The 60,948-nt window shown below is 42.7% G+C and overlaps 3 protein-coding genes across 3 annotated transcripts in view; all 3 read right to left on the bottom strand.

Annotated features, from left to right (window-relative positions):
* LOC309360946 (cytochrome P450 2G1-like) overlaps positions 1-9,680 on the bottom strand; it is a 15,338-nt gene extending 5,658 nt beyond the window's left edge. The window contains exons 1-5 of the mRNA XM_081895952.1: positions 9,416-9,680; positions 8,633-8,854; positions 6,148-6,310; positions 4,734-4,883; positions 3,000-3,160 (exon numbers count right to left, since the gene is read on the bottom strand). Coding sequence (XP_081752078.1) covers positions 3,000-3,160; positions 4,734-4,883; positions 6,148-6,310; positions 8,633-8,809 — 651 coding nt within the window. The 5' untranslated portion in view covers positions 8,810-8,854; positions 9,416-9,680. The remainder of the gene's footprint in view (positions 1-2,999; positions 3,161-4,733; positions 4,884-6,147; positions 6,311-8,632; positions 8,855-9,415) is intronic.
* Positions 9,681-23,434: 13,754 nt separating this feature from the next.
* On the bottom strand, positions 23,435-39,493 carry LOC309360665 (cytochrome P450 2B4-like). Its single transcript, XM_081895357.1, has 9 exons — positions 39,244-39,493; positions 34,672-34,834; positions 32,760-32,909; positions 31,576-31,736; positions 28,638-28,814; positions 27,060-27,201; positions 25,383-25,570; positions 24,740-24,881; positions 23,435-24,013 (listed from the first exon to the last, which is right to left on the bottom strand). The coding sequence occupies exons 1-9, from the start codon at positions 39,409-39,411 to the stop codon at positions 23,826-23,828; spliced, it is 1,479 nt and encodes a 492-aa protein (XP_081751483.1). The 5' UTR covers positions 39,412-39,493; the 3' UTR covers positions 23,435-23,825.
* Positions 39,494-42,804: 3,311 nt separating this feature from the next.
* LOC309359238 (cytochrome P450 2G1-like) lies at positions 42,805-58,795 on the bottom strand (the record flags this gene model as incomplete). Its single annotated transcript, XM_081892698.1, has 9 exons — positions 42,805-43,255; positions 47,230-47,371; positions 47,940-48,127; positions 48,565-48,706; positions 49,335-49,511; positions 52,947-53,107; positions 54,647-54,796; positions 56,040-56,202; positions 58,619-58,795. 9 exons carry the CDS (start codon positions 58,793-58,795, stop codon positions 43,068-43,070), a joined length of 1,488 nt encoding a protein of 495 aa, XP_081748824.1. The 3' UTR covers positions 42,805-43,067.
* Positions 58,796-60,948: the final 2,153 nt, after the last annotated feature.

A 60,948-nucleotide genomic window follows, 5' to 3' on the forward strand; every position in this document is an offset into this window, starting at 1 on the left:
GCGCAGCCTGACTCCCTCCCTTGGCAATCTGCACAGAATTTTTGCTTAATGGTTGCCATTAATTTGATTTTAATTAATTTTTATAATGAAATGTTTTTAGAATGTTGCATTATTTTATTGTTGTTAGCCGCCCTGAGCCCGGCTTCGGCTGGGGAGGGTGGGATATAAATAAAAATTATTATTATTAATTATTATTATTATTATTATTATTATTATTATTATTATAGTATAACTATGCCACAAAGATTCTGGCTGAAAAGTGATAAAGCAGTTGTTGTTTTTAATCACTTATTTTGGAAATCCAGCAGGAACTGTTGAGCTTCTGGTTCATTTTACCTCATTCCTAAGAGCTGGGGATGATGGGGCTTCCCTTGAAGATGATTCAGAAATGTCAACTGGTCCTAAATCCAGATTACTGGTTCAGGTTCTGTTTAAGTCTCACATAACCTTTGTTTTTTAAAAGCTGCACATGTTGGCAATTTGTTTCTTGGCCCAATTCAATGTGTTAATATTAGTTTTTAAAGCCCTAAATGACTCAGGCTCCAACTACCTGAAAGACAGCTTCCTTTACTGCAGACTTCCTCAGGTGCTAAGAGTGGCAAAGGGGACCCTATTGGTTGTTGCACTGCCCTCAGAGGCTCATGGTCCAGAAAAAGGTATTTTCTGTGGCAACCTTTCAGTTGTGGAACTTCCTCTACACAGAGGTGTGCCTGGCATCTTCATTATACAGGATTTGACGAATGCTGAAGACATGCCTTTTCACTCCTGCTTTTGACATCTGAGGTGTATATAAGTGGTTTTCAACCGTTTTTAACTTTGTGTTTCAATTGTTGTAACCTGCCCTGGGACCTTAGGGTGAAGGGCAGAACAACAAGAACAACGACATCCTGGGTAGCTTGTTTTAACTGATGATTTGGCGTGGCTCCCCACGCTTGGCAACTCCTCCCACCAGGATACCTCTATAGATGTACAAATGTGCCTCAGTCTGTTCCAACACTCATTCTCACTTTCAACTGGAATTTCCCATTCTCCTGCAATTGGTGCATTTTGCACAAGTCTTTCTTCTATTTTGTCAACCGCTAATGTGGAAATGTCTGCCATTTTAAATGCATATCATATTGCACAATAGACAGACCTATCCCAGTAATCAACAATTATTTAAAATTAACAAAAAACGAAAGAAGTAAAGCTCCTGTTGGGACAGAAATTTATGTGGTTCCCTTTACTGATTGCGAGGTTTTATGAGGGCAGTAAATTTCAGGGGAGCAGTTTGCGATTCATAGCAACAATTCTCCCCTCCCCCACACCCTCATGGCTCTTTCTTCAGTAGCTTGGGTACCATTTTCTTACATTAGGAAAAACCTGTATGCTGCATTGTTCTGGGGTGTTGTGGGGATGGAAACTGTAGGGTGTAGCCCCTGTTGGTGACTGCCATTTTTTGTGGTGGCAGCCATTTCTCTCTTGCAATGTTCCACAGTTATATTGTATCCAGAGGGAAATGGTAGTCAGGCAACTAAAGGGGGTGTGGAAGCAATGGCAAAGTAAAAGGGGGGGGGGCAGGAAAGGAAAGGGAGATCCGCTGCTATTAGTAAACAGCCCAGGCAAGTCTTCCAACTTTTCTGCTGCCTGCCTTGCTCAAGGGTCCAGTTTCTCCCCTGAAATCCCTGGAACTTTGGGGGACCACTAGGGGCGTATTAGAAGATGGCTGACAATAACATCTCTCTGACCCACACGAGGTAAATTGGAGGCTGTGATGGGAGTAAATAGCCTCCCTACCCCCCCCCCCAGGATTGTGGTGGGGGACTGCCCTTGCCTGCTGTGCTCTATACACCCCCGAATTTGTGGGGATGGGGGCACTAGGCACAATGCCCTCCTGTGGGATTTCGGCGCTCCTGGATGCCATCTCTGATCCGTGCCACTAGCTGCAAGAACTTCAAAAGAAACAATTTGGATGAAGCAAATGCACATATTTCAAGGAAGAAGGGGGAGTAAAGACTGGTAACAGAAGAGATCTCTGATAAAACAAGACGAGTCAGAGGAACAAGTATAAATCATGAGAAGATACGCCAAGACTCAGTATGGCAAAGGGACTGATGGGGGAGGGGGAAAAAACTTTCCTTTCTTTCCTTTATGTGATTAAACAAGAATCCCCCCCCCTCATAAGTCAGAAATGTCATTTTAAGGACTTAAGCTGTGGATTTAAGGCTGTGTGGAGATAAACTTTTGAACCAAAGCATGTTTTAAGAAGAGCGTGGAATGTATAAGGGCTTTGGAATGACGCAGTTAAAAATTCTGTCGCCATATTGGGAAGTTCTGTCGGAGGACTTAAGTCTGAGAGGAGAAATAGAGAAATAGAGCTGTTTTTATATTGTGGGTGAAACTTCTCAGTGGGACTTAAGAACGACAGTTCTGTAATTAAATATGGAAAGAGTGCTGTTATCTATGAAGGCGATGATATATGGAAACCATCTTGATTTGAGGATTGGAAGAATGGAAAAATTCACACAGGATTATTATTGGTGTTTATTGGCTTAAGGAGACTATCAGATCAGAAAGAAAAAAGAGAAATTATATGAACAAGATGTGATGTGGAAACAGCAAGATAATACTGGATAGAATTATCAGTTTGGACTGATTTGGACATTAATGCAGTGGCAAGAAGATGATCAGAATCCCCCTTCGGATCTTGAAATATGGGTTCCCTCAACAAAATTCAAAATTCGGCTTTGTAATTCAGAATTTATGTGATTTGATTTGATTTGATTTGATTGGCCGGTTAATTTTTTTTTTTTAAAGAAATCATTGGAACTTCGTGATTGTGTCAATTTCCATCTCAATCCTGTCGAAGACATTTTCAGAACATTATTTTCATCTGATAGTTAGGCAGGCACACATTTGTGAACCCTTTGTGCCATCGTTCATGCTACAACAAGCTAGGTTTTGTTTTTCCTTTTCATGGTAGAAAGGAAAATGTTTGCAACACAGAAGGAACAACCTACCAGTCCCAAGAAAGATTGAAAGAAGACCATTTGGTTCTCTATAATGCGTTGGTGCTTTAGGAAGGTCTTGTCTGCGTAGTCAAAGCGAGTCCCAAAGATGACTGATGAGATCACATTGGAAACAGCGGATGTGATTCTAGTTGTTGGATCAAAGCCTTGTCCTGTAGGAGGAACCGAAGACAGTCAGCAAGGCCTGATAAAAGTGGAGCCCACCATCTTCAGACCCCAATACAAAATCAACTCTAAAAACTGTTTAAACAGCTTGAACCTGGTAGATTGCATTTCCATCAATCCCAAGAACCAAATGTTAAAGAAATTAAAAGTAGTAGTAAAATGCTGTAATCAAGAGGGCTGTGCACAGCTGTACCCCTGGCACCGACCTGATGTGAGGCCTGAATCTGGGTCCACAAATTGGCTCCGACACAATATTCAGGCAACCTGGGCAACACTCAAATTGTATCCAGTCCTAAGTAAATTCAGGGGGCTGTGCTAATTTTTATTTTTATTTTTAAACTCTAATTAAACATATTTTTTGGGAGGTGAGAGGCAGAAAAAAGAGGCACTGGGTTTCTTCTCTCCCCCCAACCACCCCCGCCACCTACCCCATCCATAGTCCAAATAATGAATCCCGCCCCCTCATTTCTCTGTCATAACATTCCGCTTAATTAACTCATTTGATGCCAATTCTGCTAGTATTGCCTGCAGCAGAGTTTCAGTTGGCTCACAAGGCCATGTTGACACTAAATAAAAATAAACCCAAGGAATGGAAATGTGTTGATGATTACATGGTACAAAGATGCTCCAACCAGAATCTATTGATGAGCATAGACTGAGCTGACAAAGACAAGAATTATGATGTTGAAGATGGAATTTTGAATAAGTTAGTAAGTATAAACACATTAGTATTACAGTGGTACCTCAGGTTACATACGCTTCAGGTTACAGACGCTTCAGGTTACAGACTCCGCTAACCCAGAAATAGTGCTTCAGGTTAAGAACTTTGCTTCAGGATGATTAGAGAAATTGTGCTCTGGTGGTGCAGTGGCAGCAGGAGGCCCCATTAGCTAAAGTGGTGCTTCAGGTTAAGAACAGTTTCAGGTTAAGTACGGACCTCCATAACAAATTAAGTACTTAACCCGAGGTACCACTGTATTAGTAAATAGAATCAAAGAAGCCATGCATGGGGGGGAGGGGAGTCACAAGTGTTTATGGGAAAAGGTGTAACAATAGTTGATTAAATGTGGATATACAACTGCAATGTTAAAGGCGAAGAATACATGACGAGTTTTATTTATAGTATTTGAATATTCAAAGTTATGTGTCTTACCTATATCATTTGAATATGTAACGTATATAATTAATTAATTAATTAAATAAATAAATATAAACCCAACCATTTTCACTGAAACAATTTGCACACAGTATAATCTTCAGTGTGCACACCTAAGAAGTGTAGGTAGACTGTCATAGGCATTACTGGATTAGTGGAAAATATTAAGCTGGAAGTTCAACACATGAGTTGGGGTTCACATGAGCGTGCAGAGAGTTGAAAGGACAAATGGGAAAAGCTTGCCTCTCTGCAGCCACTGAGCCCGACAGCCACATATTGTAACTATGTCAAAAGCTTACATACTATAGGTGCCCATTCCAATATACTGGTACAATTGAATAAATGCCCTCTCCTTGCCCTGGGATAGTGCTTTCTCGGTTTTATTTTTTAATGAGCTAGGTGACCTTTTGTGGCTGCCAGTGCCTCCACCAGGTAAACAGCTTCCTCCTGCACCCTTTCAGACATTGATCTCTTCCCCATTCCAAAGTCTCTCAGTGTCATAACTGTGAATCTGCGCAGCTCTCTCCATTGCATGTCACTAGAGTTGTCTATCCCTGGGAAAAAAGAGAGGAAGTTCATTCCGTCAGTTCTTGACCCAACAGGAACCAGCAGGAAGTTTCTACATGAAAAGGTGGTTCTGGTGCTTTCCACCTTAAAATTATATCCCCATTTGTAGTTACAGTTCAGCAACCAGTTGTTCCCATTCTCTCAATTATCCTGATAAGGTAGGCCACAACAGCCCAGTCCCAGGTAAGATCCTCCCCCTATTGTGTGGGCAGGTGGTCCCTCTCCCTACCCGGCCTGATCACCTTGGCAACGCCTCCCCAGGTGGGATTGGGCAACTGGTTGAGTTAGGCAGAGACCTCCAGGTATCCCACCTGGGGAAGATGAAGCCAAGCCTGTGGTAATGGTGCCACATAGGGTAGAGGGGGCTGCGCACGACCACGCAAAGGGCGCCCCCCATTTAATGTGGGGAGCGGTCATTCTCTCAATTATCCTGATAAGGTAGGCCACAACAGCCAAGTCCCGTGTTGTGTAAGGGATTTTTGCTCTTTGGTAGAGTAAGTACGTCCAGTTCAGCATACTAATGGGTGGCAGGAGACAGGACACACTGCCTTGCCTGACTCCAGGCCACAGTGTTGGCTGCTGTTGGGGTGGGAATGTGAAATCATGTCACCCATGTTCAGAATGGCATGCTTTGGCCCAGGAGAGACGTAGCAACATATACAGTTCCTATTTTCAGTTTGCAGACTCAATAAATGGATGATGTTTTGAGTGGCAAGTTTATATTTATGAGTGTTTATGGGCGGGACAGTTTCCCTTGGGGGGCAGGAAAGCAGCTTCTTTGGAGGGAATTGATTTTCAAAAATGGTTCTTGCTTGATAGTGTTTGTCTTTCTTTCTTTCCTAGACATGATGCTTATTATCATGGTTATACAAATAGCAGCTATAGAGAGGTCTGAGCAAAACTGGGACCATGGAGGTTAGACTCTCTCTACATGCCACCATGGTAACAAAAATCACCTCTCTGAGGCTTCTGATTGCCTCTTAAAAGCTCTCATTGGTGCACATGGGGAACAAATTGCCCTGAAATGCATATACAGCATTAGAAAGACACTTTTTGATGGTAAGTAGAGAGAGTCAAGCTTCTCCTTCCCATTGTCTATGCCCCCAAGATTACTCAGACTTCTTTGTGCTGGCTATTTATGAACACAAAGTTAATGGTACTCACACAACTAGTTTGGCCCTGAATTGGGGACTGCATTACAAATCAAAGTAAAGCTGAGCTATACATAAAAAACAGGAAGAAATAGCCTACCGTGGCCTTTGGTCATTCGATCACTGATGGGGCTGCTAATACGCCCACCAAACTCTTCAGCATGATCCATCAGAGCATCTTTTACCACATCAAATCCACAAAGCACGACCATAGGTTTGGGGCCAATCCAGACAGTGAATATAGGGCCATATTTCTCAATCAGCTGAAGACACAAAGACAGTGTTATTTAATTAGGCAGTGAAAGTTCCACTGGAGTAATTATCTTAAGGAACGGTTGCAATATCTCTTTGGGCACCTGCAGCTTGTTTTGTGCGGGGTTTTGCAGGCATATGCTTCAACAAGTCATTGATGCAGTAACAGTGCATTAGTGGCAGAATTCAGCTTTATTAGTTGTTCTGCAATACATCTCAGTATTATTACATTATTGCCATCTGGAGGGATACATTTATTTTTTTCATAAAATTTACATCCATGCATTGTATATACTGGAGTGCCACAAAAGACACACACACCTGAACATCTGGGCTATAACTAGCTACAGGATTTAAACAGGAAGCTATGGGACATGCACTGACTGGAACAAAACAGTGTGTCCACCTCAGGACTTTTGCAAGTGCAAACAGTATTCGAAATGGGATTGCGTATAACTACTCCAATGTCATCATGGGTATAGTGGTACCTCAGGTTACATACGCTTCAGGTTACAGACACTTCAGGTTACAGACTCTGCTAACCCAGAAATGGTACCTCAGGTTAAGAACTTTGCTTCAGGATGAGAACAGAAATCACGCCGCAGAGGTGCGGTGGCAGCGAGAGGCCCCATTAGCTAAAGTGGTGCTTCAGGTTAAGAACAGTTTCAGGTTAAGAACGGACCTTCAGAACAAATTACCGTATTTTTCACTGTATAAGACGCACCCGACCATAGGACGCACCTAGTTTTTAGAGGAAGAAAACAAGAAAAAAAATCTCTCCTTCTCTGCGCAGCGCCTCTTCAGCGAAGCGGAGGAAGAACAGAGCCCCTTCCATTTATCCTCCCACTTCGCTGAAGAGGCACTGCGCAGCTCTCCCTCTCTATACACGCTCCATAAGACGCACAAACATTTCCCCGTTACTTTTTAGGGGGGGAAGTGTGTCTTATGGAGCAAAAAATACGGTAAGTACTTAACCTGAGATAGCGCTGTATCATGAATGCGCATTGAAAAGGACATCTGGATGGCTTCTTGGAAAATGGGCTGCTAGAACGCTGTTGTTCCTGAATGAGGAGGAACCACATTTAGAACTGCCTCCATAAAAGAAAGAAAACCTTCTGAAATAAATCTTATGTTCAGCCCTACCAACTTCATCAAGTGTTTGATTCACTTTGCAAGACAGGTATATAAAGAAAAGAAATTTAGCTGCCCCTTTAACAGGTATGACACTGCAATAGGTATCACATCATACATTTCAGTATGATCAACCACTGCTTCATATCTCTAAAGCATAACCATATAATTATGTCCAGGCCAATCAGTGAACACGGGGCCATGCTTCTTGACGTGCTGCCTGGTTCTGCACAAACAGGGTTTTAAATTGTGTAAGAGTCTCCATGAGTAGTGGAGGGTTTTTCACATGTTATAGGTATCATGCAGTGGAAGGGACAGGGCTTGGCAATGTGCCTACACTACCTTTGACTGGTTGTGTTTGCACATATACCCGAATACAGCTAGCTTGCAACTTAATGGTTTCAGAATTCCATCTTGGAAACCACCCTGTGATCGGCAGATGATGAGCAGTATAAAAGTTTAATAAATAAATAAAAAAGTAAAAATCAAATGTATATTGCTGCTGCTGTGGTTTTTCTAAATGGATATTGTTATTTATTGTGATTCCTTTAATGTGCTCTTCAGTTAGGGTGCCTCCAGACTGTCATTATTTTGCAAGAGGGATTCAAGCACATACCATAATTTTGGGTCTGTGCAGTTAACATAATCCTAGTGCAATAAATCCACTTTAAAAAAGAGGACCTTTTGCTGTTTTGAAAGCGATGGGGAAATACATTGAAAAGCCTGGGATGAATAAATGACTATAAGCAACCTGCAAGCTAACCAGGATGAATGAAGAATGAATGAATCCTCATTATCATAGAACCACCTTGCAAGCAAATCAGAACAATTGTTCAATAAAAATATTTTTTAAGCTTTGTGCAAGCAAATCAGAATGAATGCTGAATAAACCAATGGTCTGGAGGGATCTTAAGTTGATTCAGGGAAGCTCTAAAGAGCATGAAAAAAAGGGACATGCCAACAGTAAACAAAAACCTAGTAAAATCAAGTAATAAACAATGCAAATAAAAATAAGGAAAGAGAAAGCAAGCAGAAATCTGGGCCTTTATTGTAAGGAAGAATGGAAAAGTATATAAGCAAAAGAGGGAACAATTAACCTTCTGTCCTTCCTCTACACATTGCTTCATTCCAGACAATGGTTGTTTATGCCGTGCCACAGGGACAAGGGAACAGAGAGAAACCGCAACAAGAAACGGCTTTACCTTTGAATAGTTATTGTTCAGAGGCATGACATCTTTCTGCAGCAGGTTCCCCAGGAAGAACCAGGGAGTGGGGCCTGGAGGTAGCTGACTTTTCTTCTTGTACATTTTTAAGGAATAGAAGATGAAGATGAAGAGAACCCAGAGAAGGAGCAGAGCTCCTGTTACAGCCACTTCCATCTTCCTCTGAGGCTCTTCTTTTGGTCAAATATATCCAGGAAACTACTAAAGAAGGACAAGGTGAAAACACAGCTGCTTATTAGAACCCCAGCCAAACCCCAACTTCAACCTTCTCCAAATAATCTTAGCTCCTTTATTTCCAGTATGTGTTCCATTAGGAAAGGTGGGTTAATCATCCACATAAGCTCTAGACCTGGGCTGAAAATAGGTTAATTTCTATGCTCTTCAACATCAAGGTTGGGTACAGACTTACATGTAACTGATATGAATGCTCATTTCCTTTAACACAGTCGTACCTTGGAAGTCAGATGGAATCCGTTCCTGAGGTCCGTTCAACTTCCAAAATGTTTGAAAACCAAAATGTGGCTTCTAATTGCCTGCAGGAAGCTCCTACAGCCAATCAAAAGCTGTGGAAGCCCCGTCAGATGTTCAGCTTCCAAAAATAGTTCACAAATTAGAACGCTATGTTCCAGGTTTGTGATGTTCAGGAGCCAAAATGTTCAAGAACTAAGCTATTCAAAAACCAAGGTCCAACTGTAATATATATTTTTAAACCACAATATCCACATTCAAACACAACTACCCGCCCAGCACCGACAACCTCACCCTTTTATCCATCCATGGGCATCCTAATGCTGGTAAGGATGATAGGCCAGACCCCTCGGTGAGTAGATTCCTAGTCAGATCTGAGCTGGCATCTCCTGATTTCAACCAGCGTCTAGAAGTAATTGCTCTACTTCGCAGCAAATAAATTCTGGAAATGCCACCAAGTTTTGACTGAAATCAAGTGAGCTACGCACCCACCCTGAAAGGAAATATATAACTCTCCACTGCCTTATCTACCTTTGTCAAATGTAGTGCAGCAAATCATACGAAGACAGAATAAATTTGGAGAGCTTTCATGGCCAATGAGCAAACCGACCTGAAAGTCACATTGAGCTTGCCAGTCTGGATGAACAGGAAGTGTGTTACAACACAGATAGTGAAGCAATCACCCTTGTGAAAAGAAGCATTAAATTAGACCCCATGGTACAAATAACCGATGTGCAATCGATAACTGCTATTGAAAACATTGTCAATATTTGGTGCGTTCATCCTTCATTTTCAGTCACAGTCAGTCACAAGTTTCTTACCCGATGCATTTTCCAGCTTGGACATAGGATATGGATGAAGGAAACAGAATATTTTTTAAAGTAAGTTAACATATTTGAGAAATACTTATTGTCATGCCTGCCTCTAGAACATTTTCGTATCAATTAAAAATTAGGACTAAGCTTTATTTGTGGAAAAACTCCTGGGTAATCTTATTGTGCCTTAAAATATTTGTGTTATCTCAACAAAACATATAACTAAACTTAGCAAAACGCTATGGTCCAACACACAGCCCAAGGGTCACATGCAGCCCTCAAGGTCCTTTTTGGTGGCCCTTGGCAACATTTGATGCCCCCCCCCTCAGCGCTCAAATTCCTTCCCAAAGCCAGGTAAGCAAGGCACTGGGATCTAGGAAGGAGGCATGAAGGCCGGCTCTGACAGGGTCCCAGAGTCCTCCTGTCTCCATCACAAAGCCTAGCTAGTGCTTTTCCAGCTTTGAGAAGGAAGTGAGGGGGCTCTAGAATGCTGCCAGACCCTCACGCCTTCTCCTTCCCAAAGCCTAGCACCACGTTTAGGCAGCATGAAGTTTGGTGGGAGGTTGTCAAACTTTGGGCTCACTGGCCCCTGCTGTGCTGCATGGCAATGAGTGACCCATAATTACTCTTGCAGTCCACTTGCAATCAAAGGTTGGACCTACCCATCCATGAACAACAGATGGGTAGGGGAAGAACTTTTCTCTCGCTGTGAAATTTAAATGAAACTGAAATTTAATCCAAGCCAGAGGAAGCAGGAGAAAGTTCAACTTTCCTCTCCTTCAAGGGTTCTTCCCCTCAAAGTATTCAAATTCAGCTGCAGAAAACTTTTTATTGGCATCTATAGCATTAAGTAACAGGTAGAAATGTGCTCTGTCAGTTCTTCCATGCACATCTTTTCCTGCATTCTTTCGACGAATGGAGGTGGGGGAGACAAGAAGCATATTTTGAGCAAGAAGCCCCAAAGGCAACTTCCTTCTCTCCACATTCTTCTGCTGCTACCCCACCCCCGACCCCAAGCAAGTAAACATGCTGACCTGGGCATCTTCTATATAATTATCTCTCACATTCTTGGTAGCTAAGCACAAGTCCCTGTGGCAACCCAGTTGTGTAAGAATAATCAGTCAAGAGAATAGACATATTTCTTTTGAGGGTGGGTGATAGCATTAAAAGTAAATTTTAAAGGCAGGAAGTAAAGACAGAAAGCAAGGCATTTTACTTGAAAAAAAATGAATTGCAAGAGTTGTGTGGCATGACAACATGACCCAGAGACAAAAGCAGTAAGGAATTTCTAAAACTGGTTCTCTTGCATAAAAACAGGTCATTGCAGAGCATTCTGAAAAATCACCATGAATGGGGTTGAAGTGGAGAATCACCATATATTGTATCCACACTGTCTGGAACTTTGGGAGATCAAGGCCATTCAGGTGATGATAAATCTTCCCGTTTCCCTCTCTATAGTAATCTGATCGATTCATGTGTGAAACACACCTGAGGGATAATGTAACCCTGGAATTCTGCACGACACATTGTGTCCTGTGGTAAGCTCTCAAGGGTCTCTTCTTCCTATCGTTGAACATCATGGACAACAGCCTTGGTATAGGGCATCTTCACCCTATCTTCCATGCCAGGGACATGGTTGGCACCTCCCACCTCATCAATCTATTGTTGAACTGTTGTTGTAACAAAAAACAACATTAGGAGCTCTATTTCCAGATTTCTGAAACCACTACACATCTGACACAGTGAAAACCAAGCGGAAGGAAAAGTAAAACTCACGCAAATTCTCCTACTGACAGGAGCCCATCCTTTAACACTTCGACTTTGCTTTTTACTTTAGGAAAATATTTAACTGGAGGGCATCCTTATGGGTGTTTTAAAAACTTTGTGTGGCATGTAGAACAGAGTGGAAACTTTATGCACTCCCCTCACACAATACATTTTTATTGATTGATTGAATTTATATTCCCACTCTTCTTTGCCATCTATATGGTAGGATGCTCATATCTCTGTTATTTCCAAACCTGGTAAAGACCAAGCCAGCTGGGCAAATTATAAGCTAATCCTGTAATTAATGTAGATGCCAAGGTACTAACAATAATTCTTGCCTGTAATAGTAATTTAGCCTGCAATATTAATACTAGAACATCAAAATCAGTTGGACTTTCCCCCCCCCCCAAGGCTGCTTTAAATAATAAAAAAACCAACACAGCTAAAAAAACCATCTGAAATATATATATATTTCTGATACACACACAGGCAATTTATTTTTGATACACTGAAAAATGGATTTCGTCACGAATTTACAGATTGGATTAGAATTTAATTTCATTCTTTAAAACCTCTTAATACCACCAAAGAACTGATATTATTGCATGTTTTTGATGCATGTAGAAATGTAATAATAATAATAATAATAATAATAATAATAATAATAATAATAATAACTACTGCTTTATTTTTTACTTTTTCAGGCATAACTAGATTTATTATTTTCCTAAAGATACCTTTTGTAAAACAAAAACAAAATATATTGACATAGTATTTCATTTAGCTATGATCCTTATTATACTTCAAAATTACTGTCACAGCCTTAATTCATAATTCAGGTAATTTACTGTTTTGCAGATACTGTTTTGCAGTATCTGCTTCACACACACTTGTATAGGTATTATCACTTGACATTCCATTCATTTTTGGACCTTGTTTTACTTCTGTTCTGTTTACTGTGAATAATTGGCATTGCATAATGGCCAATGTGTGGCACTGAAAAGTGAGGATAGGAACAATGTGTGGCACTGAAAAGTGAGGATTTGTTGTTGTTGTTTAGTCGTTTAGTCGTGTCCGACTCTTCGTGACCCCATGGACCAGAGAACGCCAGGCACCTCTGTCCTCTACTGCCTCCCGCAGTTTGGTCAAACTCATGCTGGTAGCCTCGAAAACACTATCCAACCATCTCGTCCTCTGTCGCCCCCTTCTCCTTGTGCCCTCCATCTTTCCCAACATCAGGGTCTTCTCCAGGGAGTCTTCTCTTCTCATGAGGTGGCCAAAGTACTGGAGCCTCAGCTTCACAATCTGTCCTTCCAGTGAGCACTCAGGGTTGATTTCCTTCAGTATGGAGAGGTTTGATCTTCTTGCAGTCCATGGGACTCTCAAGAGTCTCCTCCAGCACCATAATTCAAAGGCATCAATTCTTCGGCGATCAGCCTTCTTTATAGTCCAGCTCTCACTTCCATACATCACTACTGGGAAAACCATAGCTTTAACTATACGAACCTTTGTTGGCAAGGTGATGTCTCTACTTCTTAAGATGCTGTCTAGGCCTGTCATTGCCCTTCTCCCAAGAAGCAGGCGTCTTTTAATTTCGTGGCTGCTGTCACCATCTGCAGTGATCATTGAGCCCAAGAAAGTAAAATCTCTCACTACCTCCATTTCTTCCCCTTCTATTTGCCAGGAGGTGATGGGACCAGTGGCCATGATCTTCGTTTTTTTGATGTTGAGCTTCAGACCATATTTTGCGCTCTCCTCTTTCACCCTCATTAAAAGGTTCTTTAATTCCTCCTCACTTTCTGCCATCAAGGTTGTGTCATCTGCATATCTGAGGTTGTTGATATTTCTTCCGGCAATCTTAATTCCGGCTAGGGATTCATCCAGCCCAGCCTTTCGCATGATGAATTCTGCATATAAGTTAAATAAGCAGGGAGACAAAATACAGCCTTGTCGTACTCCTTTCCCAATTTTGAACCAATCAGTTGTTCCATATCCAGTTCTAACTGTAGCTTCTTGTCCCACATAGAGATTTCTCAGGAGACAGATGAGGTGATCTGGCACTCCCATTTCTTTAAGAACTTGCCATAGTTTGCCGTGGTCGACACAGTCAAAGGCTTTTGCATAGTCAATGAAGCAGAAGTAGATGTCTTTCTGGAACTCTCTAGCTTTCTCCATAATCCAGCGCATGTTTGCAATTTGGTCTCTGGTTCCTCTGCCTCTTCTAAATCCAGCTTGCACTTCTGGGAGATTTTGGTCCACATATTGCTTGAGCCTTCCTTGTAGAATTTTAAGCATAACCTTGCTAGCGTGTGAAATGAGTGCAATTGTGCGGTAGTTGGAGCATTCTTTGGCACTGCCCTTCTTTGGGATTGGGATGTAGACTGATCTTCTCCAATCTTCTGGCCACTGCTGAGTTTTCCAAACTTGCTGGCATATTGAGTGTAGCACCTTAACAGCATCATCTTTTAAAATTTTAAATAGTTCAGCTGGAATACCATCACTTCCACTGGCCTTGTTATTTGCAGTGCTTTCTAAGGCCCATTTGACTTCACTCTCCAGGATGTCTGGCTCAAGGTCAGCAACCACACTATCTGGGGTATATGGGACATCCATTTCTTTCTGGTATAATTCCTCTGTGTATTCTTGCCACCTCTTCTTGATGTCTTCTGCTTCTGTTAGGTCCTTTCCACTTTTGTCCTTTATTATGGAAATCTTTGTACGAAATGTTCCTTTCATATCTCCAATTTTCTTGAACAGATCTCTGGTTCTTCCCATTCTATTGCTTTCCTCTATTTCTTTGCATTGCTCGTTTAAGAAGGTCTTCTTGTCTTTCCTTGCTATTCTTTGGAAATCTGCATTCAATTTCCTGTATCTTTCACCATCTCCCTCGCATTTTGCTTGCCTTCTCTCCCCCGCTTTTTGTAAGGCCTCATTGGACAGCCACTTTGCTTTCTTGCATTTCCTTTTCATTGGGATGGTTTTCGTTGCTGCCTCCTGTATAATGTTACGAGCCTCCATCCATAGTTCTTCAGGCACTCTGTCCACCAAATCTAAATCCTTAAACCTGTTCCTCACTTCCACTGTGTATTCATAAGGGATTTGACTTAGATTGTATCTTACCGGCCCAGTGGTTTTTCCTACTTTCTTCAGTTTAAGCTTGAATTTTGCTATAAGAAGCTGATGATCTGAGCCACAGTCAGCTCCAGGTCTTGTTTTTGCTGACTGTATAGAGCTTCTCCATCTTTGGCTGCAGAGAATATAATCAATCTGATTTCGATGCTGCCCATCTGGTGATGTCCATGTGTATAGTCGTCTCTTGTGTTGTTGGAAAAGCGTGTTTGTGATGACCAGCTTGTTCTCTTGACAGAACTCTATTAGCCTTTGCCCTGCTTCATTTTGATCTCCAAGGCCAAACTTGCCAGTTGTTCCTTTTATCTCTTGACTCCCTACTTTAGCATTCCAATCCCCTATGATGAGAAGAACATCCTTCTTTGGTGTCACTTCTATAAGGTGTTGTAAGTCTTCATAGAATTGGTCAATTTCAGTTTCTTCGGCACCAGTAGTTGGTGCATAAACTTGGATTACTGTGATGTTAAAAGGTCTGCCTTGGATTCGTATCGAGATCATTCTATCATTTTTGAGATTGCATCCCAGTACAGCCTTCGCCACTCTTTTGTTGACTATGAGGGCCACTCCATTTCTTTTACGGGTTTCTTGCCCACAGTAGTAGATATGATGGTCATCCGAACTGAATTCACCCATTCCCGTCCATTTTAGTTCACTGATGCCCAGGATGTCAATACTTATTCTTGCCATCTCATTTTTGACCACCTCCAACTTACCCAGGTTCATGGTTCTTACATTCCAGGTTCCTATGCAATATTTTTCTTTACAGCATTGGACTTTCCTTTCGCTTCCAGGCATATCCGCAACTGAGCGTCCTTTCGGCTTTGGCCCAGCCGCTTCATCAGCTCTGGATCTACTTGTACTTGCCCTCCGCTCTTCCCCAGTAGCATGTTGGACGCCTTCCGACCTGAGGGGCTCATCTTCCAGCGTCATAACTTTTATATGCCTGTTGTCTTTGTCCATGGAGTTTTCTTGGCAGGGATACTGGAGTGGCTTGCCGGTTCCTCCTCCAGGTGGATCACGTTTGGTCAAAACTCTCCACTATGACCTGTTCATCTTGGGTGCCCTGCTCGGCATAGTTCATAGCTTCTCTGAGTTCTTCAAGCCCCTTCGCCACGGCAAGGCAGTGATCCATGAAGGGGGAAAAGTGAGGATAGGACCTGTGAAAAGTGAATGAGTAGACAGCAAGAATGTTTTTCTTTATGGAAGCGATGAAATATGACTCTTCAGCTGTCTGAAATATGACTCTTGGACGAACGGAAAAATCCACACAGGAATACAAATTTGTTTCAACCCGCTTATGGAGACAATCAGAGGCCACAAAGACAAAGAGAAAGGAAAAATATATGAAAACAACTAGAAGAGATGTGGAAAACAGGAAGAAAGGATTGGACAGAATTCTGAACATTACAGTATTTGGACAGATTTGTGGACTTTTAAAGCAGCAGCAAGAAGAGGATTGGATCCCTTTCGGAACTTGAAATATGGGTACCCCCAACAAAAAATTAAAATTAGGCTCTGTAATTCAGAACTTATGTGATTTGATTTGATATGATTGGTCTGTTAATAAAAATTATTTTAAAAAAATAAATCCGGCCTTTGGAAGGTCTGGGAATCAGCATGTTTTTACATGAGTAGAATGTGTCCTTTTATTTAAAATGCATCTCTGGGTTATTTGTGGGGCCTGCCTGGTGTTTTTACATGAGTAGAATGGGTGCTTTTATTTAAAATGCATCTCTGGGTTATTTGTGGGGCCTGCCTGGTGTTTTTACATAAGTAGAATGTATGCTTTTATTTAAAATGCAACATTTATTTAAAATGTTATTTGTGCAGTATAGGAATTTGTTCATTTTTTTAAAAAAAAAATAGCCCCCCCCCCACACACACAAGGTCTGAGGGACAGTGGACCTGCTGAAAAAGTTTGCTGACCCCTGAATTACAACCCAATGTAATGGGGTGTCAGATATTTTCACAGTTTAACAGCCATTTTAGAAGCGTGGGTCTTACTACTCATCCCCAAACATAGCAGCCTTAAAAATGTGTTATGTGGAAAACAGGGTTCATAAACATCTATATCCATTCAAAATGGAGGGTTTTAAAATAAATCATTCCAACTTAATAGAAAACAAAATTATGAAAGCTGGGTAAATTAAATTAAATGGGAAGTTTTTGCTAAGCTTAAAGACCACACTTCCCTAGCCAAACTGTCATTTTTTGTGATTTGAATATTCTGGATCTGCTACATACAATCTTCTTTATTTGTTTGAAGTCTAGGGCTACTGTACTTTTCTAATATCACACAGATGGATGAGCAAGGGGTCAAAAGGAGCAACATTTTATGAAGTCTTTTTTTTTACATTAAACTTATAACTATTTTTTTTGACAAAGTAATAATCATAAATAAATAAGTATAAAAATGTGCACCCCACCACTGAAATCATTCCGTTGTAACTATCCAACCCCACAAAATTTCAACAACTCTTGCGATGGTTTGACGCCTTTCTGTTTTAACAGTACAAATTCTACAAACACCTTCCATATCTCCTCAAAATCATTTCTCCTGCATATTCCCTGACTTACCTGCAATTATGCATAACTTCTTTTATCTTTATCATTAATATTTTGATTTTTCCAGTGTCCTAATTTCTTCCTCTATCTTTTTTATGTCTTCTTGTTTTTTCAATTTACTAGATTCCCAAATACTAATTCCCTTCATCATCGCTTTCATTGTATCCCATATTATTGCTTGAGTACTTTGTCCCTTCTCATTAATCTCCCATATGTCTAATAATTATTTCCCTATCTTATTTACTGTTTGACTGTTATTGAAGATCCTCGTGTCTAGCCTCCGTTTTATGGCTTCCTTATAATTTTTCTTTATTTTTAATACCATATTAACTAATGCGTGCTTGGTTATCTTTATTATTCCAATTTCAGTATTCATTATTTTAGATATTAAGTTTTTTGAAGCAAAGATGTAATTGATCGTTGAGTAGGACTTATGCATTGGTGAAAAGAATGAATAGTAATAATAATAATAATAATAATAATAATAATAATAATAATAATAATAATAGTGGCTTCCCCAGCCACTCTGGGCGGCTTCCAAAAAAATATTAAAATACTGTAATACATTAAAAGCTTGCCTAAACAGGGCTGCCTTCAGATGTCTTCTAAAAGTTTGGTAGTTGTTCTCTTTGACGTCTGGTGGGAGGGCATTCCACAGGGAGGGTGCCACTACCAAGAAGGCCCTCTGCCTGGTTCCCTGTAACTTGGCTTCTCGCAGTGAGGGAACCGCCAGAAGGCCCTCGGTGCTGTCAGGTAGAATGATGGGGGTGGAGACGCTCCTTTAGATATACTGGACTGAGGCCATTTAGGGCTTTAAAGGTCAGCACCAACACTACGAATTGTGCTCGGAAACGTACTGGGAGCCAATGTAGGTCTTTCAAGACCAGTATTATGTGGTCTCGGCGGCCGCTCCCAGTCACCAGTCTAGCTGCCGCGTTCTGGATTAGTTGTAGTTTCCGGGTCACCTTCAAAGGTAGCCCCACATAGAGCACATTGCAGTAGTCCAAGCGGGAGATAACCAGAGCATGCACCACTCTGGTGAGGCAGTCTGCAGGCAGATAGGGTCTCAGCCTGCATACTAGATGGAGCTGGTAAACAGCTGCCCTGGACACAGATTTGATCTGTGCCTCCATGGACAGCTGTGAGTCCCAAATGACTCACAGGCTGCGAACCTGGTCCTTCAGAGGCACAGTTACCCCCATTCAGGACCAGGGAATCCTCCACACCTGCCCGCCTCCTGTCCCCCCAAAACAGTACTTCTGTCTTGTCAGGATACAACCTCAATCTGTTAGCCTCCATCCACCCTCCAACCGCCTCCAGACACTCACACAGGCCCTGCACCGCCTTCACTGGTTCTGATTTGAAAGAGAGGTAGAGCTCCTGGATGCTGCCTGTGATCCGTGCCTCTAGCTGCAAGAACTTCAAAAGAAACATTTAGGATGAAGCGAATGCACATATTTCAAGGAAGGAGGGGGAGTAAAGACTGCTAACAGAAGAGATCTCTGATAAACAAGATGAGTCGGCAGAACAAGAATTAACCAGATGAGGACACACCAAGACTCGGAATGGCAAAGGGACTGGATGGGGGAGGGGAAAAAAACTTTACTTTCTTTCCTCTATGTGATTAAACAAGAATCCCCCCCTCCCTCACAAGTCAGAAATGTCGTTTGAAGGACTTAAGCTGTGGATTTATGTCTGTGTGGAGATAAACTTTCTAACCAAAGCATGCTTTAAGAAGAGCGTGGAATGTATAAGGGCTTTGGAATGATGCAGTTAAAAATACCGTCGCCATATTGGGAAGTTCTGTCGGAGGACTTAAGTCTGGGAGGAGAAAGAGAGAAATAGAGCTGCTTTTATATTGTGGGTGAAACTTCTCAGAGGGACTTAAGAACGACAGTTCTGTGATTAATGATGGAAAGAGCGATGTTATCTATGAATGCGATGATATATGGAAACCATCTCAATTTGAGGATTGGATGAACAGAAAAATTCACACAGGATTATTATTGGTGTTTATCGGCTTAAGGAGATTATCAGAAGAGATCATAAAGCAAAAAGAGAAAATGTACGAACAAGATGAGATGCGGAAACAGCAAGATAAGACTGGATAGAATTATGAACTTTGTTTGGACTGATTTGGACATTAACGCAGTAGCAAGAAGATGATCAGAATCCCCCTTCGGATCTTGAAATATGGGTCCCCTCAACAAAATTTAAAATTCGGCTTTGTAATTCGGAATTTATGTGATGTGATTTGATTTGATTTGATTGGTCGGTTAATAAAAAATATTTTTTTAAAAAAATTGTGGGACAGATGGTATTTTGTGGTTCGGTTTAGCAGGCTATACCCTGGATTTTGTGTTCTGCTCTTGATAGTGGGAGCAAATATTTATTATGGATAAAGGTGTCACAAATAAACAGCTAGACGTGTTTCCACAGGCAAGCAACCTGACTCAGTTTCTGTAAGCAGGATTGGGGAGGGGTAGCAGAGCACACCTTAAGCAGGCCACCTGCCCCTATTCTGCACACAAACACCCAAACACACACTCTCCATCCCTGTGGAGCTAGAATTGCCCTCATGTGCTAGAATGGAGGTACAAAGTGGTTCAAGTCACAGGGCGGTTTCCCCCTCACATGCTTCCTGGAAAATCAGTGGAGATGTTTGCAGTTGGCTTGATGCTAAAGTGCCTGAGATCATGGGGACTGAAACATCATTCTGATTAACTCTAGCCATTGGCATTTTCAAATGGAGATGATGGGAGTTGCCATACATCCAGAATTTCCTGGACATAGCCGGAATATGGCAGTCGCAGTGTCTGGGAAGATGCTTGAATATCCAGGAAAATCTGGACATATGACAACCCACTTGAAAAATCTATATTTTGGTGAATTTCCTTTAAAATAGTTCAACTTCATTTTTTTAAAAAACAACAACTTGGGGGGGGGTTCAACAAATTTACCAAGAAAAGCTGAACAAGTTTCACTTTTTGAAATATGGCAACCCTATGGGAGTTGTACTAGCAGCAATGTCTTCATGGCATATAGCGTCACTCCAGGGACTGATTTGTGTGCTTGTGGAATTAATGGATACCATTGGCAACCACTGAAATTACTCTGCTACAATTTGGGATAGTCAAGGGCTCTGAAATGTTCCTTTTAAAAAACAGTTTCAAGGTGCAATGACAGGGGCAGGATCCCCTTCCTCTATTTGTTAACTGGGGGGGGGGGGTAGTTTAGCTGCTGCCTATGATAGCTATTCGTCTGCTTTAAAAATGAAGGAGGCAGATGACATTGCTACTACTTGCTGCCATGGGTAACTGTAGACTCCAAACTATTGGAAGTAGATTTTAGGGCCCTGTTTCGCCAAACTGTCTAAATCCACCAAAATTTTGATTATTTGAATTTTCAGTCTGTTCCTTGGTAGAATGAAGTAAACCTTTAGTAGTTGCTATCACTTCCACCAGGCAATGGACCTCCTCCTGTATCCATTCAGCCATTGATTTCTTCCCCATCCCAAAGTTCTGCAGCGTGGAGAGAGTGAAGTGATGCAGTTCCTTCCATTTCTTTTTATTCCTGGTGCTGATCCCTGGAAGGATGTGAATATCTGGTCATACTGCTTGGTGAGCTGAGGAAAGTATTATGGAGGTGTATGATTCATTAGGCAGCTGCCTTAAAAGACTGCTACTAAAAAAATGTTTGTGATCTTAGCATGCTTTAATGGGAGGTATAGGCAGCACACTTGCATGCTGCTTCCTACGAGTAAGCAAAGTGAACTAAGTGGGACTTCCTTTTGGATAGGCATGCATATGCACAGTTAGGTTGTAATACTGTGCTCTACCATGCATGTTTTCTTGAGAGTGAGCACCAATGAACTCTGCGAGAAAACATGTATGGAATCAGAATGTACATCCCCTCACAGAGTTCAGATTCTCAGAGTTCTCTGGGAAGAGGGACTGATTGTTAAACCACTCAGGGTATGGTAGTTGTGTAACAGGAATAAGGGTATCCAAACAACTCTCAACACCCTTAACAAACTACAGTTCCCCAGGAGTCTTTAGGGGAAGCCATGACTGTTTAAAGCACCATAATAATGTTTTAAACATATAGTGCAGATGGAGCCTGATAGCTGAAGGGGCTTACTTGGTACCCCAGTTATAAATGCTCACCTTAATACAGGAAGACTCTTTAACCCAATAATGTAACAAATAGATACTGTCACACTAACCCAGTTTTTCAAGGGACCTATGGGGTGTCAGTACGCTCCAGAAGACCTACGGTTCTCATTGTTATTCTATTTGAGAAGAGTTAAACCACTTCCAAATTCACTCATGCACTAAGTGGCAAGAAAATGGAAAGTTAAGGTGCCTCAGGTTAATTTCCATGCCACATATAAGCAATGCACACTGTATACTGTATGGTGCTCATATACAGTAAAGAAAGGAAGAAGTCAGCAGGTGAATATAAATATGTTTACTGAGCCCAACATTTTTTTTAAAAAAAGAACTCATTTAAAAAATAAAATAAAGCAAACCTATAGCAACAAATTAACTTGAAATCTGATGAGGACTCCCGGAATATCACTTTCATTGAAACCCTACAAAACATTATATTACCAATGTTTTATTTTAATTTAACAAGAAGAAGAAACCCAGCAACACTCCACACCAACAAACAATTGTATGATCCAAAATAAAAATAGGGAATAGTGAGAGACTGCCAGGAAGTTGTGTATGTGTGTGTCTTACCTTTTGATATGATTTGGACAGATGCCTGAAATCTATTTGCAGGAGGTTCCCCACAAAGGACAATGGAGTAGCACCTGCTGGTAGTTGGCTTTGTTTCTGGTACTTTTTGAATTCCTTGTACATACTTGTCCAGGGTGGGACATGGTTGCTCCACATAAAAGACTTCCCTCTTGCAAGAATGCTTAAAGCTCATGTGTCCAAGGCAACATACACATGGATTTTCAGAGACACATATAACAGTTAAACAAATTTTGAGCTCGAGTGTGAGGAACTAGAAGAGCCAGTTTCATGGTGCTAAAAAAAAAATGTATGTGATGCAAATAAATCAGAGTGAGTGTTCATTAAATAGCTGGCTCCCCTGAAAACTCCTGGTGCTCAGAGAATGGGTGTAACATTATAATACTGACTATACAAACAGTATTCAAAGTGGACCTAGGACTGAAATCCAGAAAAAGGTAGAAATAGGAGGGTTCTTATATGCAACTTGGCAAGTGATGAGCAGAAGATGCAAGAAAAACATAGGTAGGACTGAGGAATGTTAGGGAAGTCCAAAGTTGATACAGTGCTGTCTTGAAGGAGTGTGGCTACCATTCATGGGGAAATGGAGAGAGAGATAAAAACTGTGTATGAAAGTGAAAATCTGTTACCTCCCTGGAAGAGCAAAGGAAGCTTCTTCTTTATGAGGGGACGCTCTTTTTGCAAATTGTCTCAGATGCCAAGTGTGGTGGTGCGCACAGGTATCAACAAAGAAGGGCATTAAACCATTAAAAAATCATAGTCCAAGATTTCTTGCACCTGTTTATCTAATATGTGGCAAGTTTCATGCCCCTCAAAGGGTCTACTATGCCCGTAATTTCATCCCATTTTACCAACAAATTAAAGGGGGAGGGGAGATACAGGTGTTTGCAGCAATTTGTTGTGAAGCTTTATAAACACCTTCAACAAGAAACTGACGTGTGATATTATCAAATGCTTTTTCTGCATCTGGAAACGTAACTACTCGTTCAAGATTTGTTTTTCATGCATAAATGAAGTTGTTGGCATTCGTCTGTCTCAGGAGACAATGGAGGAGTGCAACTTTGTGGGTGAAGTCAAACCACTGGAGGGTTACAGCACCTGCTGTGGCTGTTGAGACCAATAAGGAACAGATGCTGTATATAAAGGTGACCAGTTGAGCTGCTGCAGATGCACAGCTAGATTTATTATTTTTCTAATATTATCCTTCATTATGCAAAATCCATCTTGATCTATATGATTTTTAAATATGACCCGTTTTAGATTTTTTTTTAAAAAAATGCTATTGTTATAGACTTGTTACAGAATTCAATTTACCCATTTGTAATATCTCATTCTTCACTTTAGAAAGTTATTGTGCTAACATACTCCTAAAGGTCAAAACACTGAGATTCCATCTGCTCCCAAAGCTTTATTGATCTTTGCCCTTTTTACTGTATCTATCACTGGATTGATGCTTCTAATGTAGAAGTAGCTCAGTTGTGGTTTTCCAAGTGTTGCACTACAACTCTCAGCAGCCCCAGCCAGCATGATGTGAGCTATAGTTTGGAATATATAGTTTTTTCTAAGTACTGTGTGATTCAGATCTCCCAATAATCATATTCTTCCTACTTCACATATACTGAGAGGTATTGGCACCACCCATTTTGCTTTGTTGCTGTCACCGGATCATATTGAACGTCTGATGAATTTCAGTGGCAAGTCTCCTTTCATCAGGCCACTGTCCTCATACAAAGTAAATATATCCTTGTCTTTGGCATCTCCCACCAGCTGGAAGGTGAAGTTCTGGAGCAGAGCACCGAAGAACAGGAACAGCTCCATCCGAGCCAGGGCTTCCCCTGGGCATGCCCGTTTTCCTGGGTGAAAAGAAGGGGGCAGTGCTCATCAGTCACCAAATACCTATATAGTGCCCAAGAAACTCAGCCAACACATTTTGAAATAATGGAACTGCATAAGAAAGACAGCAGTGAGACCATTTCTCAAGTGGTCCTGCAATTCTCTGTTTCCACTGTGATATGAAGGTGAAGTGTTTCGGGCAATATCTTTTTGGAGATATTGGTCTCATGTCATTTTCTCGATTCTTTGGCTGATTGGTGGACTTCTATTCTGAGCATGTTATATAACACTAAAGTACTGCTTGGCTTATTCTCCTGCCAGAAAACACAATAATGTGGCCTCCGTCTGTGTGTATGTGTAAATCTTTGCTGAAAGCTACACATAAGCAGTTTCAGAGCAAAGAAATATAAAAGATTATGTGAGTGTGAGTTACTCTTTCCTCTCATTTCATCATGCCAACTCTCTTTCTTAACACAGAGCCCAAGTGGTTCCTGTAGGTAGTGGTCCAAAAGTTGGGAACTGAACTGTCCCTTCCTCAGGCTGATGCTTACAAATTTTCTGCTCAAGATGCAGGAAATGGAGGACAGATGCAGAGAGAAATGTCTTGTGGGTAGACAATCCCTCCCCAAACCTCTTACTTATCTCCTGGCAGCACTATCACTTCCTGGAGTCCAGCTGCCCACCCATCCACATGCCAGCTGCTGGACCCAACCCCACAATATGAGAATCTAGGTCCATAGAGTCACCTGCAGAAAAAGGCATGAAGGCAGCCCTGTTCCGGAACTGGCCCTTCTCATCCAAGAAGTGACCCGGGTTAAACTCTTCTGGAGTTTCCCACTGGAGAGGATCAAAGTGCACAGTTGAAATCTCTGCACAGACTGCCGTGCCCTTCAGGGAGAAGATACAGATTTCATTATTTGTTTCAGCTTCATAAACATAAGACATTCTGCCTCTGTTTCAGTGATCTTTGACAGTGACTTACCAATCCTACCATTCCTGGTTATGGGACATTTATCTGATTCTAATAAGTTCGTGACTCCATGCACATATTATATGCCTTCTGTTCATAATTTTGATACAGTATAGTGTTATAAAAATACTGTCAGTATATTATTAGCCGACATGCTGCTTGTTGTTTTTCAGAGTCATATACATAAGAAGCAGCCATCTTATGAGAGAGGCTGATTCCTAAAGTTGGTTGTCATATATAGAAACAAGTCATTGCACAGCATTCTGAAAAATCACCATGAATGTGGGGGTGAGGTTGTAATCAGCATATCTTGTCTCTGCACTGGCTGGGACTGTGGCAGACCAAAGTCATTGATGGGATGATAAATCCCTCCCTCCCCCTCTCCACAGTAACCTGATCATTTCACATGTGACACAAACCTGGGGGATAAGATAGCCCCGGAATTTTGTAGGACGTGTTGTTGCACGCGGGATGCTCTCAAGGCTCCCTTTTTGATATCGTTGAACCTCATGGAGAACAGCATTGGTGTAGGGCATCCTCACCCTATCTTCCATGCCAGGGATACGGTTGGCACCTACCACATCATCAATCTCCTGTTGAACTTTTTCTGTAAGAAAACAAATTCAGCTCTACTTCCAGAATTCTGAAACTCCTTCTCCTCTGACATAGTGATAGCCTTCAACATTCTCCAACCGGAAGGAAAAGTAACACTTACTGACATGAATTTGCATCCTGGCAGGAGCCCATTTTTAAAGATGGCATGCAAAGATGAAAGGAATTCGGCTTTTGTCCCCTTTGCTAAATGGGATCACCTTAGGTTACTAAAGAATGTGGGCTTTTTATCTTAGAGATGTTCATGAAATCATGCAAAACATGTTGAATAAATGGTGTGGAAACTTTATGCAATCCCCTCACACAATACCTTTTATTCATTCATTAAACTTTTATCCCACTCTTCCCCCCCCCCCAAAAAAAAGGAGTCCTGGGGTAGTAAATCAGGGTCAACAAAGGCAAGGGCTCAGGCATTAGGCTCAGGACAGAAAAGATAAAGTTCTTCTTTACATGATGCATATTTAAAAGTCATAATTTGCTGCCACAAGACAAATTCATGGAGCCATTAGAATCAGAGTGAAAACCTCTGTTGGGGAGCCTAACGTCTGAATACCAGGGACTAGGAGGACGGTTGCTTTGAGGGATGGAGGAGGAAACCATTTAAAACTGATTCATACACGGAGTTAGGCTCGGATAGGATCGCCTCTGGTATCCAGTGGCTACATCTGTCTAAGGGGCTGGCGCTAATGTAACCCACTGCTTTAGATCATTTTAGCAAGAGCTGAGGCAGGGAGCAGCCAGCATTATGAGCAAATAGCCTGTTCTCCTTTGTGTAAGGCTGTGAACCCTAAGAATAGCTCAGTAGTGAAGTTTCCTTAAAGTTTTAGGTGCAGTTATTCATTACATCGTAAGGTCCTTCTTTGTTGAAGTATGTGTTTTATAAAGGGATGTAAGTTTTAGTTCCTGAGTGCCAAATTCACTGGAGCGAAGTGATGTGGAGTTGAGGTGAATGAGAATATGCCCTTTTCCCTCCGGGAAAGATAAACATCAGTGTCCAGGAAGACAGAACATGAAGGACAGAACTCTGGGAGGACAGTACTCTATTGTCATATTAATTTATGAGAATTTTATCAATTTTTCATAAATTATATCATTGATGTAGTATCCGTATTTATGTGCTGGTTACTTTTGGAAAATTGGAGATTACAGTCTCTGCTAACCCAGAAGTAGTTCCTCAGGTTAAGAACTTTACCTCAGGATGAGAACAGAAATCACACGGAGGCAGCAGGAGCCCCCATTAGCTAAAGTGATACCTCAGGTTAAGAACAGTTTCAAGCTAAGAACGGACCTCCAGAATGAATTAAGTTCTTAACCTGAGGTACCACTGTGTGGGAATAGATCGGCTGACCTAGGAGAAGACATTTTGTGAGCAAGTTGTACTGACTGTGCAGTTTTAATGTTTGTTTGTTTTTTCTTTCTCTTTACAATTACTCTTTCCACCTTGGAAAGGCAGAGCCTTTCAGTCTTTTGGGCAATTTATGTACCTTGCATGTGTGGCAATCTAGCCATCACCAGAAGGGCACAGCTCAAAACTTCACTTGTGGACAATGACCCAGCAATAAAGAGTTCCTGCACAATCACAATAAGCTCCTCTTTGGTGTAGATGGCCTCTGGATTGGTTTGGTCCTGTAAAAAGGAAAAGGAAAAAGAGAAGAATTTAAAATATCCATTTGAAAGAGTGATGGAGGAAGTGAGACATCTCAATAAATGTAGTAAATGGATGGAGCACAATACTTGCATGGTTTATTGCAGTGTAAGTACAGTGTTGTTGTTTTTTAATTGAATATGCCGTATTTTTGGCCCTATAGGACGCACTTTTCCCCCTCCAAAGATGAAGGGGAAATGTGTGTGCGTCTTATGCGGCGAATGCAGGCTTTCACTGAAGCCTGGAGAGCGAGAGGGGTCGGTGCGCACCGACCCCTCTCGCTCTCCAGGCTTCAGGAAGCTATCCGCAAGCCTCACGCGCCCGGTGGGAGGTCCCACCGGGCACGCAAGGCTTGCGGGCAGCAGCCTGCAGCCCGAAGCACGGGGCGTGCTGTGGAGCACGCCCCATGCTTTGGGCAGGTGTCCGCAAGCCTTGCACGCCTGGCGGGAGGTCCCACTGGCGCGCAAGGCTTGCGGGCAGCAGCCTCTTCTGGGGGCTGGGGTCGGGGGAAGCTCGGGCTTCCCCTGTGCCAGCCCCACGCCTAGGGAGGAAATAATTTTTTTTCTTTATTCCCCCCCAAAAAAAAACCTAGGTGCGTCCTATGGGGCGGTGCGTCTTATGGGGCGAAAAATACGGCAGTTTTATTCAGGGACATTTCTCTAGAAAAAGGGGTGCTGTTTCATGGAGTTGCATCCTCCAATTACATACAAATGAATATACCCCCCCCCAAAAAACTACTATACTCTATCAAATAACTCATTAATTATTTGATATGGTGTTTATTTGGGGGGGGGTATATTCATTTGTAAGTAAGATCAGATTTTCAAATGATGCTAAAGGTCTTGTGGCATTTAATGGTCAATCCAATCCACTCAATCTACTTGCTGATCCAGAGGTGTTGCTGAAGGAGGGCATTGGGGAAACTGAAGCATTAGGCAAGCTGACCTGATTGGTAAATAATAAAAGTAAATCATAATTGTTGTGTCTGAATGCACCACCTGACATTAAGAATGTCAAACTCTGGAGGGTCTGAGACATCTCAGTCTTTTCCATGCAGTAACTCAGAAGGAACACAAAACCTGCATGGCTTATTGCAGCATATCTATAATGCTGAAAATAAAAACATAACTGAAAACCAAATAATAGAACCATAAAGAAAACAATCCCATGTATAGATATAATGATGGGCATTATTTTTTCATCTGCTCTCCTGTGCTTGGTTTGATGTCTAAATAAACTTGAGGGAAGATGCCCCCACCTGAGATTAGCCTGGAGATCATCACAATGGCCAACCACCACAGCCAGAATGCAGGATCAGAATGGGGGAGGGCAGCAGCCATATGAGACACTTTCAAATGTAGGCACAAACAAGAGACATCTCAGAAGCGTGGAGAAGGGTAATTATATAACCTCCTACCTTCTCTGACTTCATAAGGAAGCAGTCAATATAGTCACGGGGGTCCTGATAATCCAGGGTCTCTTTGTGGGATTCCACCCTCTCATTGATGAAAGCATACATTTTTTCAAAACTTCCTAAAATCTTTTTGTGCTGTCCAGGCAGGTAAGGCATTATTTTCGAGAACACATTATAAACCTGGAACAGAAACAATACATAACAACTATATATTGAATTTATCATTTTAGAACTGCCTGCTGAGTCTATGGATTTAGGGATGTTGGAGAAATCTACTGCAAAATGTTTGCAATCCATGGCTCCTTCAAGAGGAATGACAGGATTTAAATTTAATAAACAAACAAACAATTGTAAATAAATCCTCTCTCCTCCTCCTCTTCCTCCTCCACTTCTTCTCGGTCTCCTTTATTTACAGTCTACTATAGTTACATATTCATTATCACTAGATCCTGCCCATATCCACTGAGGCAGAAATCCTAACTATGCCTGCCCAGAAATGAGGCTTACTGAATTAAACTAGGCTTACTCTGAGGTATGTGGGGTTAGGATCGCAGCCCTAATCGACTTCCTACTGTGAATTGTAAAATAAAACATTGTTTTTAAAAAAGCAAATGCATTGTCCTGCTTATTCTCTGAAACAAAATAATGTAGAAATAGGTTCTAGATCTTTCTACAGCAAAGACTCATTTAAAATAATGTTAAGTTAATTGTACCTTGTATGCAAGTCTGGCCCATCCATGAAGTGGAGTGAAGCAGGTACCTCAGGTGGTACTTGAAGGGTACCCTCCTTATATGTCCTGCCCACCCCACTCCTTTCTCTGCTGGCTAAGAATTCACCTTGTTTTGTCTCAAGTCATGAAATGGGATGCACCACCCCTGCTTGAATGTTTTTGTGCTTAGTTGATACATGTACCATACATATTAACTCTGAGTAGACTAGAAACCAGAACACTACGGAGACAAGTTCAGTGGCAGAGCAGCAGGTTTGCACGCAGTAGGGCCCAGGCTCAATCACTGGCATACAAGGAACTCAAGAGTAGCTTGTAGGAGCCATGCAGTCTGAGCTTGTAGCAACCAACCCATACGTCCTCACATGCTGAGCTTCTCAGACAGACCAGAGAGAAACAAAGGGTTAATTGCCCAGTCTCTCCCACACTTCTACTTATCTTATGCCTAGAAAGCACAGCTCCAAGCAGATTTGCACTTGGCCCATTCTTTCTAGGCACAGGTCTGACTGGTTCTGCCTTTGCCCTGCTGATTCCCCCCAGGAAACCCACTCTTTAGTGCTTAATCAGAACAAAGACTCTCCTCCCTAGAAGAGAGGGGAGTGGTTGTGGGCAGGAGCCCGAGCTCCGCCTCCCCCACTCACCTGGCTGGCGCCCACCCCCATCGGCAGGCACCCAACCAGATGCCTCCGAGGGGGCGTTTTCAGCAGCCTAAATGCTGCGGCGCCAGCCCCTCCTCGGCCTCATTCTCCTTCGTCCCATCACGAGTCACGCACCCTCCACTCCCTTTGAGCTCAGGGCCTTAAATTTTTCCTATGGACCTTAGGTTGGTCACCCTGGTTGTCCGGTGGGCCTGGTAGGAATTTTTCCATTTGGCATTAGGCTTTTTCGTTTTTTCGCCTACCTCGTAGCAATCGTCACAACTTTCGTGGTATTGGTGGGTAGGTTAGGCATTGGAAAAATGTGTTGTGGTGTCGAAGAGCTAGGTGTGGCCATCGCCTATGCCTTCAGTATTTGGGGTATTCCGTTATAGGAATCTGGCGGTCGTGTATTCTGTCTGATGCCTGTTTGGCGGGAGGCCATGGCACAACCCTCAGTGACATCAGGGGAGAGCCTATAGTTGGATGAGCACCAACAGGCTCCACCTACTGGTGAATAAACCCCCTTTGATTTAGACATCCAATGCCTAAGCCAATACCTTTTCATTGCTGTAATCAATAAAGTTGTGGCCTTTTCTTGCCCATTAACCTTATATTTCGTGTCCTTGTGTATTCATTTCACATTGCGGGGGTCGGGTCCTCGAACCACAAACAGCAGTCTGCAGAAAACCTGATTGCTGTTTGTTCCAATTCAGTACCAAACAATGGGTGTTCCTGGGGGAAAGTGGTGGGGCAATCTGAGGTGTGGATAACCTCATAGTTGTGAGGGAAGCTTTTTAGTGATATCAATTGAAAGGCAATCCATGATAAGAATCAGTGCCATTTTTCTAGAAAGAGAGGCACCAGAACTCACCATGAACACCTTCCTTGTTCTCTTAGAATGCCAATAGCACGCACTTGAGAGGTGCCAGAACTGAGTTTCACTGAGTTCCAGCTGAAGAAAAGCCCAGGTAAAAATATTTTCCTTATACTCCCTGGGAAAGGGGAGTGTCCAAGTTTCAAACTCATTTCCCCTGCCCCAAGCAGATATTCAGCTCAGCTCTGACTGCCTTTACACCCATATAAAAAACCTTCCAGTAGCACTTCTGTTTCAGTGTATCTGAAGAAGTGTGCATCCACACGAAAGCTCATACCAATAACAAACTTAATTGGTCTCTAAGGTGCTACTGGAAGGAATTTTTAAATTTTGTTCTGACTATGGCAGACCAACACAGCTACCTACCTATAACTAGAACCCTTTAGATAAGCAATCTTTTGATAATGAATAACTGGGAAAATTCACCACTAACCCGGGGAAGTCCTCCACCAACATGCCTACAGAAGAATTTCTCTAGGTCTGTATTTTGAGTGGTTAATTTGCTGATGCTTTGCAATTAAAGCCAAGATGTATGTGATATTGTGTCATGTGGAATTTAATGGAGACAAGGATCAGAGAAAGTGGAAAAGGTAAAGGGGAATATACCCCAGGGTGCACCTGGCTTATACCAGGCCTATGTCCATTAAGATGAACCAAGGTTCTGGGTCCATGGGATATACTTGTAAGAAGGAACAACATACCTGTCCCATATAACTCACAAGGTAACCCACAAAAGCCTCCATGATATGCAGCTTCTCCAGGAAGACCTGATCTTTGTACTCAAAGCGACTCCCAAAGACAACAGAACAGAGCACATTAGAAACAGCAGTTCTCAAGTGTTTTCTTATATCAAAGGCCTGCCCTGCAAGAGCAAAAGGACACAGTCAAAAGAGTTTGGCAAGGTGGATATTCTCTCCCTCTGCCTGCACGACAGAATAACGTAACGTAAACCAGAATTCCTTGCACAATTGAACCTGACACATGGTGCATTTTGTATTTCCCTTATACAGTGGTACCCTGCAAGACGAACTCCTCGGAAGACGAAAAACTCGCTAGACGAAGGAGTTTTTCATTTTCTTAGCCGCTTCGCAAGACGCATTTCCCTATGGCTTGCTTCGCAAAACGAAGCTTGCCCCGCAAGCTCCGGGGATAGCGGGGAAGCGCAGCGCGTCTTCCCCGCTGTCCCCGGACCCCTTTTGAACCAAGGGGCGGCAACGGGGAGAAGCAATCTTCTCCCCTCCGCCCCTTGCTTCAAAAGAGGGGACAGAGGGGAAGGCGCGTGCGCCTTCCCCTCTGTCCCCGGAGATTGCGGGGCAGGCAACGGGGAGAAGCAATCTTCTCCCCACTGCCCCTTGCTTTAAACAGGTCCGGGGACAGAGGGGAAGGCACACGGCGCTTCCCTTCTGTCCCCGGACGGTCTTCATAGGAACGCATTGATTGATTTTCAATGCATTCCTATGGGAAACCGTGCTTCGCAAGACGAAAAACTCGCAAGAAGTAAAAACTTGCGGAACGAATTAATTTCGTCTTGCGAGGCACCACTGCATTAAAAGATGATTAAGTTCCTTTTACATGGAAATGATAGTATCAGCAGCCCCTGTATTCCCTTTATTTAGCAAGATGTAAATGCAGCTTAACTGTTGAGGATAACATTATGGACTCCCCAAAGGAGGAAGATGTGCTACCCCATATCTGTGGTCAAGAATTCCCTGCACAAACAGAGCTTGGTGCATTCAAGGTGTACCTTACAACTCAGCCAAGTTCTTTAATAGGAATAAATTCATGAACACCTGTGACATAACTAACAGAAATCCCACTTTCTGGGACTGTTCCTGCCCTGAAGGACGTCAAAAATGTGTTTGCAATAAGGATAACTTGGGAATACCTTTTGTGGTTGCCATTGCCTCCACCAGACAGAGAACTTCTTCCTGCACCCTCGCGGACATCGCTTTCTTCCCCATTCCAAAATCCCGCAGGGTGCTGAGTGTGAACCGGCGAAGCTCTTTCCATCTTTTCACAGATCTGCTGGACAGTCCTGAAAGCAAACAGGTGAAGACCCTTCCATTAGAAAGAGGTTTTCTCAGCAGGAAGTTTCTACATTGTGGCACTTTGTCCATTCAGACTATATTCCCATTTGTAGTTGTATCAAGCCATGGGTGGTTTGTATGTAACTTTGTATCACATAATAACAGTGCTGAACTATAGCGTGAACATGTTGTGTCGTTTCTCCATATTGTTAAATGGTGCTGGAGGAGAGAGGACAGGCAAACTCTTCTATGGGTCATGTCATATCACGGCTTTCATTAAAATATCTGTTATGGGCAAAATGTTGGATTTGGTAAAAGAATAAAATTTCCTAGATGCCTAGATCCAGGTTTGGGGCAAGTACTCTTTGGTAAGAGAGCCCCCAGCAGAGATTTAACATCACAAAACATGCAGCAAAGTAAAGCATGGGAATAGGCTTTTGGACCTTGAAAACATGCCCTTCTAACTTCTTTCCAAATTTTCCCAGCTATATGCTTATAAGTGGTAAGGGAAGGGGAAGAACAAAGAGTTTGGTAGCCCTTCCTTCCAAGCTGAGCTAGCTAAGCTTGGCATGACAGCTGACTTTATGATCTTAACACCTTCATGTGTTTAGAATTAAGCATGTTGGTTATTTGAGACTGACTATATCCCTCACAGGACGCGGGTGGCACTGTGGGTTAAACCACAGATCCTAGGGCTTGCCGATCGGAAGGTCGGTGGTTCAAATCCCCGTGATGGGGTGAGCTCCCATTGCTCGGGCCCTGCTCCTGCCAACCTAGCAGTTCGAAAGCACGCCAAAGTGCAAGTAGATAAATAGGTACCGCTCCGGCGGGAAGGTAAACTGCATTTCCGTGCACTGCTCTGGTTCGCCAGAAGCGGCTTTTTTAAAAATGAATATTTATTAGCATTTTCAAAAAAGAACAACACATATAACAACAAAGACAAAAATAAACAAAAAAATACAAAAATCCAAAACTTAAAAATAAAAACAATTAAAAACACCTGAAAGTTCAAATTCTTATTTTCTTTTAACTTGTTTCTCAGACCTCCTCACACCTCCCCTTCATGTATTCCAATTTAAATTATTGGCTCAGCAAATCCTTAATTTACTTCTCCATTTTAACTTAATTTATTCTAACATATTATTATTTTATTTTTCTTCTTTCTTCCATTTCTCCAATTTATATTTACAAACCTTATTTTCATTTAATTTAGCCATTAAAAAAATATCAATTTTAACTTAACCAAATTTACACATCAATATTTATACCTCATTATTTTTTCTTAAACATTTTAAACATTTTTCCTAAAGTCGACCAAAATTTCCCTTCCACATCTTTCCCAATTTCCATACCGATAGCAAAGCAAAGTAAAAATAAAGCAAACTATATTTATATACCCTTTGGATTCCCAAACTCCACCCAGAAGCGGCTTGTCATGCTGGCCACATGACCCGGAAGCTGTACGCCGGCTCCCTCAGCCAATAAAGCGAGATGAGTGTCGCAACCCCAGAGTCGGCCACGACTGGACCTAATGGTCAGGGGTCCCTTTACCTTTACCTTTACATCTCTCATAGTAAAGGAAGAATTCAGTTCAGGGCTCTTATTTTGGGTGGGAAACTCCTGTTTGCGGTAACATCTAGCTCCACCTGAGGTTGAAAAAGGGAGGGCTCGATGTCTGCTTATTCCTCCTTGGAGACCCCTGAAAATGAAGACTGCTTCTCCCATTAAAATGGAAGCAATAAAAAAAATAAGCACAGGACTCCTACCTACCTTTAAAATGGCTCACTGTATCACTGAAAGGCAAGGCAGGACGCCCACCAAATTCTTCAGCATGATCCAACAGAGCATCTTTCACCACTTCGTATCCACAGAGTACCACCATGGGCTTGGGACCCAGCCAGACAGTAAAGATAGGACCCCATTTATCATAGAGCTGATGGTAGAATTTTAAAAAAGCATGGATTATTAGGCAACACCTGTTCCGGATATATCAGTGGTGGCTGTCCCATTATGGCAACCAGGGTTTAGCCCTACCAAGTGAAAACCCAGCAATTTATTTTTAAATCCCCCCAATCTCAAAGCTATAGTCTTTTTTGTTCCACACACTCTCCCATTTCCATGAGTACTGGATACTTTTCTGTCAATCAGCTCTCTGCACCACTCAACTAACCACAATCCAAAAGTGTTGCTCTAGCTAGGAGGTCCCACACTTTTCTTTCTCGAAGCAGAAAAGCCTATTTTTATTTGACCTAGCTATGCAATTTCCCCCCTTTCATCTACTGACATTATTTCAATTCAACCAAGATAACTGAAGGCAAATGGCCTGATAATTTGATAGTCCCAGGGGCTAAGTGTTCTTTATTACTGCATTTGCAATAGTTCAAGATAAAGCCTATTTGAGAAAGAAACTGCTTTTGCAATTTTTATGGATGTTTATTGTTTGACTTGGTGATATTATCTTGTGTTGATTGCCGTAGTCATTGTATCACCACCCTGTTCCTTGTTTTATCAACAAGAAGTAGGGCAGCAATATGAGATTCTGCACATTTTAAATTGGAATGGAGCTGTGTGAAGAGAGCCTATTGGAAAGCGAAAGGGTGTGGTGGTCAGACATATTTGAGTAACTGAAGAAAAGGGTTTAGAAACAATGTGGGGCTGTTAAAGGGAAGGAGGAGAAAAAAAGAGAGGAGTTGATGAATCAGCCAAAGAAATTGCTATGTGAATTACTAAGTGCTGAAGACATTTATTTAAGCACAGATCAAGGGAAGAATCAGCAGACAAGTGCTGATTAATAAGGATTTGTATATAAAGCTGGATGGATTAATTGCAAAATGAAATATGAGTGAATGAAATGATCTGGTAAGAAAAAAGTAAATGAATTTAAAGCGACCCTAGGGAAAATTAAGTAACTTATAGAAAAGAAATATCAACTGAATTCTTTTGGAGAAATGGGTCAGGGGAAAGGCACCTACACCAGCCACTTCTTAACTCACAAAGAGAATGTTCTGTTCACAGCAGAAGGGTGGCTGGGTGACTATCCAGTCCTGGGACCCAAGGAAATATCTTCATGTTTAAAGTTTAATATAGGGGGCACTGATCCAACAGGAACTGAGCAGGAAGAGCAAACAGTCTGTCAATCATTATGGATGTTTATGGGGATATACACTGAAACTTTTTCAAGGGCATCATAGGAGGCTATTGACACTGGTCATGTGTCTCAGTCAAGGCAAATGCACAGCCTTGATCAGGAGGGCTAAACCAGTCAAGAGAATAAGACAGTGTGAACTCTGCTACTGCAGAAACATTTATATTTATATAAACGTTTACATTTATATACCACCCCTATCTTCCAAGGAGCTCAAAGTGATGTACATGGTTCTTCTCCTTCCCATTTCATTCTCACAACAACCCTTTGAGGTAGTTTAGGCTAAGAGATGGTGACTGGGCCATGGTCACACAGTAAATTTCATGGCCGAGTGGGAATTCAAACCCTGGTTTTCCAGGTTATAGTCCAATCATTACACACACACACACACACACACACACACACACACACACACACACACACAGTGTGGACTGTGCTAGTGCTGAAACGTTTAAAATGAACTGACAATGTAGGAATACCCTGAATTTCCACTCAGGGTGAATGAGAGAATGAGCAGCCAGTTGAAATGCATTATTTAGAGCTTGGCTGAAACTTTGGGGCCAGCTTTTTTTAACCATTCTGGCGGGGCAGGGATAGAAATTCAGATGATCCCAAATATTAGGGGCAGGATAACTTTGGTGAAATTTCTGTGTGAGAGCATTCATAGTGTTCACCATATTTAACGTTTCTGAGGTGTCTGAGGGATTTTTCATATCTGAACCCCTTTAGAAAAAGTATTTCTTCAGGAAATGGAAGTCTTGCACAGAGGAGAAGAATGAATAGAAAGACAAACTCCCCCCCCCAAAAAAAACCAAGGCAGACTACAAGTAATGCAAAATTAGAATTTGAAGAGCATACCTCTGAAAACATTAAGAATAAGACCTATTTAAATATCTAAAAGTGGGAAATTAGCTAGGGAAGAAGTTCAAATATCTATTTATTTATTCCATTAATATACCAGCATTATCTTCCAAGGAACTCAAAGTGATGTACATGGTTCTTCTGCTCCCCATTTCATTCTCACAACAACCCTGTGAGGTAGGATAGGCTAAGAGATGGTGACTGGCCCATGGTCACCCAGTGAGCTTCATGGCTGAGTGGAAATTCAAACCCTGGTTTCCCAGGTCATAGTCCAACACTCTAACTATTATGCCACACCCAAAGGGTTTAAAACATGTGCTAAGACAGGAGAAATGAACTCCAGAGAACCTGAATGAATTCTTTGCAGATGTATACATTGTTAAGGTGTAGGGCAGATACATATACCTGAGCTTACTTTTTTCTAGGAGCAGGTTTGGCCCTATCATGAGGCAGAGAGAGGCAGCGGTCTCAGGCAGCAAATATTATGGAGCAGTGAGTGGAGAGAGCGGAGAGTGTACATGCACTAACAGAGGTCACTGCCCTGAAGGTGCTATGGAGAATGTTAAGATAAGAGTCAATGGCATGCTGGACTTTTGTACATCGAACAGGACGGGGAGGAGGCAACTTTTGCCTTTTGTTTCAGGCAGCAAAACACCTTACGAAGGAAGTCTACAGAATGGAAGCAAATAGGGGTGGCATTGAAACGGGCAGGTTATTGTAGAACTGGAAAGTTGCCAACAAGGACAATTAAAATCATCAAGAGGCTGTGCCTCTAGGAAGAAAAATTAAAACATTTGGAGCTTTTTGTGTTTAGGGAACAATGTACTAAGAGGAAACATAACAGAGGTGAATCCAATTTATCATGGTGTGGGGTAAGAAGACTAGTTTGCTTTCCTGGCCCAGTGAAGCGGAATGGTGGGACAATCAGGATAAGCACAAAGAGCTCCTTCTCAGAGGCAGTACTACCGCAAGATGTCTGGATGGTCATCAACTTGGACAGATTTTAAAGTGGATTAGACAAATAAGGCTATCAATGGCTGCTAGGCAAGATGGTGATACATTACCTGCAGATGACACATAGTATGCCTTTGAACATTAATTGCTAACAGGACAGCAACATAACACCCCCCCCAACAGCATACAAATTGATATGGCTAATTTGACCCAACAACCCCTCACGCTCTCTCTCTCACACACAAACAAAACTCACTGTAATCAACCAAATGCAACCAACCAGTCTCTTTCGCTGCCAACAAAAAAGAAATAAATGAATACAGTAGTACCTCTGGTTACGTACTTAATTCGTTCTGGAGGTCCATTCTTAACCTGAAACTGTTCTTAACCTGAACCACCACTTTAGCTAATGGGGCCTCCCTCCGCTGCCGCGGCCAAGTAATTTCTGTTCTCATCCTGAAGCAAAGTTCTTAACCCAAGGTATTATTTCTGGGTTAGTGGAGACTGTAACCTGAAGTGTATGGAACATGAAGCGTATGTAACCCGAGGTACCACTGTAGATGCAAGAACCATCCATGTGATGCTAACACAAAACCCCACACATACACTATGCAAAAGATGCAAATATCAATACTACCCTTCGAAAGATCATTAGTCCCACCTCTCTCTCCCCACCTCTTCCTCCCTCCTCCCCCAACCTCACAGTGCCTATGATAGTAATGTCTCAACCAAGCATTACTGACCTGTAGATAGGGCTCTACTAACTGAAAACAGAGACATTATGCAGGAGCGAAACTCGGCTTTCTTTCACCTTAGTCAAAGACCCAGTTTGGCATATCCCCGTCCCCATTTATGTACACATACCTACAGGTTGGGAGCCTCAATGGTGCCCCCTGGAAGCATCACTTGGGGGGGGGGCCCGGCTAGGCCCCCCCATAGCTACACCACTGCGTAATATGTCCCTTTGTTATCCATGAAAATCTATAGCAGCAATAATAATAAACACTGACTGCTAAGGCAGGGGTGGGTGCAGAGCAGAATTGCAGGAGAATGTACATCTTGGAGAATGGATAGGTCTTTCATCTAGTCCCTCAGGATTCTTTGTATGTTCTTAAAGATGGTGCTCTCTGCAGCCTCTCAGCAAGGCAGCACTTCCAAGAAGAGACAAAGAGAATGGGAAACGTTCCTTTTATTACTTCCCGTCTGTTCACTTATGATGCAGGAATATTTGGGCTTCTCAAAGCAGCAGACAGAAGCAGGCATACCCAGACTAAAGAAGGGAAAAATTAACTTTGTGCCTTCCTGTCTCTCTGTCCTTTTATTCTAAATCTGCTTCACGGCACGAATGAAAAGTGAAAGTGGTCTCCAAGAGGTGGACTTACCTTTGCATAGTTTCTGCTCAGAGGCAGGACGTCTTTCTGCAGAAGATTGCCCAGAAGAAACCAAGGAGTGGGCCCTGGAGGTAGTTGGGCTTTCTTCTTGTACATTTTGATGGAGAACAAGAGCAAGGTGAAGAGGAGGCTGAGAAGCAACAGAGCTTCCACCCCCATTTTTCTCTGTGTCCTTTTGGTCAGAATTCTAAGAAAATACTTAAGAAAGACGAGGTGGAAGAAAGCTGCCTGCTGGAGACCCAACCCAACTCGGACTCTGGATTATCTCTGTTGCTCTTCTGGTGTTCGTTTTTTAAATGTGGCCTTTAATAATTAACAGGGAGAGTTATTCATTAATATATATTGAACTTAACCTTGACTCATAATTAAAAGAGGAATGCCCTCTGGGGCACATGAGAGATAAGAGTACATGGAGGCTGCTGGCAAATATATGCTGAGAAGCCAGTCAGTAAAAAGGTGTGTTTACCTGCTGCAGGCAGTGGTGTAGTGTGGGTTGTCAGCACCCGGGGCAAGGCAAGTAATTTGTGCCCCCTAACCCAGTAGGGGCAGAGAGCTGCGAGTGTGAGCACGCCCCCCCATGTTGAGCCCAGTGCGGCTGGCCCCCCCTGCACCCCCCACGCTACGCCACTGGCTGCAGGGAGGATGTTTACCTTCTTTTTTGAATCTGCACATGCGCCTTTAAACACACTTTACTTATATCTATCATCTATCAATCTATCTATCTATGCCACATTAAAACTGTGAGTGAGGTATAGATGATAGATGTTTCCCAGCTGCCTTTCTTGGTGTGCTCACAGCAATGTAACTTTTTATCTGCAAGTCAGCAGGATAGAGTTGCTTGGGATGAAAATGGAAAGGTGGAGGTTGATAGCCTGAACACATATTCCACTATCACCACCATCCCACATACACGACACACACACCTGCATACGCCAGCTTCATCCTGAAAAAAGTCAGAATAATGCTCTGTTGATTAAAGGAGAATGCAATCAAATACATGCAACACCTAAAGAAATAAATTCAGAGTTTCTAATGTATTATTTTTTGTTGTATAGGAAAGAAAAGTAACCTTGATCTGTGAATGCTAAAGTTTATTTCTGCATTTGGTTCTTCTGCAGTTAGATCTAAATCCATGGCAAGCCTTTGCAGCTGAAAGAAATCAAGGATGTCCTTGATAGTATGAAGATGGAGAAAGTCAGGGGAGACATCAGGTAACAAACTTTTCTGCCGACAACGGTCAGTGGCTGGTTTCTTAATTGGATGCTTTTTCTTGCTAGGCCCCAGGCCCGAAGAGGAGGGGACATCTAGTTGGGCATACATCCCCTTGCCCCTAGCTGGGACACATGAGGTCTTCTTCTTCTTTGGTGATCAATCTTAGCAGAGTAAAATTGTCTTCCATGAACACGGTTTTAACAATGAGTCCATAAGTGACTGTGGAGTCCCCTGGGTCAAGGAGATGTAACTTTTTAGAAGGCATCTGAAAGCAGACTTGTATAGCTTTTTATATGTGTTGGAAGCCTTTCAGAGTGTAGATACTTGTCCAGCGTGGGACATGGTTGCACCACATAAAAGATTTCCCTCTTGCAAGAATGCTTAAAGCTCATGTGTACAGCGCACATATGTGTGGATTTCTTGAGACATGTGTAACAGTTAACAAATTTTGAGCTGAACTGTGCGTGTGAGGGACCGGAAGAGCTAATTTAATGGCACTTATTTATCTCCTAGAACAGGCATAGGCAAACTTGGCCCTCCCGAATTTTTGGAACTACAACTCCCATCATCCCTGACCACTGGTCCTGTTAGCTAGGGATGATAGGAGTTGTAGTCCCAAAACATCTGGAGGGCTGAGTTTGCCTATGCCTGTCCTAGAACCACCAGATTTCTCCCAGCACCCCAATCCCACCCACACATAGGCCACCAACCCCAATCGGACAACATGCGAACCTGGGCCCATCAGGTCACCTGCAGAAAAAAGGCATGAAGGCATTTATTTTTTATTTTTTGGAATTGACCCTTCTCCTCCAAGAAATGACCGGGTTAAACTTTTTTGGAGTCTGCCAATGGTGAGAATCAAAGTGCAAAGTTGTGAACAGTGGACAAACAGCAGTTCCCTTCAGGGAGAAGATGCAGATTACAGTACTCATAAATATAATAGGAAACAGCTTTCTTTCATGATGGAAGATATCACTGTCGCTTTTGTCAGAAAGTGATTTTTAAAACTGGTTCTCTAGCATAAAAACAAGTCATTGCACAGCATTCTGAAAAGTAACCATGAATGGGGTTGAAGTGGAGAATCACCATATATTGTTTCCACACTGTCTGGGACTTTGGGAGATCAAGGCCATTCGGGTGATGATAAATCTTCCCGTTTCCCTCTCTGTAGTAATCTGATTGTTCCATGTGTGAAACACACCTGAGGGATAATGTAACCCTGGAATTCTGTACAGCACATTGTGTCCTGTGGTAAGCTCTCAAGGCTCTCTTCTTCATATCGTTGAACCTCATGGACAACAGCCTTGGTATAGGGCATCTTCACCCTATCTTCCATGCCAGGGACATGGTTGGCACCTCCCACCTCATCAATTTACTGTTGAACTTTTGTTGTAATAAAAAACAACATTGAGAGCTCTATTTCCAGATTTCTGAAACCACTACACATCTGACACAGTGAAAACCTTCAACGTTCTCCAACTGGAAGGAAAAGTAAAACTCACGCAAATTCTCCTACTGACAGGAGCCCATCATTTAACACTTCAACTGTGGCTTTTTAGTTTAGGAAAATATTTAACTGGAGGGCATCCTTATGGATGTTTTAAAAACTTTGTGTGGCATGTAGAACAGAGTGGAAACTTTATGCACTCCCCTCACACAATACATTTTTATTGATTGATTGAATTTATATTCCCACTCTTCTTTGCCATGTATATGGTAGGATGCTCATATCTCTGTTATTTCCAAACCTGGTAAAGACCAAGCCAGCTGGGCAAATTATAAGATAATCCTGTAATTAATGTAGATGCCAAGGTACTAACAATAATTCTTGCCTGTAATAGTAATTCAGCCTGCAATATTAACTTTAGAACACCAAAATCAGTTGGACTCCCCCCCCCCCCAAGACTGCTTTAAACAATAAAAGAGGCAATTTATTTTTGGTACGCTGAAAAATGGATTTCTTCCTAAAGATATCTTCTGTAAAACAAAAACAAAATATATTGACATAGTATTTCATTTATTTAGGATCCTTATTATACTTCAAAATTACTGTCACAGCCTTAATTCATAATTCAGGTAATTTACTGTTTTGCAGTATCTGCTTCACACACACTTGTAAAGGTATTATCACTTGACATTCCATTCATTTTTGGAGCCTTGTTTTACTTATGTTCTGTTTACTGTGAACAATTGGCATTGAATAACTGGCAATGTGTGGCATTGAAAAGTGAGGATAGCAACACATTATGCATTATGCGGACCCCCAGAATGAATTAAATTTGTAACCCGAAGTACTACTGTATGAGGAAAACTTTTTAAAAAACACACACACTGCAATAGTTGATGATGTGGAACATTTTATTAAGTGCCAATGAGCCCATGAACAGTTGACTGAACATTAGGGATTGAAAGGTCTAAGGCTCTTCCCGTTTGCCATGCTAAGAAAACTTTTAATACCTGATATCTAGGGCTACTACCCTTATGTGAAACTGAGAGGTGTTGAATGAGTGAAGGAAGGCACCTTGCAGGACTCCTGTTCTACCTACTACAAATATTCTGGGAGCCACTGACCACATTCTTTCTGCTTATCTTTTGTCACAAGATCACACTGAACGTCTGATGGCTTTAATCAGAGGACAGACATTTTTAGCACTGAACTCCATAAGCAAAGAGGCTAAATCAATATCTTTTGATGCTCCAACCAGCTGGAAGGTGAAGTTCTGGAGTAGAGTACTGAAGAACAGGAAGACCTCCATCCGTGCCAAGGCTTCCCCAATGCATGCCCGTTTCCCTGGCAAAGAAAAAGAAGGCACAGCTAAGCAAAGATCTACACAGTGTGTAGGAAACTTGGACTCAGCTCCAAAAAACAACGTTTTGAATGCATTCTAAACATGCAATACCAGATGACGACAGAGAGCAAAAAAAATTTATATGATAAAATAATTTGTTATAACGATTTAATTTCTGACTTATTTATAGCTTTATTTTTTCTGTGTGCAGATCCACTCCTAGTGAATTCATGCGATGTTGGTTTGGGGACTGGAAATACTGTTAGGTATCATTCATCAAGAAACAAGAAAAGTGGGAAGATAACTTTAAGGACGTTTTCTATGCATTCTGGTCAAACATGCCATGCAGCTTCTATACTGAGGCTTCCATATTGAGTTTTGGTTTTTGAACGTTTCAGAACTCGAATGGTCTTCCGGAATGGATTAAAATCGAAAACCAAGGTACCACTGTACTACTATTATTACCACCACTACTACTACATCTGAAGGCGGCCCTGTTTAGGGAAGCTTTTAATGTTTGATGTATTACAGTATTTTAATATTTTTTTGGAAGCCGCCCAGAGTGGCTGGGGAAGCCCAGCCAGATAGGCAGGGTATAAATAAAATAATAATAATAATAATAATAATAATAATAATAATAATAATAATAACAAAAAAATTTATTTATATCCCGCCCTCCCCAGCCAAAGCCGGGCTCAGGGCGGCTAACAAAAATTAAAAAGTACAAAAGTACAGTACAAACAACACTCTAAAATCATTCATTATAAAATTGATTCAAATCAAGCCACTGGCAACCATTGTGCCAGAGCTCCACGAAGATTGCCGAGGGAGGGAGTCAGGCTGTGCCCTGGCCAAAGGCCTGGTGGAACAGCTCTGTCTTGCAGGCCCTGCGGAAAGATGTCAAGTCCCGTAGGACCCTAGTCTCTAGTGACAGAGCGTTCCACCAGATCGGAGCCACAGCCGAGAAAGCCCTGGCTCTAGTTGAGGCCAGCCTAACTTCTCTGTGGCCTGGGACCTTCAAGATGTTTTTATTTGAAGACCGTAAGTTTCTCTGTGGGGCATACCAGGAGAGGCGGTCCCGTAGGTACGAGGGTCCTAGGCCGTATAGGGCTTTAAAGGTTTAAACCAGCACCTTAAACCTGATCCTGTACTCCACCGGGAGCCAGTGCAGCTGGTATAGCACCGGGTGAATGTGGTCTTGCAGCGAAGACCCCGTAAGTAGTCTCGCTGCAGCATTCTGCACCCGCTGGAGTTTCTGGGTCAGTCTCAAGGGCAGCCCCACGTAGAGCAAGTTACAATAATCCAGTCTGGAGGTGACCGTCACATGGATCACAGTGGCTAGGTCAGGGCGAGAGAGGTAAGGAGCCAACTGCTTAGCTTGGCGGAGATGAAAAAATGCTGCCTTTGTTATAGCCGCAATCTGCGCCTCCATGGAAAGGGAGGTGTTGAAGATTACACCCAAACTCTTAACGGATGGTGCTGGCACTAATTGCACCCCCGCAAGAGATGGGAGTTGTCCCCCCGATCCCATATCATCCCGTCCCAGCCACAGGACCTCTGTCTTCGAAGGATTTAGCTTCAACCGGCTCCCACGTAACCATCCAGCAACAGCTTCCAAACATCTGGTCAGTGTGTCTGGGGCCGAGTCAGGATGGCCATCCATCAACAGATAGAGTTGGGTGTCATCAGCATACTGATGGCAACCCAGCCCAAAACTCCGGACCAGCTGGGCGAGGGGGTGCATAAAGATGTTGAAAAGCATCGAGTATCGCACCCTGAGGTACTCCGCACACCAAGGAGTGGCGCGATGACAAATCCCCCCCAAGCGCCACCCTCTGTCCCTGACCAGAGAGAAATGAGCGCAGCCATTGAAGGACTGTGCCCTGAATCCCCACGTCGGCAAGGCGGTGGTCCAGGAGTTCGTGATCAACCATGTCGAAAGCTGCTGACAGATCTAGAAGAATCAGCAGCCCCGACCCGCCTCGATTATTATTATTATTACTACTACTAAAACTACTACGGGACACAGGTGGCGCTGTGGGTTAAAGCCTCAGCCCCTAGGACTTGCTGATCGAAAAGTCGGCGGTTCGAATCCCTGCTGCGGGGTGCGCTCCCGCTGCTCGGTCCCAGCGCCTGCCAACCTAGCAGTTCGAAAGCACCTCCGGGTGCAAGTAGATAAATAGGGACCGCTTACCAGCGGGAAGGTAAACGGCGTTTCCGTGTGCAGCTCTGGCTCGCCAGAGCAGCGATGTCACACTGGCCATGTGACCCGGAAGTGTCTCCGGACAGCGCTGGCCCCTGGCCTCTTAAGTGAGATGGGCGCACAACCCCAGAGTCTGTCAAGACTGGCCCGTACAGGCAGGGGTACCTTTACCTTTACCTTTAAAACTACTACTACTAATAATAATAATAATAATATAATGATTGGCCTGATGTATGGATGGGCAAGACATGAGATTCAGTTCACATTTAAAGCTCAGTCTATCAAATGCACCCTTTTTGAAACCATATGAGAACGGAAACACAACCAATCTTCAAGATTTTCACTTGTACAAATTTTCTGATGCAGTTCTCCAGCGACAGAATGGGAGGAATTCAACTTCATGTTTTCCAAATATTCCAGTTTATTGACCCTTTTCTAGCCTCTGACCCAAACACTGTCATATGTTTTTGTGCCATCCCCTACTCACAGAAAATACCAGGGAGGGAAATATAATTACAAGACTGGCACATCCAACCAGGGAATGACTTTTACTCTCATTTTACTTCAAATCACAGTGCCTTTGTGAGAAGAAGCCTATTAGAAGCTGGACAGAGGGCACGGCCTCCTTTTAACAAGTGGTGCATGCCATCAGCTTACAACAGGGTGCCATGTAATCCTTCAGGAAAATTGCAAAACATGGGGTAAAGGACCCCTGACAGTTAAGTCCAGTCATGAACGACTCTGGGGTTGCACTGCTCATCTTCCTTTGCAGGCCCCGGGTGCTGGTATTTGCCTACATACAGTTTTTCCGGATCATGTGGTGAGCATGACAAAGATGCTTCTGGTGAAACCAGATGTGATGGCCTGGGATTCTGATTCTGATGCTGATCCTTAAGAATCCCAGACTGCACAGGATCCCCCGCCTCCATAACCAGCTGAGCAAGGGCTGGGGCATGAGCCTGAAGGGTCCTCACCTGTGCTGGATCCTCAGGTGCAGGCACCAGCTGACTCTGCTCTGGCTCCTGAGGTGATGGAGGACCCATTGCCTACAGGTGCTCCACTCTCAGCCCCGTCAGAGGAAGCTGAGGTTGCCTCTGAGTCCGGTAACCCTCCAGCCTCTCCTGAGCTGCAGAGGCTCAGGGCAGAGAGGCAGAGGGAACTAAGTTCCTGCAGGAGGAGTACTCGCCTCCATGCCAGGAGAGGCGAGTCACCTGAGGATCCGGGCCACCCTATGCCTTGGGGCAGATCAAAGCCAGCCAGCCCCAGTCCCAAGTTGCGGGAGCAACATTGTTGGTAGCCAGTTCCTGCCTGAACCCTGTCCTGCTTTCCTGCCGGAGCTCCTGACCCACCCTGACTCCCTGCTTGCAAGCCTGTTCCTGACTTCACTCAACTCCCTGCCCTGCACCCAGCTTTAGTTTTGATGAACTGCCTCCATATTTCACCTTCGACCTCGGACTGTACTCGGACCTCCCCTCTCGGTTGACCCACAGGACCAGCACACCAGAGCAGTGCCCGGAAATGCCGTTTACCTTCCTGCCACAGTGGTACCTATCTATCTACTTGAACTGGTGTGCTTTCAAACTGCTAGGTTGGCAGGAGCTGGGACCAAGCAATGGGAGCTCATCCCGTCACGGGGATTCAAACCTTCTGATTGGCAAGAGGCTCAGTGGTTTAGACCACAGTGCAGCCATATCTTTTTCCGTACACTGTCTCTTGAAAGAAAGTGGAAATGGCATTGTTTGCACATAGGTTACCACAGGCTTGTATAGTTACCTGTTGAAAAGGGTATGAAGGTATCTTTCTTCTTGAACTGGCCTTTCTCATCCAAAAAATGTCCTGGGTTGAACTGTTCAGGAGTCTCCCACAGGAGAGGGTCACGGTGCACAGTTGTTAACATTGGAGCAACAACAGTGCCCTTCAGGGATAAAAGATGGCAGATTTACATTATTGGTCTCAATTCATGACTATCTAGGAAATAGCCATACTATGATAAAATGGTGAAGCTAACTTAGAAGAATGGGCTTCCAATAGGGATGAGCTGATTTCCTCTGGTCTGCTCCTGTATTACTCCATAAGTACACACTGCCTTACATTCAACTAAATGTAAGTACCCATTTATGTACCCATTTTAAATCTAAAACACCTTTTTGTGTGCTTTCTTGTGTGCTTCTGTGTGCATTTTCCCACTAAAACATTGATTTTAGTATATATTTTCCCCATAAAAGATACATTTTGTATGCATAGGTCTGTGAAAGACTAATTCCGTTGGTTCATTTTAAAATGTGAAACGAACAAACAAAATTCTCCTCTATCACTAGTTCCTTCAGCTCATTTGCTTAGGCCAACAAAATCACTACTGATCTCCACTACTGATCTCATCCCTGCCTCCATGAGGGCAGTCCAGGGCCATTTTTACAATCAGTTCCTAGAACTACTCCATTTCTTCTCCACAATTATCATGGCAAAATGCTGGGCCATCATACCTTAGGGAAGGTGAACCCCCTGAATTTGGTATCACAAGACGTTGTATGGGGAATGGCCTCATTACTTAATAGTGGGTATCGTAGAAGCTCATGGGTAACTGCATTGGTGAAAGGCATCCTCACACGATCTTCCATGCTAGGGGCACGGGTGCCACTCGTCACCTCATCAATTTCCTGTTGGACTTTTGCTGTAATGAAAAAGACTCAAGAGATGTATTTCCTGGATTCAGATTCTGCTTCTCATTGGGCACTCTCCGACATCATGAAAGCTCATGCAAACACAAATTCTCCTCTTGAGTGATTTCCACTCATTCCTTTGTACCTTACCACCACTTGATCTCCTGCTGGACTTTTCCTGTAACAAATTTCATTTGGAAAATGTGCTTCCAGAATTCTGAGGCCCCATCTCTTCTGGCAATGTTCCTACCCCTGGGCATAAGTGCCATTTGAAGACACCAGGGAGCCCTCAAAACCCTTTTTATTTTTTAACAATGAGGGGAGGTTCTGGCTGAAGCAGAATGCTAATGGAAACCTCCTAGTCCTTGGGATGTCTTTTCATGTGTGATTACTAGTGGAGCCCATCATAGTCCCATCCGCTTTAAACTTCTCTGGGGTATCTAAATACCTTGAATATGTGGCAACTTAGCCATCACCATGAGGCTAGAGATCAAGAAAAAGCTTGCGGTTCCTGTCCCAGCCAAAAAAAGGCCAAACGCTGTCATAACAAGGTTTTCAGTTCTGAAGGTGTCACCAGCAGGCTTTTTTTCCTATGAGGCAGAGGGAAAGGGGGGGGGGAGAGAAAATTTCACTATAAAGAAAATGGCAAAATGGAGACAGGTTAGCCTGTTCGAATGAACATCATGGGTGAAATCCTGCGCTCACCCCAAGAGGTGTTTAATCCAATCACATCTATTTAAAATAGAATTACTTTAGAAATATAAAGAAAAGCACTTGCATATCATTGCTTTACAAACGTTGTGTTGTTTGATTACTGGAATGTTAGAGCTATCCAAGATTATATATGGGATCAGAAATTATAGGAGTGATGGCAGTAAAAGAAAGTGTAACTGGTTATGTATTTTTGTTTGGGCAAAGTAGCTGTCCATGTTACTCATATAGGCTGTAAACTGAGTGAACCAATTTTATTTTTATCGTAAGCACTTGCATTGTTTTGTACAACATTAAGCATAGACTTTAACACTGGGCACAGGATACCTCAGCCTAATGAATAATGATAATAATTAAAAATGTCTTGCAAGGAGTGGCCGAGAGAAGTTGCTAGGGGAGGAGGCAAAGACAGAGGGGCACTCTGGTTGGCCTGGTATCCCTTCCCCACATGGACTAGGACATGACTGTGCACCCATGCCAGTGCAAATAAATTCTTGACCCACATACCTTCTCAGACTTGATAAGAAAGCAGTCAATATAGTCACGGATGTTCTGAGGATCCAGCGTCTGCCTGTGTACTTTCACATTCTCACGGATGAAAGCACACAGCTCATCAGTATCAGAAAAAATCTTTTGGTGCCTTCCAGGAAAGCAGTCTAATATTTTAGGGACAGCAGAGTACAGCTGAAATGAAGATGACACATACAGCCTTAAATATTATGAATCCATCTGGCTCCTGGTGGAGTACAGGATCAGGTTTAAGGTGCTGGTTTTAACCTTTAAAGCCCTATACAGCTTAGGATCCTCGTACCTACGGGACCGCTTCTCCTGGTATGTCCCACAGAGGAACTTACGGTCTTCAAATAAAAACATTCTGAAGGTCCCAGGCCACAGAGAGGTTAGGCTGGCCTCTACTAGAGCCAGGGCTTTCTCGGTTGCGGCTCCAATCTGGTGGAACACGCTGTCACAAGAGACTAGGGCCCTGCGGAACTTGACATCTTTCCGCAGGGCCTGCAAGACAGAGCTGTTCCACCAGGCCTTTGGTAAGGGCGCAGCCTGACTCCCTCCCTTGGCAATCTGCACAGAATTTTTGCTTAATGGTTGCCATTAATTTGATTTTAATTAATTTTTATAATGAAATGTTTTTAGAATGTTGCATTATTTTATTGTTGTTAGCCGCCCTGAGCCCGGCTTCGGCTGGGGAGGCGGGATATAAATAAAAATTATTATTATTATTATTATTATTATTATTATTATTATTATTATTATTATTGTATAACTATGCCACAAAGATTCTGGCTGAAAGGTGATAAAGCAGTTGTTGTTTTTAATCACTTATTTTGGAAATCCAGCAGGAACTGTTGAGCTTCTGGTTCATTTTACCTCATTCCTAAGGGCTAGGGATGATGGGGCTTCCCTTGAAGATGATTCAGAAATGTCAACTGGTCCAAAATCCAGATTCCTGGTTCGGGTTCTGTTTAAGTCTCACATAACCTTTGTTTTTTAAAAGCTGCACACGTTGGCAATTTGTTTCTTGGCCCAATTCAATGTGTTAATATTAGTTTTTAAAGCCCTAAATGACTCAGGCTCCAACTACCTGAAGAAAATTATTTTTTCCTTTCCTGCAGACTTCCTCGGGTGCTAAGAGTGGCAGAGGGGATCCTATTGGTTGTTGCACTGCCCTCAGAGGCTCATGGTCCAGAAAAAGGCATTGTCTGTGGCAACCCTTCAGTTGTGGAACTTCCTCTACACAGAGGTGTGCCTGGCATCTTCATTATACAGGATTTGACGAATGCTGAAGACATGCCTTTTCACTCCAGCTTTTGACATCTGAGGTGCATATAAGTGGTTTTCAACCGTTTTTAACTTTGTGTTTCAATTGTTGTAACCTGCCCTGGGACCTTAGGGTGAAGGGCAGAACAACAAGAACAACGACATCCTGGGTAGCTTGTTTTAACTGATGATTTGGCGTGGCTCCCCACGCTTGGCAACTCCTCCCACCAGGATACCTCTATAGATGTACAAATGTGCCTCAGTCTGTTCCAACACTCATTCTCACTTTCAACTGGAATTTCCCATTCTCCTGCAATTGGTGCATTTTGCACAAGTCTTTCTTCTATTTTGTCATCCGCTAATGTGGAAATGTCTGCCATTTTAAATGCATATCATATTGCACAATAGACAGACCTATCCCAGTAATCAACAATTATTGAAAAATGAAACAAGTAAGGCTCCTGTTGGGACAGAAATTTATGTGGTTCCCTTTACTGATTGTGAAGTTTTATGAGGGCAGTAAATTTCAGGGGAGCAGTTTGCGATTCATAGCAACAATTCTCCCTTCCCCCCACACCCTCATGGCTCTTTCTTCAGTAGCTTGGGTAGGTACCATTTTCTTACATTAGGAAAAACCTGTATGCTGCTTTGTTCTGGGGTGTTGTGGGGATGGAAACTGTAGGGTGTAGCCCCTGTTGGTGACTGCCATTTTTTGTGGTGGCAGCCATTTCTCTCTTGCAATGTTCCACAGTTATATTGTATCCAGAGGGAAATGGTAGTCAGGCAACTAAAGGGGGTGGGGAAGCAATGGCAAAGTAAAAGGGGGGCAGGAAAGGAAAGGGAGATCTGCTGCTGTCAGGGGCTCAGGAGCAGAGGCACAGGAGAGGGAGGAAATGGAGAGCGAGGGGGAGGAATCCGAGGGAAGAGTAGGCGATGACAGTGGTCCGAGGAATTCCCTGAGTCTCTCCAGCGAATCGGAAGAGCTGCTGTCAGGGGCTCAGGAGCAGAGGCTCAGGAGCAGAGGCACAGGAGAGGGAGGAAATGGAGAGCGAGGGGGAGGATTCCGAGGGAAGCGTAGGCGATGACAGTGGTCCGAGGAATTCCCTGAGTCTCTCCCTATCCCCCCCCCCCCAGGATTGTGGTGGGGGACTGCCCTTGCCTGCTGTGCCCTATACCACCCCCGAATTTGTGGGGATGGGGGCACTAGGCACAATGCCCTCCTGTGGGATTTTGGTGCTCCTGGACGCCATCTCTGATCCGTGCCACTAGCTGCAAGAACTTCAAAAGAAACAATTTGGATGAAGCAAATGCACATATTTCAAGGAAGAAGGGGGAGTAAAGACTGCTAGCAGAAGAGATCTCTGATAAAACAAGACGAGTCAGAGGAACAAGTATAAATCATGAGAAGATACGCCAAGACTCGGCATGGCAAAGGGACTGATGGGGGAGGGGAAAAAACTTTCCTTTCTTTCCTTTATGTGATTAAACAAGAATCCCCCACCCATAAGTCAGAAATGTCATTTTAAGGACTTAAGCTTTGGATTTAAGGCTGTGTGGAGATAAACTTTCGAACCAAAGCATGTTTTAAGAAGAGCGTGGAATGTATAAGGGCTTTGGAATGACGCAGTTAAAAATTCCGTCACCATATTGGGAAGTTCTGTCGGAGGACTTAAGTCTGAGAGGAGAAATAGAGCTGTTTTTATATTGTGGGTGAAACTCCTCAGTGGGACTTAAGAACGACAGTTCTGTAATTAAATATGGAAAGAGCGCTGTTATCTATGAAGGCGATGATATATGGAAAGCATCTCGATTTGAGGATTGGAAGAACGGAAAAATTCACACAGGATTATTATTGGTGTTTATCGGCTTAAGGAGACTATCAGAAGAGATCAGAAAGAAAAAGGAGAAGTTATATGAACGAGATGTGATGTGGAAACAGCAAGATAAGACTGGATAGAATTATCAGTTTGGACTGATTTGGACATTAATGCAGTGGCAAGATGATGATCAGAATCCCCCTTCGGATCTTGAAATATGGGTTCCCTCAACAAAATTCAAAACTCGGCTTTGTAATTCAGAATTTATGTGATTTGATTTGATTTGATTTGATTTGATTGGCCGGTTAATAATTTTTTTTTTAAAGAAATCACTGGAAATTCGTGATTGTGTCAATTTCCATCTCAATCCTGTCGAAGACATTTTCAGAACATTATTTTCATCTGATAGTTAGGCAGGCACACATTTGTGAACCCTTTGTGCCATTGTTCATGCTACAACAAGCTATGTTTTGTTTTTCCTTTTCATGGTAGAAAGGAAAATGTTTGCAACACAGAAGGAACAACCTACCAGTCCCAAGAAAGATTGAAAGAAGACCATTTGGTTCTCTATAATGCGTTGGTGCTTTAGGAAGGTCTTGTCTGCGTAGTCAAAGCGAGTCCCAAAGATGACTGATGAGATCACATTGGAAACAGCGGATGTGATTCTAGCTGTCGGATCAAAGCCCTGTCCTGTAGGAGGAACCGAAGACAGTCAGCAAGGCCTGATGAAAGTGGAGCCCACCATCTTCAGACCCCAATACAAAATTAACTCTAAAAACTGTTTAAGCAGTTTGAACCTGGTAGATTGCATTTCCATCTATCCCAAGAACCAAGTGTTAAAGAAATTAAAAGTAGTAGTAAAATGCTGTAATCAAGAGGGCTGTGCACAGCTGTACCCCTGACACCGACCTGATGTGAGGCCTGAATCTGGGTCCACAAATTGGCTCCGACACAATATTCAGGGCAACCTGGGCAACACTCAAATTGTATCCAGTCCTAAATCAATTCAGGGGGCTGTGCTAATTTTTATTTTTATTTTTAAACTCTAATTAAACATAATTTTTGGGAGGTGAGAGGCAGAAAAAAAGAGGCACTCGGTTTCTTCTCTCCCCCCCCACCTACCCCATCCATAGTCCAAATAATGAATCCCGCCCCCTCATTTCTCTGTCATAACATTCCGCTTAATTAACTCATTTGATGCCAATTCTGTTAGTATTGCCTGCAGCAGAGTTTCAGTTGGCTCACAAGGCCATAAAAATAAACCCAAGGAATGGAAATGTGTTGATGATTACATGGTACAAAGATGCTCCAACCAGAATCTATTGATGAGCATAGTCTGAGCTCACAAAGACAAGAATTATGATGTTGAAGATGGAATTTTGAATAAGTTTGTAAGTATAAACACATTAGTATTACAGTGGTACCTCAGGTTACATACGCTTCAGGTTACAGACGCTTTAGGTTACAGACTCCGCTAACCCAGAAATAGTGCTTCAGGTTAAGAACTTTGCTTCAGGATGAGAAGAGAAATTGTGCTCTGGTGGTGCAGTGGCAGCAGGAGGCCCCATTAGCTAAAGTGGTGCTTCAGGTTAAGAACAGTTTCAGGTTAAGTACGGACCTCCATAACAAATTAAGTACTTAACCCGAGGTACCACTGTATTAGTAAATAGAATCAAAGAAGCCATGCATGGGGGGGAGGGGAGTCACAAGTGTTTATGGGAAAAGGTGTAACAATAGTTGATTAAATGTGGATATACAACTGCAATGTTAAAGGCGAAGAATACATGACGAGTTTTATTTATAGTATTTGAATATTCAAAGTTATGTGTCTTACCTATATCATTTGAATATGTAACGTATATAATTAAATAAATAAATATAAACCCAACAATTTTCACTGAAACAATTTGCACACAGTATAGTCTTCAGTGTGCACACCTAAGAAGTGTAGGTAGACTGTCATAGGCATTACTGGATTAGTGGAAAATATTAAGGTGGAAGTTCAACACATGAGTTGGGGTTCACATGAGCATGGAGAGAGTTGAAAGGACAAATGGGAAAAGCTTGCCTCCCTGCTGCCACTGAGCCCAACAGCCACATATTCTAACTATGTCAGAAGCTTACATACTATAAGTGCCCATTCCAATATACTGGTACAATTGAATAAATGCCCTCTCCTTGCCCTGGGATAGTGCTTTCTCAGTTTTATTTTTTAATGAGCTAGGTGACCTTTTGTGGCTGCCAGTGCCTCCACCAGGTAAACAGCTTCTTCCTGCACCCTTTCAGACATTGATCTCTTCCCCATTCCAAAGTCTCTCAGTGTCATAACTGTGAAACTGCGCAGCTCTCTCCATTGCATGTCACTAGAGTTGTCTAGCCCTGGAAAAAAAGAGGGGAAGGTCATTCCGTCAGTTCTTGACCCAACAGGAACCAGCAGGAAGTTTCTACATGAAAAGGTGGTTCTGGTGCTTTCCACCTTAAAATTATATCCCCATTTGTAGTTACAGTTCAGCAACCAGTTGTTCCCATTCTCTCAATTATCCTGATAAGGTAGGCCACAACAGCCCAGTCCCAGGTAAGATCCTCCCCCTATTGTGTGGGCAGGTGGTCCCTCTCCCTACCCGGCCTGATCACCTTGGCAACGCCTCCCCAGGTGGGATTGGGCAACTGGCTGAGTTAGGCGGAGACCTCCAGGTATCCCACCTGGGGAAGATGAAGCCAAGCCTGTGGTAATGGTGCTACTTAGGGTAGAGGGGCTGCACACGACCATGCAAAGGGCGCCCCCATTTAATGTGGGGAGCGGTCATTCTCTCAATTATCCACAACAGTCCCGTGTTGTGTAAGGGATTTTTGCTCTTTGGTAGAGTAAGTACGTCCAGTTCAGCATACTAATGGATGGCAGGAGACAGGACACACTGCCTTGCCTGACTCCAGGCCACAGTGTTGGCTGCTGTTGGGGTGGGAAAGTGAAATCATGTCACCCATGTTCAGAATGGCATGCTTTGGCCCAGGAGAGACGTAGCAACATATACAGTTGCTATTTTCAGTTTGCAGACTCAATAAATGGATGATGTTTTGAGTGGCAAGTTTATATTTATGAGTTTTTATGGGCGGGACAGTTTCCCTTGGGGGGCAGGAAAGCAGCTTCTTTGGGGGGAATTGATTTTCAAAAATGGTTCTTGCTTGATGGTGTTTGTCTTTCTTTCTTTCCTAGGCATGATGCTTATTATCATGGTTATACAAATAGCAGCTACAGAGAAGTCTGAGCAAAACTGTGACCATGGAGGTTAGACTCTCTCTACATGCCACCATGGTAACAAAAATCACCTCTCTGAGGCTTCTAATTGCCTCTTAAAAGTTCTCATTGGTGCACATGGGGAACAAATTGCCCTGAAATGCATATACAGCATTAGAAAGACACTTTTTGATGGCAAGTAGAGAGAGTCAAGCTTCTCCTTCCCATTGTCTATGGCCCCAAGATTACTCAGACTTCTTTGTGCTGGCTATTTATGAACACAATGTTAATGGTACTCACACAACTAGTTTGGCCCTGAATTGGGGACTGCATTACAAATCAAAGTAGAGCTGAGCTATACATAAAAAACAGGAAGAAATAGCCTACCGTGGCCTTTGGTCATTCGTTCACTGATGGGGCTGCTAAAACGCCCACCAAACTCTTCAGCATGATCCATCAGAGCATCTTTTACCACATCAAATCCACAAAGCACGACCATAGGTTTGGGTCCCATCCAGACAGTGAATATAGGGCCATATTTCTCAACCAGCTGAAGACACAAAGACAGTGTTATTTAATTAGGCAGTGAAACTTCCACTGGAGTAATTATCTTAAGGAACGGTTGCAATATCTCTTTGGGCACCTGCAGCTTGTTTTGTGTGGGGTTTTGCAGGCATATGCTTCAACAAGTCATTGATGCAGTAACAGTGCATTAGTGGCAGAATTCAGCTTTATTAGTTGTTCTGCAATACATCTCAGTATTATTACATTATTGCCATCTGGAGGGATACATTTATTTATTTCATAAAATTTACATCCATGCATTGTATATACTGGAGTGCAACAGAAGACACACACACCTGAACATCTGGGCTATAACTAGCTACAGGATTTAAACAGGAAGCTATGGGACATGCACTGACTGGAACAAAACAGTGTGTCCACCTCAGGACTTTTGCAAGTGCAAACAGTATTCGAAATGGGATTGCGTATAACTACTCCAATGTCATCATGGGTATAGTGGTACCTCAGGTTACATACGCTTCAGGTTACAGAAGCTTCAGGTTACAGACTCTGCTAACCCAGAAATAGTACAGAAATCACGCCGCAGAGGTGCGGTGACATCAAGAGGCCCCATTAAAGTGGTGCTTCAGGTTAAGAACAGTTTCAGGTTAAGAACAGACCTTCAGAACAAATTACCGTATTTTTCACTGTATAAGACGCACCCGACCATAGGACGCACCTAGTTTTTAGAGGAAGAAAACAAGAAAAAAAAATCTCTCCTTCTCTGCGCAGCGCCTCTTCAGCGAAGCGGAGGAAGAACAGAGCCCCTTCCATTTATCCTCCCACTTCGCTGAAGAGGCACTGCGCAGCTCTCCCTCTCTACACACGCTCCATAAGACGCACACACATTTCCCCTTAATTTTTAGGAGGAAAAAAGTGTGTCTTATGGAGTGAAAAATACGGTAAGTACTTAACCTGAGATAGCGCTGTATCATGAATGCGCAATGAAAAGGACATCTGGATGGCTTCTTGGAGAATGGGCTGCTAGAATGCTGTTGTTCCTGAATGAGGAGGAACCACATTTAGAACTGCCTCCATAAAAGAAAGAAAACCTTCTGAAATAAATCTTATGTTCAGCCCTACCAACTTCATCAAGTGTTTGATTCACTTTGCAAGACAGGTATATAAAGAAAAGAAATTTAGCTGCCCCTTTAACAGGTATGACACTGCAATAGGTATCACATCATACATTTCAGTATGATCAACCACTGCTTCATATCTCTAAAGTATAACCATATAATTATGTCCAGGCCAATCAATGAATACAGAGCCATGCTTCTTGACATGCTGCCTGGTTCTGCTTCAGCTTGTTATTTATCACATTTGGGGACAACAGCCCTAAGTGATCTTCTAACAATTTTTTAGGTTACAATACAATACTGTTATGGAAGTATATTGGAATTTACTCCCATGTGACCTGCCAAGCACAAACAGGGTTTTAAATTGTGTAAGAGTCTCCATGAGTAGTGGAGGGTTTTTCACATGTTATAGGTATCATGCAGTGGAAGGGACAGGGCTTGGCAATGTGCCTACACTACCTTTGACTGGTTGTGTTTGCACATGTACCCGAATACAGCTAGCTTGCAACTTAATGGTTTCAGAATTCTATCTTGGAAACCACCCTGTAATCGGCAGATGATGAGCAGTATAGAAATTTAATTTTAAAAAATGAAATTAAGTAAAAATCAAATGTATATTGCTGCTGCTGTGGTTTTTCTAAATGGATATTGTTATTTATTGTGATTCCTTTAATGGGCTCTTCAGTTAGGGTGCCTCCAGACTGTCATTATTTTGCAAGAGGGATTCAAGCACATACCATAATTTTGGGTCTGTGCAGTTAACATAATCCTAGTGCAATAAATCCACTTTAAAAAAGAGGACCTTTTGCTGTTTTGAAAGCGATGGGGAAATACATTGAAAAGCCTGGGATGAATAAATGACTATAAGCAACCTGCAAGCTAACCAGGATGAATGAAGAATAAATGAATCCTCATTATCATAGAACCGGTCTGCAAGCAAATCAGAACGATTGTTCAATAAAAATATTTTTTAAGCTTTGTGCAAGAAAATCAGAACGAATGCTGAATAAACCAATGGTCTGGAGGGATCTTAAGTTGATTCAGGGAAGCTCTAAAGAGCATGCAAAATAGACACATGCCAACAGTAAACAAAAACCTAGTAAAATCAAGTAATAAACAATGCAAATAAAAATAAGGAAAGAGAAAGCAAGCAGAAATCTGGGCCTTTATTGTAAGGTAGAATGGAAAAGTATATAAGCAAAAGAGGGAACAATTAACCTTCTGTCTTTCCTCTACACATTGCTTCATTCCAGACAATGGTTGTTTATGCCATGCCACAGGGACAAGGGAACAGAGAGAAACCGCAACAAGAAACGGCTTTACCTTTGAATAGTTATTGTTCAGAGGCATGACATCTTTCTGCAGCAGGTTCCCCAGGAAGAACCAGGGAGTGGGGCCTGGAGGTAGCTGACTTTTCTTCTTGTACATTTTTAAGGAATAGAAGATGAAGATGAAGAGAACCCAGAGAAGGAGCAGAGCTCCTGTTACAGCCACTTCCATCTTCCTCTGAGGCTCTTCTTTTGGTCAAATATATCCAGGAAACTACTAAAGAAAGACAAGGTGAAAGCACAGCTGCTTATTAGAACCCCAGCCAAACCCCACTTCAACCTTCTCCAAATAATCTTAGCTCCTTTATTTCCAGTATGTGTTCTATTAGGAAAGGTGGGTTAATCATCCACATATGCTCTAGACCTGGGCTGAAAATAGGTTAATTTCTATGCTCTTCAACATCAAGGTTGGGTACAGACTTACATGTAACTGATATGAATGCTCATTTCCTTTAACACAGTCGTACCTTGGAAGTCAAATGGAATCCGTTCCTGAGGTCCGTTCAACTTCCAAAATGTTTGAAAACCAAAATGTGGCTTCTAATTGGCTGCAGGAAGCTCCTACAGCCAATCAAAAGCTGCAGAAGCCCCGTCAGATGTTCAGCTTCCAAAAATAGTTCACAAATTAGAACGCTATGTTCCAGGTTTGCGACGTTCAGGACCCAAAATATTCAAGAACTAAGCTATTTAAAAACCAAGGTCCAACTGTAATATATATTTTTAAACCACAATATCCACATTCAAACACAACCACCCGCCCAGCACCGACAACCTCACCCTTTTATCCATCCATGGGCATCCTAATGATGGTAAGGATGGTAGGCCAGACCCCTCTGTGAGTAGATTCCTAGTCAGATCTGAACTGGCATCTCCCGATTTCAACCAGCGTCTAGAAGTAATTGCTCTACTTCGCAGCAAATAAATTCTGGAAATGCCACCAAGTTTTGACTGAAATCAAGTGAGCCACGCACCCACCCTGAAAGGAAATATATAACTCTCCACTGCCTTATCTACCTTTGTCAAATGTAGTGCAGCAAATCATACGAAGACTGAATAAATTGGGAGAGCTTTCATGGCCAATGAACAAGCCGACCTGAAAGTCACATTGAGCTTGCCAGTCTGGATGAACAGGAAGTGTGTTACAACACAGATAGTGAAGCAATCACCCTTGTGAAAAGAAGCATTAGTTCAGACTGCATGGTACAAATAACCGATGTGCAATCGATAACTGCTATTGAAAACATTGTCAATATTTGGTGCGTTCGTCCTTCATGTTCAGTCACGTTCAGTCACAAGTTTCTTACCTGATGCATCTTCCAACTTGGACATAGGATATGATGAAGGAAACAGGATATTTTTGTAGTAAGTTAATATATTTGAGAAATACTTATTGTCATGCCTGCCTCTAGAAGATTTTCGTATCAATTAAAAATTAGGGCTTTATTTGTGGAAAAACTCCTGAGTAATCTTATTGTGCCTTAAAATATTTATGTTATCTCAACAAAACATGTAACTAAACTTAGCAAAACGCTATGGTCCAACACACAGCCCAAGGGTCACATGCAGCCCTCAAGGTCCTTTTTGGTGGCTCTTGGCAACATTTGATGCCCCCCCCCAGCGCTCAAATTCCTTTCCAAAGCCAGGTAAGCAAGGCACTGGGATCTAGGAAGGAGGCATGAAGGCCGGCTCTGACAGGGTCCCAGAGTCCTCCTGTCTCCATCACAAAGCCTAGCTAGTGCTTTTCCAGCTTTGAGAAGGAAGTGAGGGGGCTCTAGAATGCTGCCAGACCCTCACACCTTCTTCTTCCCAAAGCCTAGCACCACGCTTAGGCAGCATGAAGTTTGGTGGGGGGTTGTCAAATTTGGGCTCACTTGCTCCTGCTGTGAAGCATGGCAATGAATGACCCATAAGTACTCTTGCAGCCCACTTGCAATCAAAGGCTGGACCTACCCATCCATGAACAACAGATGGGTAGGGGAAGAACTTTTCTCTTGCTGTGAAATTTAAATGAAACTGAAATTTAATCCAAGCCAGAGGAAGCAGGAGAAAGTTCAACTATCCTCTCCTTCAAGGGTTCTTCCCCTCAAAGTATTCAGCTGCAGAAAACTTTTTATTGGCATCTATAGCATTAAGTAACAGGTAGAAATGTGCTCTGTCAGTTCTTCCATGCACATCTTTTCCTGCATTCTTTCGACAAATGGAGGTGGGGGAGACAAGAAGCATATTTTGAGCAAGAAGCCCCAAAGGCAACTTCCTTCTCTCCACATTCTTCTGCTGCTACCCCACCCCCGACCCCAAGCAAGTAAACATGCTGACCTGGGCATC

This window comes from Podarcis melisellensis (assembly GCF_964234715.1).
Source record: "Podarcis melisellensis genome assembly, chromosome: 2".
NCBI classification, from domain to species: Eukaryota; Metazoa; Chordata; class Lepidosauria; order Squamata; family Lacertidae; genus Podarcis; species Podarcis melisellensis.

What these genes read in the sequence shown, in the direction of transcription:
- LOC309360665 (XM_081895357.1), bottom strand. Translation starts at nt 39,411, where the DNA reads ATGGGGGTGGAAGCTCTGTTGCTTCTCAGCCTCCTCTTCACCTTGCTC. An exon ending in TGAGCAGAAACTATGCAAAG is followed by an intron (nt 34,835 to 39,243) that starts GTAAGTCCACCT and finishes TTCTACCATCAG; the next exon opens with CTCTATGATAAATGGGGTCC. An exon ending in CTTCATGCCTTTTTCTGCAG is followed by an intron (nt 24,014 to 24,739) that starts GTGACTCTATGG and finishes CTTTTCACCCAG; the next exon opens with GAAAACGGGCATGCCCAGGG.